General features: G+C 49.6%; 1 protein-coding gene and 1 long non-coding RNA gene across 6 annotated transcripts; one reads left to right on the forward strand and one right to left on the reverse strand.

Annotated features, from left to right (window-relative positions):
* Positions 1 to 7,776: 7,776 nt before the first annotated feature.
* LOC105870908 (uncharacterized) lies at positions 7,777 to 38,460 on the reverse strand. Of its 4 annotated transcripts, none has more exons than XR_012914274.1 (5): positions 36,590 to 38,460; positions 35,668 to 36,004; positions 21,441 to 23,074; positions 21,118 to 21,349; positions 7,777 to 9,421 (listed from the first exon to the last, which is right to left on the reverse strand). It is a non-coding gene; the product is annotated as an uncharacterized LOC105870908 (long non-coding RNA). The 4 variants fall into 4 exon arrangements; XR_012914276.1 differs by lacking the exon at positions 7,777 to 9,421 and having other exon boundaries at positions 20,401 to 21,349; positions 21,441 to 21,549; positions 22,750 to 23,074; XR_012914275.1 differs by lacking the exon at positions 7,777 to 9,421 and having other exon boundaries at positions 20,401 to 21,349; positions 21,441 to 21,549; positions 22,532 to 23,074.
* Positions 38,461 to 44,000: 5,540 nt separating this feature from the next.
* NEFH (neurofilament heavy chain) lies at positions 44,001 to 54,003 on the forward strand. Of its 2 annotated transcripts, XM_075996689.1 has the most exons (5): positions 44,001 to 44,914; positions 47,640 to 47,839; positions 49,116 to 49,240; positions 51,502 to 52,234; positions 52,271 to 54,003. In XM_075996689.1, the coding sequence occupies exons 1-5, from the start codon at positions 44,038 to 44,040 to the stop codon at positions 53,393 to 53,395; spliced, it is 3,060 nt and encodes a 1,019-aa protein (XP_075852804.1). In that variant the 5' UTR covers positions 44,001 to 44,037; the 3' UTR covers positions 53,396 to 54,003. The 2 variants fall into 2 exon arrangements, with proteins under 2 accessions (XP_075852804.1, XP_020138605.2); XM_020283016.2 differs by having other exon boundaries at positions 51,502 to 54,003.
* The last annotated feature ends 12,135 nt before the right edge of the window (positions 54,004 to 66,138 follow it).

The following is a 66,138-nucleotide window of genomic DNA, read 5'->3' on the forward strand; positions in this document are numbered from 1 at the left end:
CTTTAAGCCCAGTCAAACGCTAGACGGAAGCTGGAAGCTCCTCTGCTAGTTTGAAGCTAAACTGCTTCGGTGCTGCCCTTTGGGAATTACGCGTCCTAGAAGAAAACATCAGACCCTCCAAGGAACTTTTATCCAAGGGGAACTTCGTCATGTCCTATTTCCCCTTTTGCTGGATCTGTCAGGAGCTCAATGGCTACAGCCACTTCACTTTCTCCTCCTTTTTCTGATCATCCCCTTCAAAACATCATATAATCTCTACTCTTTAAATATTCCACTGAACAAATAATATTTGCATTGTAGAGAAATGGAAATATACTAGTAAGCAAAAAGAAAGATAAAAAAATCTTCTGCAATCCCACTGCCATGAGACATTCACTTTTAATATTTTGATAAATATTCTTCCAGACTAGATATATCATTTGGCATTTTTATTTGTGTTTTATTTATTTATTTTTTTTGAGACAGAGTCTCACTCTGTTGCCTGGGTTAGAGTGCCGTGGCGTCAGCCTAGCTCACAGCAACCTCCAACTCCTGGACTCAAGCAATCCTTCTGCCTCAGCCTCCAAGTAGCTGGGACTACAGGCATGTGCCACCATGCCTGGCTAATTTTTTCTATTATATTTTAGTTGGCCAATTAATGTCTTTCTATTTTTGGTAGAGATGAGGTCTTGCTCTTGCTCAGGTTGGTTTCAAACTCCTGACCTTGAGCGATCCTCCCGCCTCAGCCTCCCAGAGTGCTAGGATTACAGACGTGAGCCACCATGCTTGGCCTCATTTGGTATTTTTAACTCATCAAGATATTGGCAAAACTTTCCCAAAATAATAAATACATTTCTATTTGTTGCTTTCTAGTATCTACATAGTCTTCCATTGTATGCACGGTATTGCTATTCTCAAAAACAATCCTCTAAGGTTGTGCATTTAGGTTGTTATAAATCTCTTTTTTTTGAGACAAAGTCTCACTCTGTTGCCTGGGTAGAGTGCTGTGGTGTCATCCCAGCTCACGGCAACCTCAAACTCTTGGGCTCAAGCAAGCCTCCTGCCTCAGCCTCCCGAGTAGCTGGGACTACAGGCACGCACCGCAATGCCCGGCTAATTTTTTCTATATATTTTTAGTTGGCCAATTAATTTCTTTCTATTTTTGGTAGAGATGGGGTCTCACTCTTGCTCAGGCTGGTTTCGAACTCCTGACATTGAGTGATCCACCCGCCTTGGCCTCCCAGAGTGTTAGGATTACAGGGGTGAGCCACCGCGCGCTCGGCCCAATCTTTTTTAATATTATAAACACTTACTAATAAATAAGCTTGCACAGCCAAGTCTGTATGTGTTATCTAATTAGATATTATTGTCTTACTATTTAATAAAATTTTATATATTTAATCAGCCTCAAGCCCTTTAAGCCATTTTTATTTTGAAATAATTATAGACTTACAGGAAATTGCAAAAGTAGTACAAAAATAGAGTCTTATGTATCCTTCACTCAGCCTCCCTCCATGGTGACATTTCATATACCTATAGTATGACAACCAGGAAATTGGCATTGGTAAAATATCATTATCTAAATTATAAACCTTATTCTGTTTTTAAATCCTTTTTTGAAGTAAGCAGGGAACAAATAGAATAATTTTTGGTTTTGGCTTCAATAACAGAAATTTATTTTCTCACAGTTCTGGAGGCTGGAAGTCTAAGAACAAGGTGCCGGTAGGGTTGGTTTCCTCTGAGGCCACTCCTTGGCTTGCAGATGGCCACCCTCTTGCTGTGTCCCCACATGACCTTCCCTCTGTGCACCTAGAATAATTTTATATGCATGTGCGTGCTGTGTGAGTTATGTACAGCTGTCAGGAGAGGAACTGCCTTTCCCTGATGATAAATGTTGGTAAATGCCTTCAGCCTTACTAGAAAACAAAATTTCACTGGGAATATAATAACATGGGAAGAGAAGAATTATCCAACAAAACAAAACAACAAACCTGAAAGGTACCAAGCTGGAGAGCCTGTGTGCAAGTGGCAAGTTAGTGATAGAAGCGGTTAGAGCTTTAGGATTTCCAGGGAGACAAAGGTCACACCACCGAGCTGCTCAGGAATGACTTCCTGGGGAAGATTGCGTTTGGTCCATGTCTTGCTAAAACAGAAAAGAGTTGCGAACACTGAGAGGGAAGGACAGGGCAATCCAGGGAAGAGGCAGGAAGGCTGGGCAGGACCTCCGTGCAAGGGAGCCAGGCGTCTGAGTCCTTCAGAAAGCATTTCCCAAGCCCTACTCTGAACCAGGCCCTGGGCTGAGGGCTGGATAGTCAGATGGGTGAGGCAAAGGCCCTGCCCTTGCTGGACCTACTGTTTATCTGGGGAGGGTGAAAGAGCAGCAGACACAGGTGTGGCTGGTGCTGTGATAGGGCACATGCTGGGGGCTGTGAGAGTCCAGAGCAAGGACTGAAGTTCCCTTGGGTTGGAGGGACCATGGGAGGCCTGGACAAGTTGTGGGTATTTAATATGGAACTTCCGGAACAACAGTAAATGTTCATGCAGCACCTATGACGTGCCAGGCGTTGTACAGTTCTCATTTGCTCCTTACATCGGCCCTGTTAAGTAAGGGCTGTTTTAGCACCATTTCATCTGGGGTAGGGGGACTGCGACTCTGAGAGCTTACATCAAACAGCACATGAGTGGCAGGGCTGAAGGCCTGGCCCTGGAGCACCAGCTCTCATCAATCCCCCCATTCATCTAAAATAGATTTGTCAGGCCGGGCGTGGTGGCTCACGCCTGTAATCCTAGCACTTTGGGAGGCCGAGGCGGGCGGATTGCTCAAGGTCAGGAGTTCAAAACCAGCCTGAGCGAGACCCCGTCTCTACCAAAAATAGAAATAAATTAATTGACCAACTAAAAATATATATACAAAAAATTAGCTGGGCATGGTGGCGCATGCCTGTAGTCCCAGCTACTCGGGAGGCTGAGGCAGTAGGATCGCTGAGCCCCTGAGATTGAGGTTGCTGTGAGCCAGGCTGACGCCACGGCACTCACTCTAGCCTGGGCAACAAAGTGAGACTCTGTCTCAAAAAAAAAAAAGAAAAAAAAATTAAAAAAAATAAAATAAAATAGATTTGTCACTCCTACCTACCTGCACCAGCCATACTGGGGATACACCAATGAACCAGGTGTGGCACAATCCCTCCTTGGGGCTCACTGTTAAGTATGGGACAAAGACAAATACAGAAACAATTATAACTCCAAGTGATCAGAAGGACCAAGGATGCACAGGACCAAGGATGCTCAGGCACTAAACTTACCCTGGCAAAGTCAGGGAAAGCTTCCTGGAGGAAGTGATATTCAGCCTGGGCCATGAAGAATGAGGATTCTACTAATAGTCACCATGAACCAGGCACTATGTGGGGCTCTTCTACATAGTAACTCACTGAACTCTCCCATGACTATCTCCAAATGGAGATAAGAAAAAGGCCAGCGGGCAGACTGATTTCTCTTCTATTCCCCAAGGTTCTGGACCTCCTATCCCACAGCTCAGCCTGGTAGGAGAGCTGAACATGTAATACTAATTAGAGGAGGCACAGCTCAATGCCAAAGGCTGGATGGTTACAGCTTGCAGAGTTGGGAGACAGAAATGAGGAAGGGAGAGCCTCTAAGGGGACTTCTTGGGACATGTGCGGCCCGCTCTGGCCTCCTCTGAGCCCCCAGGCCCAAGAGGAGCTCCTGGCCCCAGGACGGGTGAGGCAGAGCCAATGATGGCCAAGCCTACCTGGAGAGAGAGAAAGAGAGCTGACTTCCCTCAACAAAAACACCCTTACTCACAATAACATCCTCTAGTTGGAGAAAGAAGATTTCAAACTTTTCTCCAAGCCCTACTCATTTCCTATCCTGCCCTATTGAGCTGACTGATGATGTTGGACAGGGCTGTCCCCCTCTTTGGGCCTCAGTTTCTCCTCCCTGAGAACTCTCCCCTCAACATGGGCCAAGCACCATTGTCTGCCTGTGACATCCAGCACTTCATTTAACTCTCACGTTCTCAAGAGGTGGGTGCTACGATAAACCCATTTTACAGATAAGGACACTGAAACCCTGAGAAGTTAAGGGACTTCTGTAACTTCACATGGCAGCAGCGTGCTGAGCTGGGAGTCAAGGCCAGGGCTGATCAGCGCAGGGAGGTGCTCCCCCCACCCCCCCACATCCCTACCTACCTCCTGAGGTTTCATCCAGTCAGAGGGAGGCTGGGAGCTCCTGCGGAGCCGTGGAATGACCCAGGACCTGCCGGTGATGCTGTGTAACCTTCAGCAAGTCCCTTCCCCTCTCTGACTTGCAGAATCTCAGAACACAGTGCTTCTTACCCTACCCACACTGGGTGCGTGAGAAGTATAGGCGGAACACATTGTGTTCTTTCCCCCTGTGCCCACCAGAGGGCGCACGGGTGCCATTAACTCCCTGCAAATGTAATCGTTGCACCAGCCCCGCAGTGCGCCTTGCTGTATCCCAAACTTTCTAGACTCTTCTTCCTATGTGATTACTATTCTTCTACTCCAGTCTCTGCTTGCTGGTTTTTGTTATTTTTATCCTAAAAATCTCTAAACGTTGCCTCAGATCCTTTCTGGAAGGAGGCAGGAGGCGACTTTGTCCACAGCCTCACTAGCAACGCCAGCCCCCACCTGCTCCATATCCTTCCCTCCTGGGCCAGGCCTGGCACAGCCCCTAGGGTAGGGGGGCCTCAGCACACCACCCTGGTCTTCCTAGGAGCAAATTCTGCTCAGCCTCTCTTGGTTCTACCACCATAGGCTGCCTCTTTTTAAAAAATTATTATTTTTTAATTTGGGGAAGGGGGTGCAGGTCTCGCTGGGTTGCCCAGGCTGGATTCGAACCTCTGAACTCAAGTGATTCTCCTACCTCAGCCTCCCGAGTAGCTGGGTGGGCTCTTAGGTGCCTCAGAGCTAAACTACCCTCCGCTGATGTAATCAAAAGGCACAGGTTCTGAACTGCCACAGAGGCTCGAATCTCCAGCTGTGGAACCTAAATTTCCAATCTGGAAAGGGGCTTGCTATGGTTTGAATGTGTCCCCCAAAAAGCATTTGTGGGACACTTAATCCCCACTGCAGCAGTGCTGGGAGGCGGGGCCTAATGGGAGGCGTTTAGGTCACGTGCACTCCAGCCTCATGAATGGATTAACGTCAATTACAGAAGGGCTCAAGGCTTCCAGTTAGATCTCCTGCTCTCTCCCCCCCTCCTGCCTCCCACCATGGGATTATGCAACAAGGCCCTGCCCAGATGCTCACCAAATGCTAGTGCCAGCTCCCTGGACTTCTTTCAGCCCCAAGAACTGTGAGCCAAATACATTTCTGTTTATTATATAAACTACTCAGTCTCAGGTATTCTGTTATGACAAGCCGATGGTGCTTCCTTGCTAGGTTGTAAAGAGATTTAATTGTAGAACTTGTGTACAGCACCTGGCACCTTTAAGTCCTCCTTAAATGGGAGCTACTGTCTGTATTAACATTCGTCCAGCTCAGCCACTTCCTGGTTATGTGTCCACGAGCATATTACTTTGCATTTTTGAGCCTCAGCTTCCTCTACAAAGTGGGACTAATACCCTACTTTTTACAGACACCAAGAGAAACTATAGGCCAGGCGTGGTGGCTCACACCTGTAACCTTAGAACTCTGGGAGGCTGAGGCAGGAAGATTGCTTGAGCAGCTCAGAAGTTCAAGACTTTGTCCAGAAAGAAAATGCTTAAAAAAAAAAAAAAAAAAAAAGAAGTTCAAGACCAGCCTGAGCAAGAGCAAGATCCCATCTCTACTAAAAATTTAAAAATTAACCAGCCGTGGTGGCACGTGCCTGTAGTCCCAGCTACTTGTGAGGCTGAGGCAGGAGGGTCACTTGAACCCAGGAGTTTGAGGCTGCAGTGAACTACGATGATTCTGTCTCAAAAAAAGAAAAAAGGAGAGAAGGCCGGGCGTGGTGGCTCACGCCTGTAATCCTAGCACTCTGGGAGGCCAAGATTGCTCGAGGTAGAACTTCGAAACCAGCCTGAGCAAGAGCAAGACCCCGTCTCTACTATAAATAGAAAGAAATTAATTGGCTAACTAATATATATAGAAAAAATTAGCCGGGCATGGTGGTGCATGCCTGTAGTCCCAGCTACTCGGGAGGCTGAGGCAGGAGGATTGCTTGAGCCCAGGAGTTTGAGGTTGCTGTGAGCTAGGCTGACGCCACAACACTCACTCTAGCCTGGGCAACACAGTAAGACTCTGTCTCAAAAAAGAGAGAGAGAGAGAAACTAGATGTTTTCTAGGTAGATAATGTTGTTAGAACAACCCCTAGTAAGCACTAAACAGTTGTGGTTGTGATTATTAAAAGCCATAAACTAGGGCACAAAAAGTATGTCAATAAACTGCCATATAGTAGTCATTTATATGATTCTTTGACTGCAATCTAAAGAACTAGAAATCAATAATCAAACCAGAAAACTGATCCCACATCAGCAAATAAAATCTTTTTTATTTTATTTATTTATTTTTTGAGACAGAGTCTCATTCTGGCCTCGAACTCCTGAGTTTAAGCAATCCTCCCTCCTCAGCCTCCCAGAGTGTTAGGATTGTAGGCACGAGCCACCACGCCCTGCCTATCCTCTTTTTTAAATAATGCCTGAGACTTCTGAGTAATTGCTGAATTCAGCATGTTCATGTAATTCCACTCCCTTCTGAAATCTCACTAAAACAACAGTAGAGGAATTTTTTCATGATAAAATATACATAAGATTTATCATTTTAAGATTTTAAGTGTACAGTTCTACAGCATTAAGTACACCATACATGGGGGTTTCCTGTTTTGTTTTTAAATAGCCATCCTAATGGGTGTGAAATGGTATCTTGTGGTTAAAGGGATTTTTTTAAGGTATACATCTAGAAGAGCAGTGAGAACAAGAAAAAAGACAATAGTGACAATACCAGAGGTGGCAAAGCAGATGAATGAGAGGTGACTGACTTAGCTGAATCCTAAGCCACAAGGAGGGAAGCCAAAAAGCAACCCGATTTATACAGAATCCCAAAGATTCAGGACCTGTTGGCACCAGAAGTAGGGGGTGAAGAATGGACCAAAATTTCAAGGATCGATTTAAAATCTGAAAAGGAGTTAGATACCCCCAGTTCCTTCCCCCACCCTGATTGCCGGGCAACTAACTCTGCCCCTCACTCCAGCAGAAGGCTGAGGTTCACTCTAAGAGGGTGGAACAGAGGGCCCTGGACCACGTGCACCAGCATAGCAGAGGTAGGAGTGTCACAGTCAAAAGAGGGAGGAAACAGGGATCCCCAGCAGTGAGGACCACAGAGGACAAGCCCACCTCATGTCCAGAGCTGTCACTCATTTATTAGTGCCCCACCCTTAAAGTGAGGAAGCAGCCAAGGATCACCAGGCATTTCAAGAATGCGAAAGTCAGAGGCCAATATGACAAACTTAGAAAAACAATGTAATTAACAATCAATACTGTTTGCTGCATATACATAGACTAATCTGGAAGGAAACAGAAGGAACTGATAGCATTGATCTCCTTGGGGGAAGGGACCTGGGTGGCTGAAGATCAGGGGAAGGAAGGAGAGTTTTCACTACATTTTCTTTGGAATCTGTAAATTTATATTAAACTTTTTATTTTTTTTGCAATAATTTCAGACTTACAGAAAAGTTACAAAAAATAGTAGAAAGAGTTCCCATCTATTCCTCACCCAGATTCCCCTAATGTTAGCATCTTTCCTAACCAGGAATCAAAACCATTGATAAAATACTATTAACTAAAGTATAGACTTTATTCAAATTTTCCCAGTTTTCACACTCATTTCCTTTTTCTGTTTTAGGATCCCCATTGCATTTCCTCATCCTGTCTCTGTAGTCTCTGTCTTAGTCCATTTTCTGCTGCCATAACAGAACACCACAGGCTGGGTCATTTATAAAGAACAGAAATGTATTTGGCTCATGGTTCTGGAGGCTGGAAGTCCAAGATTGGGGGGCTGCATCATAACATGGCAGAAGGCGTAACGTAGACAAGAGAGCAAAAGCAAGAGATCAAACTTGTAGCTTTGAGCACTCTTATAGTTGACATGAACGCAGTCATGATGGTGGAGCCCTCATGACCTAAACATCTCTCATTAAGTCCCACCTCCCAACACTGTTGCACTGGAGATTAAGTTTCCAACGCACGAACTTTGAGGGGAGGACACCTTCAAACCATAGCAGTTTCCTCTGGTATGTGATAGTTTCTCAGTCTCAGTTTGATTCTTCAATTTTAGGCATTTTTGGCAGTACCACAAAAGTGACGTATGTGCCCTTCTCAACGCATCATATTAAAGGATACTCAATACTTGATTTCTTTCTTTCTTTTTTTTTTTTTTGACACAGAGTCTCACTGTGTTGTCCAGGCTAGAGTGCCATGGCATCAGCCTAGCTCACAGCAACCTCCAACTCCTGGGCTCAAGCAATCCTCCTGCCTCAGCCTCCCGACTAGCTGGGACTACAGGCATGCACCACCATGCCTGGCTAATTTTTTCTATATATTCTTAGTTGGCCAATTAATTTCTTTCTATTTTTAGTAGAGATGGGGTCTTGCTCTTACTCAGGCTGGTCTCCAACTCCTAGGCTTAAACAATCTACCCACCTCGGCCTCCCAGAATGCTAGGATTACAGGTGTGAGCCACCACGTCTGGCCACAATATCTGATTTCTTATTACTTGTGATGTCAACAATAGTCACTTTGTTGAGGTGGCATCTGCCATGTTTCTCCAGTGTAAAGTTGTCACATTTGCTTTGTAACTAATAAATGTCTTGTGGGGAGACATTGCGAGACTATGAAAAATCCTATTTCTTATCATATTTTGTCCCCTAAGTTTAGCATTCTTCAGTGGTTCCTGCCTGTAACAACTATTACTGTGGTGTTTGCCTAATGATGATTTTCTATTTCCCTCATTCCTTCTACATTTACTAATTGTAATTCTACTGGAGGTAAGAGTTGCTTCTTCTTGCCCATTAATTCATTTACTCGATTATTTATTTATATCCATATGAACTCATGAATATTTTATTCTTAGTTATAATCCAACTCTATCATTATTTTTTTCACTCTCATTTGTTCCAGCTTTGGCCATTGCGAATTTCTTCTGGCTGGCTCCTTTCAACAAGCCTTCATCATTTCTTTTAAGTATTTCCAGGTTTATCTTCCATACTTCAGTATTTTTCAGTACCTTTTAAGTACTTAAAAAGTACTAAAGGTCCAGGTTCATCTTGTATGCTTCCTGCTGTAGCACGGAAGTCAACCATTCTTCCAAATAGCCCCTGCTTACTTTTCTTGGAGAATGATATTTAGAAACCAAGAGCTGAGAGTGTGGTGTGCTCATTGCTACGGGGTGTGATTGCTTCTAGGCCTTCTTGGTGGACAGAGGTGAATCTGTAAAACATTAAACCATTTGACTAAATTATTTATCAGAATAAATTAAAACTTAGAGACAAAACCAAAAAACTTTACAAATAAAATTGTTGATTTGCATTTATAGCATCTCCCTGGTTGTGTCCGTAGGTAGGCAGTCCCCATCCTGCCACTGACATCTTCCATGTCCAGACCATGAAAGCAGCGGTTTGGGCTATGCCCGACCAAGAATCACTGGAGAATGACAAATCCACATTCCAGTACATTTGAGTCATAGGTACCCTTTGTTACCTTTCAACCCTTATGAAAATCCTAATGGCAGACTGGGAGCAGCCAGGAGCCCTGTCTAGGAATTCACGGGCCTGCTTCTGGGGCTCTCCCAGAATTAAATGGCTATTTGATCTTGAGAGGGATGCTGTACTTCTCTGGTCCACTTCATCCATAAAGTGGAACTGCTATATTAAATAACTTTTCTATAGGATTAAAATAATAAACATATGACAACCTCACAGCAAATCTATATTTGTTTCCTATTGTTGTGTAATAAATTATAAATTTAGCAGATTAAAATAACATTCATGGGCTGGGCACGGTGGCTCACACCTGTAATCCTAGCATTCTGGGAGGCCAAGGTGGGCAGACTGCTTGAGGTCAGGAGTTCAAAACCAGCCTGAGTGGTAGGCCGAGGCGGGCGGATTGCTCAAGGTCAGGAGTTCAAAACCAGCCTGAGCAAGAGCGAGACCCCGTCTCTACTATAAATAGAAAGAAATTAATTGGCCAACTGATATATATATAAAAATATTAGCCGGGCATGGTGGCGCATGCCTGTAGTCCCAGCTACTCGGGAGGCTGAGGCAGAAGGATCACTCAAGCCCAGGAGATTGAGGTTGCTGTGAGCTAGGCTGACGCCACGGCACTCACTCTAGCCTGGGCAACAAAGTGAGACTCTGTCTCAAAAAAAAAAAAAAAACAAAAAAAAAAAAAAAAAAAAAACCAGCCTGAGCAAGAGCAAGACCCCGTCTCTACTATAAATAGAAAGAAATTAATTGGCCAACTAATATGTATAGAATAAACTAGCCGGGCATGGTGGCGCATGCCTGTAGTCCCAGCTACTCAGGAGGCTGAGGCAGAAGGATTGCTTGAGCCCAGGAGTTTGAGGTTGCTGTGAGCTAGGCTGATGCCATGGCACTCACTCTAGCCTGGGCAACAAAGTGAGACTTTGTCTCAAAAAAAAATAAATAAATAACATTCATGTATTGGTTCACAGTTCTGTAGGCCAGAAGTTCAACATGGCATGATTAGGTTCTTTGTTCTTTGGGCTGAAAACAAGGTGTTAGCCAGTGCTCCTACCTTCTCTGGGTTCTCCCCTGAGCTTACTGATTGTGGAATGTCTCATTTCCTTGTGGTTCTTAGCCTGAGGTCTCCTGCCAGCTAGCAGCCAGGTACCCCTGTGAGGCGACCCTCAGGTCCTTGCGCCATGGCCCCTCCATCAAATGCCTCTCATGCTTCCACTTCTACACTTCCTCTTCTGCTACCAGCTGAAGCAAACACTTTGCCTTTAAAGGAAGGGCCTATGTAATTCGGTTGGGTGCACCTGGATAAACTACCCTTTTTTTTTTTTTTTTTTGAGACAGAGTCTCACTCTGTTGACTGAGCTAGAGTGCCATGGCATCAGCCTAGCTCACAGCAACCTCCAACTCCTGGGCTCAAGCAGTCCTCCTGCCTCAGCCTCCTGAATAGCTGGGACTACAGGCATGTGCCACCATGCTCAGCTCTTGCTCAGGCTGGTTTCGAACTCCTGACCTTGAGCAATCCGCCCGCCTCAGCCTCCCAGAGTGCTAGGATTACAGGCGTGAGCCACCACACCCGGTCTATATCTCATTCTGTTCGAAGGTTCCACCCACACTCAAAGGGAAGGGAATTAGACAAGGGTCATTTTAGAATTCTGCCTGCCATAAAATGAAAGATTGACATATATGTAAAGATTAAAGATCTTTAAAATGAAAGGGTTGTATTAGGTCACTTGGTAACCTTTTAAGCATCACAGAGAAGCCCCTTCAAGAATCTAATAAGAACTATGGTCTCAGGCCAGGTGTGATGGCTCACACCTGTAATCCTAGCACTCTGGGAGGCCCAGGCAAGAGGATCGCTCAAGGTCAAGAGTTCGAAACCAGCCTGAGCAAGACCCCGTCTCTACTAAAAACAGAAAGAAATTAATTGACCAACTAAAACATATATATACAAAAAATTAGCCGGGCATGGTGGCGCATGCCTGTAGTCCCAGCTACTCGGGAGGCTGAGGCAGAAGGATTGCTTGAGCCCAGGAGTGTGAGGTTGCTGTGAGCTAGGCTGATGCCATGGCACTCACTCTAGCCTGAGCAACAAAGTGAGACTGTCTCAAAAAAAAAAAAAGAGGTGGGACCTTTAAGAGGTGATTAGGTTGTCAGCGTTTATTCTCACAGGTGGGACTGGTGCTATTATAAAACAGCAAGTTCAGCCTCCTTTTGTGCTCTTTCTCACTCTCTTGCCAGATGCTAGCACCTTGATGTTGTACTTTCCAGCCTCCAAAACTGTGAGAAAATAAATTTCTGTTCCTTGTAAGTTATCAGTCTCAGGTATTCTGTTATAGCAGCACAAAATGGACTAAGACATTCTTTTTCTATGAGAAATCAGAATTTGGGCATTTACAGGTTTTTGAAAACCAGGTTAGGAACTTGTATCCTAGAAAATCTCTGTAGATCCTTCCAGAGCTCTAAGATTTGATGAGAACATTTGCTGACTCTTATTAACCAGCAAATCTGTCTAACTGAGCAGCCTGCACTCAGCAGGCTGGGTAAGAGTTTACTGTGCATGTGTGTATACATATATTTATCTACCTAGATGGATTACCTATATGCATAGAAATTACAATGCAATTATAATTTTATTAAGTACAGATTCAATTCATCAATTATGCTTTCTTCAGGTTAAAACTAACTAGGTTACTGAAACATACCATCCTGGGTATCTTATATGCTTTAAAGTATCTTTAATACTTATGTTAACCTCTACAAACTGTGTATTACCATGCCCACGTTACAGATGGAGAAACTGAGGCATAAAGCTCAGTTAGTAAATAGTAGATGGAGAGTCTGAGCCCAGGTCTGTGGGCCTCCAGGGCCCACGCTCTTTTCCCTAACTGCTAAGGGGAGTTACGGAGGGCAGCAGGACGGAAGGCAACTGAGAAATCCACATAAACGGAAAGATTGCGATAGAGGCTTCGGTGCTGGGGTGGATTTGTAGAGTTGCTTTGGCTAGGCTGAACAACATTTCTCAGAATGCCATTCCCTGGCTGGGCTGCAGAGGGAGATTCATGTGCAAGATTCGGGGGCAGAGGTGAAACAACAGCTGTCTGTGTATCTTGCATGCATGGAAGCTGAGTGACAGGCTCACTGTGTGGGTATGAAGCCAAGGCAGGTCTTCAACGGCTCCACACTCCCTGCGATCAGCCTTCAGTGTCCCCAACTCCCAGGTCCTGTGTGTGTGTGTGTGTGTGTGTGTGTGTGTGTGTTTAGCTCCACGAGCAAGGGCCTTGCTTCTTCAAGACACCCAGACACACCAAGTCCAGCAGCAGCAAGAACAGACACAGACACAGACATCAGCCCATCCACGTGGGCTCCTGCTCCTGCCTAATGGATTCCAGTATGTTCTTGCTGTCCTCCGCTCTCCATCTCTTTTCCCTCCAGATCGCCTACCCTGTGACTTCAAGCTCCAGCATCACACTCAAGGGCAACAGCCTTCCTGAAACTGCCTGAGCAGCTCCCACAATCATGTAAATTTGAACACCCAGGACAAATCCCTTCCTCTGCACGTCCTGGGGTCTGTTTCTCTGCTTGAACCCTAAGTAAGGGGGGATGCCTTGATTCAGAAGAGGCAGGTCCATAGTGCCCAAGGCCTCCAAACCCATCAGCATCAGGTCCTCCCAACGGGACCTGCTCAGAGTCAGCTTTCCTTAGTGCCCTGTAGCTATCAGCAGCTGGAGGAGGACAGACTTTCCCTAAGCTAGCACTAATGACAAAAGGCTGCAGTTACCTGCCAACCCATGGGCCAAACAAAAGGAAACCCAACATCTGACATAAAAATCAGGTACTTTGGTAAGGGGGCATCTTGGAACTGGGGCATCCTGGGATGCCCCACCACAAAACTGGTGATGGGACTCTGGGACCCTCCCCACCCCTATCAGCATGGGATTATATGCTCCCTGGGATTGGGGTTTGGATTTCAGCATCCAGACTGGGCCCCTGCTTAAGTTTCTACTTAAACTTGGGTTTAAGTTGGGTAAAGAGGCGTGTGTGAGCTGGGCTTCCGGCTGGGGCTCTGACACCACATTCAAGAAGGCAGTGATGACCCTATGGGTGCCAGGGTGCCCAGGACTTGGGGGGGGCTGGCATGCTCGAGGGGTCTCCAACCTAAGCAGGGCAAATTCTCTGTGCAGGACAGCCAGCTGCACCTATAGGAACTCTTGGTGCTGCAGCTGCCTGTGCTGCACCTTGGGCAGCTGGAGCACAGAGCTAGTTAATGCCACCTGGAAGCCCCACTGGGGGTGGTGAGGAGGCTGGCATTGGTAGGCCTCAGCCTCATGAGGATTTCTGACCAGCTGTGATCCACTGACCCCAGACTCCCCATCTATACAAGGGGACTGGATTGGATGATCCATCACTCAGGTGATTTCCAGCTAGTACTAGTAACAATGGTGATGATGGCGGTGCCATTCACCAAGAACTCACCATGTGCCAGACTCCATGCAGAAATCATTTAATTGCACTGTCTCCCTTAGTATGCACAATAACCCCACAGGAGAGGCACGGCTGCCACCCCTCTTCCACAGCTGAGAACACATAAGGCTTGTATGGTTGAAAAGGAGCTGAGCTGGGAGGAAGATACAACAGCTGGGAAGAGCCCAGCCCAGAATCACATGGATCTGGCTGGACCCACATTCCGCCATTTTTTTTATTTGAGCATATTATGGGGGTACAAATGTTAAGGTTACGTATATTGCCCATGCTCCCCTCCCCCATCAAGGCAGAGCTTCAAGCGTGACCATCCCCCAAACACTGCACATCTCACTCGTTATGTTTATATATACCCATCCCCTCCTCCCCCCTCCCACCCACCCGACACCCGATAAATGTTATTCCTATATGTCCACTTAGGTGTTGATCCGTTAATACCAATTTTCTGGTGAGTATATGTGGTACTTGCTTTTCCATTCTTGAGATACTTCACTTAGTAGACATTCCGCCATTTCTGCTGTGTGATCCTGAGCAAATCACTTGCCCTGTCTGTGCCTGTCTCCTCTGACGCCCACTCTGCAGTGCTGCCATGCACCACGCCCGGTGCACAGGGCGCACGCTGCAGACACCAGTCATTGCTCCACACTGAATGCATCCTTGTCTGTGGCCGGAACTTGAACCACAGTTCATTTGATTCCACAGCCTGGGTTCTGCACCCTCTGGGTAAGCCCCCGTGGTAGCAGGAGGGGATACCTTGCCTGGGACCAGGACTCTGATTTCATGGCAGGCCAGGTCGCCACTGCCACACCACAGGACAGCCTGGTACACAGAAAGCAGCCCACCAGGCCCTCACCAGGCATTCCCCCCTCACCTGCCAGCAGCCTCTGCCCCCATGAGCTTCCTGTTTGCTCCTCACCAAATGCTCTCAGCACCCCCTGCAAGGCCCGGCGATACTCGCACTTCAGCCCCCCAGCCCTGGTCTCGGGAACCATCCTGAGCTCCCAGGTGACCAAGCTGTTGTCACCCATGTTTGCTCTTCTGCTGTCAGCCGTGGCTTTCCTTTCATCACCCTTGCCCACAGGCGGATGCCACGTGCCCGGTGCCAGGAGCTTCCCACACAATCTCCGTCGAGTCACTAAAGTAGTAGGTGACACAGAAGGCATTTGAACCCAGGACTGTCTAGTCCAAAGTGCACACTCAGCCAGCCTGCTAACTGTCCTCCATCTCTGCTCCAGGGAACACCTCCCCGATTCCCTGACCACCGCTAAGGAAGGGCCTGATGCAGCCCGTTCTGCTCGGGCCTCAACCAGAACCACACTCACTCGAGCACGCTCCTGTCTCACATCCCCTGTCAGTTGTCCAATGAGTGAACAAATATGCTGGTTGTCCTTGCTCCAGGGGGTGGGAGGCTCCGAGGACCCAGAGATGAAGGGGTACCTCGGTCCTCTCTGCCTGAAACAAAACTAGGGAATTTTCATTCGTTGCTTCATTCTTTTGGATAAATATTTGTGGACTTTGTGCCAGACCTGGCCTCCCAGGAGCATGCCCTGCCAACAGACGCTGCCCGTCTGTGAGGTCAAAGTGTGGGTGTGGAAGGCTCCCAGAAGGCATGTCTCCACAGGGCCTTGCCAGCAGGCCCAGGTTTGAGCATCATACAGACCAAGGTTTCAGTTAGTGGCTGTGTGACCTTGGGCAAGTCACTTCACCTCTCTGGGCCTCAGTTTACTCGTGTAAAAATGAGAGCTACTGGCTGGGCACGGTGGCTCACACCTGTAATCCTAGCACTCTGGGAGGCCGAAGCTAAGAGGATCGCTCGAGGTCACGAGTTCGAGACCAGCCTGAGCAAGAGCAAGACCCCCGTCTCTACTAAAAGTAGAAAGAAATTAATTGGCCAACTAAGAATATATAGAAAAAATTAGCCGGGCATGGTGGCGCATGCCTGTAGTCCCAGCTACTCGGGAGGCTGAGGCAGGAGGATTGCTTGAGCCTAGGAGATGGAGGTTGCTGTGAGCTAGGCTGACGCCATAGCACTCCAGCCTGGGCAACAGAGTGAGACTGTCTCAAAAAAAAAAAAAAAGAAAAAGAGAGCTACCTAGAAGGTGCTATTATGAGGTTGCTATGACATAATAAATGTGAGGGGGGAGGATGTGATTCTTATTCTGTAAGCCCGACTCCCCCCCCAGGGGGCTCAGTGGAGACTGGGTGCACAGTAGGTGCTCAGAAATAGGAACCAACTAGACCAGTGGGCAGAGCACCTCCCTCCACGCCCCCCCAGGCTGGCCCTGTTTTGAGTGTTCACAATAATAGTATTACTATAATTACTGTTAAAGCCATCATCACTGTCAACATTAAGGAATGGGTTAGTGGGCGCATCTCTGAGGAAAACTCCATATTCTTATACCCTGAGTCCAAGCCCCAACCCCTGAGGTGTGGGACAGGAGGCCCTGGCAGCCCCTGGGCCTTGAGAGGTCCGTATTATTTCTTCTCTTTTTAAAATTGTTTTTTAGAGAGGGTCTTACTCTAGGCTGGAGTACAGTAGCATGATCATAGCTCACTGTAACCTAGAGCTTCTGGCCTCAAGCAATCCTCCCTCTTCAGCCTCCTGAGTAGCTGGGAGTATAGGCATATGCCACCACACCTGGCTAATTTTTTTTTTTACATAGAGACAGAGTCTTGCTATGTTGCCCAGGCTGGTCTCAAACTCCTGGCCTCAAGTGAGCCTCCCACCTTGGCCTCCCAAAGTGTTGGGATTACAGGCATGAGCCACCGCACCTGGCCTATATCTCAATTTTAAAAAAGAAAAAGCAGCTCTGGGCTGCAATGCTGGTTCTAGCCATGTGACATTAAGCAAGTTTCTTAGCCTGCTGGTGCCTCCTTTCTCACCTCTGTAAAGTGGGGACAATCTCTCCCCTTGGAAGTTGCTGGGAGGATTTAATGTGTTAGCAAACGTGGAGCACATGGCACAGTGCCCAGCCCAGGGCAGTTCCCAATAACGGCCGTGGCTATTGCAGGGAAGTATAGGGATGACGTCCGCCTTGGCCCCGGCCAGGCCCCAGCTGCGGGTGGGGACAGGAAGAGAACCCTTCCCGGGCTGGTCACTGTACAGCAGCATGTCAGACGTAAAAGACCTGGCCTGGCTGTGTGACTTGGGGCAAGTCACTTGCCTTCCCTGAGCAAACGGAGGTTTGTTCCCTCGTCTGCACAGTGCAGGTGATAATGGTCCCCTCCCCATTATCCAGTTGGGAGAAGTGGGCAAAAACCCAAATGTGCAAATGCCAAGTGACACAGTGACGCCTATGCTGAACACAGCTGTGGTCACGACTGTGCACTCAGAGGGGAAGAAAAGCTTGCTGCTGCAGGCTGGCCGGCCTGGGGAGCCCCGCCCTCGCCCCCTCTGCTCCCTGCCTTCTGCGGGCGGGGCACAGCTCCAGAGGCACGCACAGCTGCTCCAGCCCACTGGGGGCGGGAGCACCACAGGGCTGGGGCCTAGGGGGCCGGAGTAGGGATGACCCACTGCAGATGCTCCAGAGGCGGGACTGCAAGGCAGGGACACAGAGTGGCAGAATGACCCAACTCAGGCCAGGCCGGGAACGCCCACCACACACTTACCTGGAACCTCAGCTTCCAGCCTCCTAAACCCACTAGATAATGGAACCCTCGGTGACCTCCACGGGCGGCCCTTTGGAAGACATTACTTCGGTTCCCCTGAGCTCTGGCCCCCCACCCCCGCCCCTCACCCAGTAACCCCCCACCTGCCTGGGTACCAAGCAGACGCTGGTCTTAGAGGATGTTGCTGGCATCCGAGTCGGGTCCTTGAGCAGCAGTGTCTGCCCCGAGGGGCAGGGCTGGCAGTATCCTTGGTCTCCACCTCCAGGCTGCCACTGAAGCTGCTGTCCTTTGCACCTAGAGTCAGGGTGGTGTCCCAGGGAGTGGAGGGGCTGTCGCCTGCACACCTCGTGCAGCCTCTGCAATGCCTGGCAGAGCCAGGCACATGAGGACTGAGGAATGAACCACCACACGGGACTGGGTCCCTTGTCCAGATGTGGTGTTTGGACTTGAAGGGCTCAGGGCCACTCAGTGGAACTGAGAGTCCCCCAACAGGGTCCTGGTTCTGCCTGCCAGCACTCAGTGGTTTTGGAACCTTGGAAAAGGTCTCCCGAGCCTCAGTTTCCTTTTCTGTAAACCAAGTAGAATAATAGTCCCAACTTCCTGAGGCCAATATGGGGACACCACGGAGACATGTGAGCATAGCCTGGTGCTATCATGATCATCCATCCCCAGCCAATACCCACTTTCCCGAGCCACCTGGGCAGCACCACCCAGGTGCTAGAGGCGGGTCCAGGGATGCAGGTGTGATGCTGAGCTGCTCTCGAGGGTGTGGCTTGAAGCTCGGTGACAAGGCCCCACCAAGGTTAGGACCCAAAGGTGCTGAGGTCCCTGGCCCGCTCTGTGCCTCCCCAGGGTGGGGCATGGCTGCAGGCAGTTGCCTCTTCTCTACCCTCCCACCCCCAGCTCTCCCAACCCCCTTGATCCAGCCTCCGGGCAGGGGCAGCCCTCAATGCAGCCATCTGGCCACAGCCAGCCGCTCCTGCACCCTGCCCTGCCTGGCTCTCCAAGCTGGCCCCATTCCCTGCTGACCTCTACAGCCTCTCCCCTGCTCCCCCCTCCTTCCCTGAGCGCCAGCCGAGGGGCCTCCCTGTTGAATTGCTCATGTCGTTCACACCCTTCTGCCTTTGCCCCTATGAAACTTGCTAATGCCTGCCAGTTCCTCTAGGCTTGCCTCAGCTGCATCTCCTCCAGGAAACTTGCTTTTCTGAGATGGGGTCTTGCCATGTTGCCCAGGCTGGAGTGCAGCAGCTATGCACAGGCACGATCACAGCTTACTGCAGCCCCGAACTCCTGCGCTCAAGGGATCCTCCCACCTCAGCCTCCGGCATAACTGGGAATACAGGCGTGCGCCATTGTGCCTGACTCCTCCAGGGAAGTATTGCTGCCCCCTCCTTGAACTCCCCCATCACTCTGAGCATTGATCCGCCTGGAACGGCCCTTCCCACCCCCGCAGTGATTTCAGGTTTGCGGTATGAATCACAACCACCATTTACTGAGGGTTAGTACCTGCCAGGCACTGAGTTGTGTCTTTACAAACATTACCTCCTTTCATTTCCACAACCACTCTACAAAGTAGGGACCATTACTCTCCCTGTATTACAGGCAGGAAACAGGCTCAGGGCAGGAAGGGACTCACCCTAGGTCACACGGCAGGCAAGAGGCAGAACCTGGCTGCCTGGTTCCAAAGCCTGCACGCTTAGCTGTCATTCAGTACAGCCTCTGCCTATTCAGGGCTCCTCGAGGATACAGATGACATCTTCCCTTCCCGCGCACGAGAAGTGTTTGCTGACTGAATCCATGAGCAAGTATGCAGAAGAAGGTACACCCCGCCAGGGCACAGACTGTGTTGTTTCATTGCTATGGCTTGCCAATGTCCCCCAAGAGCTAGCCCAGCGGGTGCCCATGAGACATCTACTTAATGGATCAAAGAATGGTTTGGGGCCAGGTGTGGTGGCTCACACCTGTAATCCTAGCACTCTGGGAGGCCAAGGCGGGAGGATTGCTCAAGGTCAGGAGTTCGAAACCAGCCTGAGCAACAGCGAGACCCCCATCTCTACTAAAAATAGAAAGAAATTAACTGGCCAACTAAAAATATATAGAAAAATTAGCCAGGCATGGTGGCGCATGGCTGTAGTCCCAGCTACTTGGGAGGCTGAGGCAGAAAGATTGCTTGAACCCAGGAGCTAGAGGTTGCTGTGAGCTAGGCTGACGCCACAGCACTCTAGCCTGGGCAACAGAGTGAGACTCTGTCTCAGAAAAAAATAAAAATAAAAAATAAAATAAGAAATAAAGAATAAACAAAATAAGAAAAACAAAGAATGGCTTGGGGGCTCAGTGATGAGGAGGGACTTGTGGGTGGGACATCCAGATGGACAGGTAAACCTGAAATTCTGCCCAGAGACCAGGACTAAGGATGAGGAAAGTAACAGGTGGATCCAGGAGAGGGGATGAGACACACGTGGGTGGCAGTGGTGACAGGGCTGGGTGGGGGCAGGAGAACGAGAGAGTACCACAGCCCCCGACCCACCAGGCACACGTTCTAAGACCTTCAGTGGATGCCTGAAACCACAGGCGGTGCTGAACCCTGTATATGCTATGTTTTCTCCTGTACACATACACACCACAATAAAGCTTAATTTATAAATTAGGGACAGTAAGAGATCAACAACAGCATAGAACTATTAATATAATAATGTACTGTTTCACAATTTCACAGATAGAAGATTCATTCTTACCATGGATCGCAGCAACCTCAGCATATGATTTCTCTCTCCTTATTAAGTTGAAAACTTTCACTTTTTCATTCAAAGAAAGCATGTTAGGGCTTCCTTTTGGCATATCCGAATTACTAGCTTCAGTACCTTTGCACTCTGGGGCCATTATTAAGTAACGGTTACTCGAACATGAGCACTGTGATGCTAGAACAGTCAGTCTGATAGCTGACACGGCTACTAAGTGACTCGTGGGTGGGCAGTGTAGACAATGTGGATCCTCTGGGCAAAGGGAGGATGCATGTCCCCAGTGGGATGGAACTGGATGGCTTGAGATTTCATCACACCACTCACGACGGGGTGTGATTTAATAATAGGTGCTCGGCAAACCCTTTGGTGACGGGGTTAGTAAGGGATAGAGCAACTGAACCTGCATCTGTCAGGCTGTTTTCAAAGCCTGGCTGTTAACAGGCATCTGGAGCTGTGTGTGCCTGTCCCTCCCATGTCACTGTGTGCTCCCATCTTAGTGGCTGGAAGCTCAGGGTCTGGTGCTGTGAGGGGCTAAGTGAATAAAGACCAGTGGGCTCAGAGTGCAGCTCGGGGGAGGTGGACTGGTGGCACCCACCTCCTGTGTCCGCACCAACCCCCTGGCCCCAGCTGCAGCCACCTGTATGACCTGGGCTGGGAGGGAGGTGAGGTGTGTGGTGGCAGAAGGGTCCAGTGGGGCTGCACAGAGTTGCCATCTCGGGGAAGCCACTGTAGTAGTAGCAGCAGCGCCAGTGGGTTCCTCGACCATCTTCTCCCGGGAACGGTGCTCCCTGTCTCACACGGGCCACGACAGCACAACATCCTGAGCACTGGAGAGAGAGGGGGCTCTACAGCCACCAAGCAGGGCGTAGGGGACACAGACCTACCTGGGATTGAGATGGAGGAAAGGGAGAGCCTCACCTGAGAACAGCCGGGAGGAAGGAGGGTTGAACGAGGAACCGCTGGTCGCTGCGTTTCCCCACACGCTGGTCAGCCGGCAGATTCCTCCACCTTTCTGCATCTTGAAGATCTGTTGCAATTGTTCTGTGTTGTTTTTCATTTTCTGCTTTTAAATTTCTAGTTTCTTCTGCCAACTTGGCTGACTGATGCTGCTGCAGCAGCTCAGAGGGAGCCCTTGGTAAGTAATTGGTACCATCTAGCGAGCAAGGCAGACAGGGGCGTGGCGAGAGCGTGGCCCTGAACCCAGACTCCGCCACTGACCAGCCCTGTGGCCTCGGACCAGTCACACTTCACCTCCCTGTGCCTCTGTCCTCACTGGAGGACACTACACGGGCCTACTAGGCAGGGTTATGGGAGGGTTAACTGAGACAATCTGAGTGCTTGGAACAGTGCCTGGCACATAGTAAGTTTGATGGAAGCTCCCCATTGTAGCCGTCATGTCATGATCATTATTCGTATCTACTGGGCCCTGCTGGGGTGACACTGGGACTGTGACCACCTGTGGATGGTAAGTAAAATCCTAACTCTTTACTGCGCTGGACCTGGTTCTAGTCCCCTCCACCCACATCTTAGATGACTGCCGGTGGCTCGCTTCCCTCTAGCCACGCTGGCCTGCCCGCTGCAGAGGCACCGGGCCAGGCTCACGGGGACCCTGCCTCCCTGGCTCCTCTGCCGCTGGCCTCCACACCTTCAAGGCCAAAGGAGGGAGCCCTTTACTGGAGCTCTGGTTACATCCCTCTCCTGCTCACAACTGTGTCACAGCTCCCAGGAACCCTGGACAAGGTGCAAAGTCCCCTCTGTGGCTTCACAGTCTCTCCAAACACAGCCCTGTCCCCCATCCAGCCTCATCCCTCTGCCATCCCTCCTGGAGCCAACCCCACCCCACTGAAGATGGTCTGCCCTCCACACTGAACTGCTGCTAGCTGCCCACACACCCCACCAAGTAGAGACAGCCTCTGCCACTTTGAAGTCCTATGACATAGGTCCATGACTCTTACTTCTCCATGCCTTAGTTTCCCCATCTGTAAAGTGGAGGTAATAACAGAACCTACCCGGTGAAGCTGCAAGTAAGGCTTCCCGACGTGCAAAGGACCCAACATGGTGCGGGCGCTCAGCATACCTGAGCCGCCTCCATCACCCCGGGGTGGTGTCCACCTCTCAAGGTTCCGAAGGAGAACAACGAGAATTGGCACCAGGAGCACTGGGTCTCCCCACGTGCAGGATGTGGAGAGGCTGGCCACAGGGGAGGGGCAGGTAGGCAGGCTCCTACCTGAAGTCCAGGTTCTCGTGCACGTGCCTGATGTGGAGTCCGCAGGACCAGGGGTCTAGGTGGGCCTCGGCCACGTGCAGGATGGGCAGTGGGGGTGCTGCCCCCCACAGCCAGGCGAGCAGCCATCCAGCTTACACAGACACGTGAGCAACTGTGTGACGTGGCCTGGATGTATGCTGACAAGGGAAGAGCTGGCGTCGGGGCCTGATGCCCACGGGAGAGGCAGGACCCGCTGGCCCGGGAGGATGCGGCCCCTACCTTAGCTCACACAGCGCTCTGGACAGTTTGCCCACGCAGTCCGGCCACACCGCAGACTGGAACGTGCCTGAGGAGCAATAACATTAACATGACTTACTGCCATGGAGAGATGTTTCCCCACGTTTTTGTTTTTAAAAAAAGAAAAAGGCAAATTCCAAAACAGAATGTGCTACAACCTGGATGAATCTTGAGGGCGTTACGCTAAGTGATAAAACTCAGACACAAAAGGACAAATGTTATGATTCCTTTCCTATGGAATGTCCAGAGCAAATAAATCCATAAGACAGAAAGGGACTGCCAGGGGGTGGGGGAGGAGGGGAGCAGGGAGTGACCACTAACGGGTGCAGGGTTTCCTTTGGGGTGATGTGTACATTTCAGAACTAGATAGAGGTGATGGTTCCAAAACGTTGTCAATGTCCTGAATGCCACTAAAGGGTGCCCTTTACAATGAATACTGTTATGATATGTGAATTTTACTTCAATTTTTAAAAATTAATAAACAAAAGCCCAGAATATACAGTGTAATTCCAGTTCTAAAAGACATAGACATACACAGAAAAAAGACACAAATGTTAGGAGAGGTGGTATCATGGATAACTTTTATATTCTTTTTTGCTTATATACATTTCCTAAATTTTCCACAGTGAACATGTACTTGTTCTTTTCATTTTTTTTTTTTTTTTTTGAGACAGTCTCACTCTGTTGCCCTGGCTACAGTGCCGTGGCATCAGACTAGCTCATAGCAACCTCAAACTCCTGGGCTCAAGCGATCCTTCTGTCTCAGCCTCCTGAGTAGCTGGGACTATAGGCATGAGCCCCCATGCCTGGCTAATTTTTTCTATTTTTGGTAGAGACGGGGTCTTGCTCTTGCTCAGGCTGGTCTCGAACTCCTGACCTTGAGCAATCCACTCGCCTCGGCCTCCCAGAGTGCTAGGATTACAGGTGTGAGCCACTGCGCCTGGCCAAACATGTACTTTTTCATAATGAAGGGGAAAAGCCAACAACTATTTTGTGAGGTTTTTTTTTTTTCTTTGAGACAGGGTCTCACTCTGTCACCCAGGCTGGAGTGCAGTGGCACAATCATAGCTCACTGCAACCTTGAACTCCTGGGCTCAAACGATCCTCCCGCCGCAGCCTCCCATGTAGCTTGGACTATATAGGTGCAAGCTGCCACACCCGACTCATTTTTAAATTTTTTTGTAGAGATGGGGTCTCGCTGTGTTGCCCAGGCTGGTCTTGAACTCCTAGGCTCAAGCGATCCTCCTACCTTGGTGTCTGAAAGTGTTGGGATTACAGGCGTGAGCCACCTTGCAAGGTTTATAGAGCATAAACTGTGTGCCCAGCTCCATACAAATAAAAGCAACGTCTGATAGTGGGACAGCCCTTGACAGTCACAAAAGTCCTTCAGATCAGTCACAGAAGACCTTGAGAAAACCATCAGGAGGCCAATGGGACAGAGGTTGAGTGTCCCCATTTTGTAGATGAGCCAATTAAGGTTCCAACAGGCCAGGCCAGGCACAATGGCTCACGCCTATAATCCCAATACTTTTGGAGGCTGAAGTGGGAGGATCGCTTGAGCCCAGGAGTTGGAGGTTACACTGAGCTATGATCACACCACTGTACTCTAGCCTAGATGACAGAACCAGACTTCATCTGAAAAGAAAAAAAAAAACAAATCTGCTGTGTGCATGCATGCAGTGCTTGGCACAGGGCTCACATGAGAGACCTGCTCAGTAGAGGGTGGCCATCAAACTGGGGATGTCACCCTACGGCAGCTAGCAACGTCCCGTCCCCAGCAGCTGAGCTCCGTATAGCCTGCCTGACTGCACTGATAATACCCACAGCCACCGTGACAAAAGCTGGCCAGGTCTTGTGCTAGGCACCCTCCCCATGGTCTCCATACCAGGTGTGCAAGGATCCAGGTCCCTAGGGTGCCTCTGCCCCTACTCCTCACCCACTCTCCTCATCCTGCCTCTTGGAGGGCTTCCCTGAGCCTGCAGCACCAGCCCCGTCGCAGGCACTGCAGCTGGAGTCCTCCCCAAGTGCTGCACTAGGCTTTGTCCCCGTAACCTTCTCCTGCTCCCAGCAGCCGCTGTAGGCCTTCCCCTGGCAGGAACTGCAGAGACTCAGCCTGGTGGCTTGGGCAGAACTCCCTCGCCCTCCTTCCAGCTCTGCAGGATGCGGCTCCTCCCCGAGGCCAGGGCAGGATGCCCAGGGCCAGGCGACTGCGGCATTCAAGTCCTCATCCCTCAAGGCCACCCTGAGGGGCTGGGCCCCCTACTCACCTCCCGTGTCCCTTCCCCTCTTGACCTCGCTTTCCCCAACTGAAAAACAAGGGGCTTGGATATGAATCTTTCCTAAGATTCCGACGAGTCACAGTTTGCTCACACACACAATACACAATTATGCACAAAACCTGACCAGGCACTTTCCCCACCAGATCTGTCATGAATCTGTCTATTTCCACAGATTTTGTCATGAATCTCCATTTCCACATTTCAGGAGCTACCATTATTTGCAAAAATCAAGTTGTAAAACAGAATGTAGTGTAACCTTTTAACAACATGATATTAACATCTACTGCAAATGCACAGAAAAATCTAGAAGACTCTATATAAATAGTTCCAGAGCTTACCTCTAGATGGTCAGGTTTCAAGGGCTTTAACTACATACCTCAGATGTTTTTATAACTATTTTTTTTTTTAGTATGTGTGTGTTGCTCTTAGGAATTATTCCCCTCATCTAAATATAATCCTATAGTATTATCACCAACTATCTCAAATTCTCCAAACCACCGATCCTTTTATTGAGCAAATGGAGTTGCCCAGTGACCCCGGATGGCAACAAGGACCCAGGCTTCTGTGGATTAACAGGATTGATTAATACGATTAGGACTGTGACCTGACACTCACCACCGGGTTCCTCTAGGCAAGGTAACTAACCTCTCCAGACTTCTGTCTACCCCCCAAAATGGGGTTACTTTCTATCCCTCAAAGAGTTTCTTACTTTGGCAACAAGAAAACAAAAAATTAGTTCTTTTTTTTTTTTTTTTTTTTGAGACAGAGTCTCACTTTGTTGCCCAGGCTAGAGTGAGTGCCGTGGCATCAGCCTAGCTCACAACAACCTCAAACTCCTGGGCTCAAGCGATCCTGCTGCCTCAGCCTCCCAAGTAGCTGGGACTACAGGCATGCGCCACCATGCCCGGCTAATTATTTTTTTCTATATATATATTAGTTGGACAATTAATTTCTTTCTATTTATAGTAGAGACAGGGTCTCGCTCTTGCTCAGGCTGATCTCGAACTCCTGACCTCGAGCAATCCTTCCGCCTCTGCCTCCCAGAGTGCTAGGATTACAGGCGTGAGCCACTGCACCTGGCCAGTTCTTTTTTTTACAGAAAAGACTCGACCCAAGTGCCCATCAATTCATGAGTGGATTAATAAAATGTGGTATATGTATACCATGGAGTACTATTCAGCTATAAGAAACAATGGTGATATAGCACATCTTGTATTTTCTTGGATAGAGCTGGAACCCATACTACTAAGTGAAGTATCCCACGAATGGAAAAACAAGCACCACATATACTCACCAGCAAATTGGTATTGACTGAGCAGCACCTAAGTGGACACATACAACTACATTAATTGGGTATTGGGTGGGGGGAAGGGGGAGGGGCGGGTATATACATACATAATGAGTGAGACGTGCTGTCTAGGGGATGGTCATGCTTGAGGCTCAGACTTCTGGGGGGAGGGGGGGCAAGGGCATTATTTGAAACCTTAAAATTTGTACCCCCATAATATGCTGAAATAAAAAAGCAAAGACTTGAGGCTCGCAAGGACCCCGCTAGTCCCCAGTGGAGGTTGGCGGCTCTTGAAACTGCACCCACGTTCCCAGGTCAACATCTTCCCAACTGGTGGGTCTCAAGGTGGATCCTCAAAGGTCCCCCCAGGGCTGCAAACCCAGAGGACAAATGTGGCTGACAGAATCCAGCCTGGACTCCATGTCTGGCACCAGTTCAGCAATGGGGATATAAAAATCCCAGACATCACCTCATCGCTGTCTCATCAAAAAAGGAGACTTTCTTCCTGCACATCTCTGCAGAGGACAGAGCCCTGCTCGTGTGTTACCGGAGAGGGAGCAGGGAGGGCAGTGGAGGGAATGCAGAGGTTCTCTATTCCGTAGGGGTCAGAGGGCAGTTCGGGTCATCACAGCAGCCCTAGGACTGGCCTCTTAGTAACCATGACAACCCTGGTTCCCAGGCGCTGTGTGGGCATCTGCTAAGCAGACCCCGCCATGCCGTCCCACAGCCCCGCAAGGGTGCGATAGCATCCCCTTCTAACAAGACCTGGCTCTGGGAGCTGAGGGCCTTGTCCAAAGTCGCTGGGCGACAGTCGGGACTTGCCCCAGTCTCACTAACTCCAGAGCCGGTGCTCTCAGCTCCCTGGGGACCAGGAGGCCTGTGGTCTAAGCACACCTCTCCTCAAACTCCGTGTGTGACCCTGGGCACCCAGGTGCTTCTGTGTCCCTCTCAGGATGTTTGGGGGAAAACTCCAGGCTCCCGAACGCCCTCCTCCACGGTAGTCTGCCACAGGACCACACGCTGGGCTTTTCCGGAAGAGTTGGTCTGAACACAGGCCCTGACTGCCTCAGAAAGAAAACGAAAACAAACCATCCCCCTCCAAAAGCTACAAGAAGATGGTTCCCACTGGCCCAGATAGCCCTGCCGGCCCCCCTGGCCCCACCTGCTCAGTCCACCCGGCTGAGGGTCCGCATGGCTTCTCTTCCTCTGATCCCTGTCCTTTTGGTCCCCTCACACCTTGCCAAGTGCTGATCAGAACATGGGCGACGCCTAGGGGCTTCTCAGAACCTCTCGGCAGGGCTCCCCAAGCCCAAGGCCCAAATACAGCTAGGCAGAGATGGCTTCACAAACACCCCACCGCCACCCATCTACTGTCAAGAGGGTAGCCGAGAGGGAGCCAAAGCCTTTGGGGTTTCAGGAGAAGCTATGAACCAGATTTTTATACTGGATTGCCCAGTCATTTAATGCTGACAACTATATCCGTCACTTGCTGTGAGATTTTGGACACACTTGCTACCCTCCCTCTGCTCTGCTTGGTTTCCGGGGCTGACAACTGCAAATGACATCTCCTAGCTCCTCTGCCAGCGGGCTCTGTGAGGTCCCGCCAGTGGGAGGCACTGCAGGGAGACCGGAGGGTGGGAAGAGGCCAGGATGTTTCAGTTTTGCTTTCAAAACCACCTCCATTATGCCCCCGCAAGCGGGCTCTGTTTCTCTGATTGGGCAACTCATTGAAATCCTTTTCTTTTTTTTCACATTTAAAAAAATTGTGTAAAATACATTTAACAGAAAATGTACCATTTTTAAGTGTATAGTTCATTGGCATTAATTACATTTAAAAGGTTGTGCAACCACAACTACTATTTCCAAATCAAATCTTTTTAATGCCCTTTGTGGGCCTAACCCAGCTGGTCTGCGGGCCACAGCAGCCTGTGCGCTGTCTGCTTGTGACCTCTGCTTTGCAGATGCAAACACCCTCTCGTGCACGCCCTCCCCTCAGCACCCCAAATCCCACGAGGTTAATGGGAGAGAGACGATCACCCCCATTTCAGAGGAGGGAACTGGGCTTGGGCAGGCCCAGGGCTCCCAAGTAAGCAACAGGTGAACCAAGAGGCCCGACCCCCAGCCTGTCAGCCCTCCTCCCCACCGCTCTGCCTTCCCCAAGGGAAACTCAGTCATGGGGCTACCCTACAGAGGGTCACCCTGGGGAAGGGGGTGACGGTGAGAGTCTGGATCTCTATTGTCTACATTCCCAAGGATGCCACAGGACGGCCAGGGTGGGAGGACGGAGGCCTCTGGTGGCCCCACATCTCTGCCAAGGCATGGTAGGCACTCTGTCCCAATCTGTGGGCAGCCCTGGGGGAGACGGGGCGTCTCATAGGCCTGGGTTTCAAGCTGGCTCTGGATAATGCACACCACGTTTGTCTGGGAACATACAAACCTGCTCAGGACACCAGAGAATCAGATCAAACCAGGTGCCTCTCGGAGGAGGACCTGGATAGCTGGGGACAGAAGAGAAAAGAAACTTTTCACTAACTATCCTTTGGGCCTTTGGGACCTCGAGGGAAAAGGAGACCCATATTTATTGTTACCTGCCGGAGCTGTGCTCAGCACAGGGATCTGCCTCCAATAACTCAGGTCTGACTCTCCCTATTTTATGGATGGGGAGGCGGAGGCTCAGGGAGGCGAGGGACTGGCCTGGGGAGAGGGGGGAGTCCTGCCAAGGCTTTGGGATTCCAAAGCTGGGCCTCTCCTCCACCCCATCACCCACCCGTCCTAGTTCTCTCTTGCCTGCCCAGCCTGGGTGCTGAGTCCCCCATCAGACACATAGGAGGCTCAGTTCCCAGGCAAGACTCGTGTGTGCATGTGTGAAGGGACATCAGAAGCACCGATATCAGTAATGATACCTTCAAGATCATTCACATTGTACAAATGGGGAAACTGAGGCTCAGAGAGGCTCCACAAGCCACGGTAGGCTGCCCAGCCCATCCATGACAAGGCTGGATGGAACTCTATCCTTCTTCCCAATGCACAACCTGCCCTGATAGCCCAGGTGCCTGGTACAACCTGCCTACAAACAGGGACGCGGAAAGGAACGGGCCAGGAGTAGTTTGCAGATGGTTTTGCTGGAGAGACCCCAGAGGGAGCCATAAACCAGGCACTGCGGCTGTGGGTCTGGAGCAGGGCCTAGCGCCCGACAGGGAGGCATACACTCCCCCGTGCCCTCTGCCCACCACAGTGACGGGGATGCTGCAGTCACTGAAGGCCCTGGCCGTGTCCCCAGCCTGGCTGCAGTTCTGCAGAGGGAGGGATGTGGCAGGAGATGCCGAGTCGGGCTTAGCCAGCTCCAGCCGCAGTGAGAACTGACGGTCCAGAAAGGCCGGCTGGGGGGATGGCCTGGTCACCTTTCCCTGCAGCTGTGTGGAGGAAAGGACAGGATGGAGGCTTCAGTCCCTGCCTGGTCAGGCCTGCAGCTGCAGCAGGCCGTGGCCGTGGCTTTTGTGGCTGGGCCTGACGGGAGGCATTGCTGGGGAGCCAAGAGCTCCTTGGGGCCCTCAGGCTGGGTCTGAAAAGGGGCATTCAGGCCCTGCCCCGGAGAAGCTGACGGTCCAGGATGGAGACAAGGCAGCCTAGCCCTGACATGATTCACTGTATGACAATGTAGCTGAGGTGGGTGACAAAAGGCTGATGATCATGGTGATCATGATATTAATGACAACAGTGAGAATGCTGGTTCATGTGTGCCAAGTACAGATGCTATGAGGCAGGCATTATTTATCACCCATTTTACAGATGAGGAAACTGAGGCCCAGAATGATGATGGCCTGCACAGCCGGGCGTGCCATCTCAGCCCCAGGAGATGGTGCTGTGCCCCTTCTCTTGGGCTCTGAGCTCCAGGCCGGCAAGGAAGGACAGTTAGTTGTGGTTCCTGTTCTATGCCCTGAAGGGTGTCTTGAATGCCACCCACACTCAGTACACAACGGTCAGTGGAAGCGTGAAGGCAGCCCCTCTGGGAGCAGACAGAGGGAACATCCAAGCCCTACCCTTCTCCACATCTGACCTTGTATCTGTATTTGGAAAAGACCATGGTCTAATCTGAGTAATACAGTGTCCGGAGAGGTGGCCACGGCCCAGAAAACTAGCCCCATTTCACAGACGAGAAAACTGAGGCTCAGAGAGGTTATGTATTTTGCTTGGGGACCCCAGCCAGTTAGCGGCAGTCCAGGCCTCTTTCCCACCTCCTAGAGCCTATCAGCCCTCTCTAATGGGAGGGCTGGACTGGCTGCCAGGAATAACTAATGTCAGTGATAGCTAACATTTAGGGAGCATGCTATGTCTCATCTGATCCTCCCAACTACCTTTTGTGTGTTTCATTTTGTTTTGGTTTTGAGACAGGGTCTTGCTCTGTTGCCCAGGCTTGAGTGCAGTGTCATCATAGCTCAATACAGCCTCAAACTCCTGGGCTCAAGTGATCCTCTTGCCTCAGCCTCCTGAGTAGCTGGGACTACAGACACATATCACCACACCCAGCTAATTTATGTATTTTTAGTAGAGACAGGATCTCACTCTTGCTCAGGCTGGTCTCAAACTCCTGGCCTCAAGCAATCCTCCTGCCTCAGCCTCCCAAAGTGTTGGGATTACAGGTGTGAGCCACTGTGCCTGGCCCCTTGTTTTTTTGGTAACAGCTTTATTAAGATAATAATTCATGGCCAGGCACGGTGGCTCACACCTGTAATCCTAGCACTCTGTGGTCGAGAAGGGCGGATCATCTGAGCTCAGGAATTTCAGACCAGTCTGAGCAAGAGCGAGACCCCGTCTCTACCAAAAATATAAAAAATTAGCCAGGCATGGGGGTGCATGCCTGTAGTCCCAGCTACTCAGGAGGCTGAGGCAGAAGGATCACTTGAACCCAGGAGTTTGAGGTTTGCTGTGAGCTAGGCTGACGCCACAGCACTCTAGCCCGGGCAACAGAGTGAGACTGTCTCAAAAAAATAAAGCAAACAAACAAAAAAAGATAATAACTCGTATACCATACAATGCAACCATTTAAGGTATACAATTCCATGTTCATGGAGTTGTGCAACCATCACCACAGTCAATTTCAGAACATCGCATCACCCCAAAAAGAAATGTCATACTCTTTAGCTATCCTCCCTCAATCCCCTCACCCCCTCAGCTCTAGGTAACCACTAATCTATTTTCTGTCTCTATACATTTGCCTATTCTGGATCGTTCATATAAATGGAGTCACTTAATATCCAACAGCCTTTTGAGTGAGGTGCGATTACCATCACCTTTTCCAGCTGGAAGTAATGAGGCTTGGACAGGTGAACCCTTACCTAGGGGTCCTCAAATGGACTCAAACCCAAGCCTTTCTGACCCCAGGGGCCCTGCTCTTTGTCCTTAACTCCTTCCGTTAGAAAGCCTTGGAGCAAAAGCACAGTTCTCCCCTACACCACTCCTTCCCTCCCTCCTACTTGAGCCCAGGTGCCCCTCAAATTCCTCCATCACACTCTGAGGTTCTACCAGGAACACTCCAGGCCCAGGGAGCCCGCCAGTTCTCTCGTGGCACCTGTTTCAATCCTTCAGGCCTCAGCTACGCCATCTCTTTTGGGATGCTGTCCCTGATGCTCACCTTCTCAGCCTTTCCACTCTTCGCATGCATGTGCCCACGGACCAGGCAGCCCACTCCCCGCCCCCCCCTTTGTGTTAGTGGGAAACTAAGGCTCCTAGGATGTGTCTGGGGCCATCTGGCAAGGCCAGGAAGAGCCCTGGGGATCAGGGCTAGATCCCTGACTTCCACACCACAGTTCTTCACCCTGGCCTGTTTCAAACAGGAGCCCCTCTGGCTCCAAGGAAGTGGAAGGAGCACTGTGCTGTGAGCCTGGGTGGAGTCCTGCTCAAGGAGAGCCGACACACAGCCAGCATCTCCAGGGGCCAGGCTCCAATGGGCTGTCACCTCCTCCATCCTCACCCAACTCTGAGAAGTGGTGCCATTGGGCTCACAAGAAAGGGGGTAAACTGAGGCTCATGAGGCTAGTGGTCTGCCCAAGGCCACAGGCACTGAGCCAAGACTCATGTGCTGACCCCCAGCTTGCCTTCTGCCACACGTGGGGTCGGGTGCCCCAACGTGAGGCTCCCACAGCCCCTGGACTTGCTCCTCTATGCAATCGGCCCCTTGTTGGTGCTCCTGACCAGGGGAGCTGGAAGCCTGCCTTCATCAGGGCTGTATTCCCAGTGCAGGGCAGGGCCTGCGACAGGCGTCAGGAAATATTTGCTAAATGGATGACAGGAGAAGAGAAGGGAGGGAGAAATAGGGTCTGGGGACCAGCTTTTCTGACTCCTCGATCAAGAACTCCTTTGACGTTTTGGGGTCTTATGCCTCTTGAGAGTCATCACACAATCTTGCACATAGTTGTGAGGTCCCTGGCCCCTTGCACAGGCCCCCAGCACCTGAGTCCCTGCCCTGCAGGTTGAGAAACTTGTCCCATACCATACAGCTGTGTCCCAGGGACACGACTGACGTGAACACACTTCAGAAAAGCCTGAAGCAGCCGGGCACAGTGGCTCACACCTGTAACCCTAACATTCTGGGAGGCTGAGGTGGGTGGATTGCTCAAGGCCAGGAGTTTGAAACCAGCCTAAGCAAGAGTGAGACTCCATCTCTACTATAAGTAGAAAGAAATTAATTGGCCAACTAAAAACATATATACAAAATTAGCCAGGCATGGTGGCACATGCCTGTAGTCCCAACTACTCGGGAGGCTGAGGCAGAAGGATCACCTGAGCCCAGGAGTTTGAGGTTGCTGAAGCCACGGCACTCTAGCCTGGGCAACAGAGTGAGACTCTGTCTCAAAAAAAGAAAAAAAAGCGCCGGACGCGGTGGCGCGCGCCTGTAGTCCCAGCTACTCGGGAGGCTGAGATGGGAGGATCGCTTGAGCCCAGGAGTTCTGGGTTGTAGTGCGCTATGCCGATCGGGTGTCCGCACTAAGTTCGGCATCAATATGGTGACCTCCCGGGAGCAGGGGACCACCAGGTTGCCTAAGGAGGGGTGAACCGGCCCAGGTCGGAAACGGAGCAGGTCAAAACTCCCGTGCTGATCAGTAGTGGGATCGCGCCTGTGAATAGCCACTGCACTCCAGCCTGGGCAACATAGCGAGACCCCGTCTCTAAAAAAAAAAAAAAAAAAAAAGCGAAAAGCCCAAAGCACAGCACATACTTGTTATCTCCTCTCAAACCCCAAGGACGCACTGAGCTGAGGTCTACAGTGCACATACAGCCGTCCTGCGCCACTCCTCTGTCCTCACTTGGCCGCTGCCCCTCCCCAGGGGCTGCTGCCAGCCAGGGACATGCTGGAATGCCCATTAAAGCCACCTCAGGCGTGGCAGCCAGCACAAGCGGCCTCAGGGACAGGGGCCGCCTGAGTCCCCAAGTCTGGATCCTCTGCTGACCCCACAGGACCCTACCTCTCCCCCTCTCCCAAAACCATCTTCAAAGGGTGGGCAGAGTCCAAGGCTTAGGAACTCCCCCGGTGACCAGAAAGGTGCAGGCATGCAGTAACAGTTCTGTTTACTGAGGGGTTTGTAGGCCAGAAATGGTGTTAGGTTATTTTTTTTACATATGTTTTCTCACAGAATCCCAAAGGAAGCTGGTACTATTGGCACCTCATTTCATATAGGCAGAAACTGAGGCACAGAGAAGAGAGGTCATTTGCCTGAGGTGCCTGACTGTGAAGGGGATATCTTTACTAGAAACCCCAGCAGGATGCACGCTTGCCAAAGCTCAGCATGTCCCTTCATTTGCAGTCATAAGATATTCCAGCCAGAAAGCAGCCTGGTGACTGGACTGTCTAGTCTCTACATTTTACTAACAGGATCGCTGGAGCCCGGAGATGCAGGGGACTTGGCTAAGGCGTGCCCAGGTCACAGATAATTAGGGACAAATGCAGTCTTCACACCCAGGTCTCCCAACATTATGTCAATGTTCCTAAAGATCAAAGAAGCCCCCTTAGGGAAAGAACATCCGGGGTCTTCCAGTTCGAGCCTCTCATTTCACAGGAGAAACAGAGGCTCAGAGAAGAGTGGGGTATTCCTAACAGTGACGCATAGGCAGACAGGATGCACTTTTAAAACCAAAAGTTCTCACTGCCTGGGATGTCTGTGAAAATAAAAAAAATATATATATATATATATAAAAAATTAAAAAAATAATAAAAAAATAAAAAAAAAAACCCAAAAGTTCCAGTTTTTTTACTAACAGTGTGCTCTGAGGCATTTAAAGTGACCTGAGCTTCGGCTTCAAAATGGAAATAACAAAATCTGCAGTACAGGGTCACTTTCAGGAGTATAAATGACGTGTGAAATGCCCTTAGGCCAGCACCCAGGCGTAGTGGGCCCCCAGCTCATGGCATGGATAATTAATACTGTGAGGCCCTTGTCATTTCCCCCCTCAGCCATTCTGCTTTCTGGGCCAAACGTTTGTGAAGGCAAAATAATGCATGTGACCAGCTTTGTGCAAAGCCAGGCACATACTACGTGCTCAATAAATGGGAGTAACTACTGTTACCAGTTACTTCCACAGCCATGTCTCACGTCTGCCACCATGCCAGGCTGCAGAGCACCTGCTTCACCGGGAAGTGGCTGTTCCCAACCTCTAGGGCTCTTCATCTCAGGAGTGCTAATGCAGCAAGGGAACGTGCTCCCGTTGCGGCCACATCAGCTCACCGGATCCAGCTCCCATTTCTCAGGTGTCTGCCGGGGGTGGGGAATTCTAAACATGCTGGACGAAATCTCAATCTTTGCATCTGTGGAAGTGTCTTGGAAAAGCCCCCATTTTACAGGTGCAGAAACTGAGGTCTGGGCGAGGAGCAGGCTGTTGCCCACGGACACAGACGCCAGAACACAGGCCCAGGGCTTGATGTACCCATATCCTCGCTACTAGCTAGTGGCAGGGTGCCCCAAGGCAGATCCCCTTCCCCAGCAGCCCACCCAGGAAAAGAGCTCCACCCATGCCCCTTCACCAGCCCACACCCTCCGTTGGAGACCGCCCCACCCTCTGAACGCCCCGCTGCCAGCTTACCCAGGACAAAGGAAGAGACAACAGTCAAGGTCACTGCCACCTTTCGGCAGGCCTGGAGGTGCCGCCACTGACGGGACACTGCGGTGATTAAGGCCGCCTAGAAGGTTGAATAGGATCCGAAGGTGGCGCGCCCTGCTTCTCTAGGCCCGGGCCTTTGAAATAGCGCCCTCGGCAATCTTCGGAGGCTGGAGGAAGCGTTCGGCCATTTCCGGCGCGGAGGGGAATGCCTGCTGCCGCCTGCAGGGGGCGCTGCTGCCGGCGCGATGCTCAGAGGCAGAGAAATGGATTCTGCAGTCCTGGAGCCTCTGTTTCAACCGTCATTTGTTTGATGACAAATCTTGTGAAGTTCCAGTGGGACCCAGACAAGTTTGTGAAGGAAACCAGAAGATACAAGATATAAGTCAACCTCTCTATGCCTCAGTCTTTTCATCTGTAAATGGGGACAACTGCACCTTCCTTCCCTGTGGATGTGCAAACGTGGAAAAATACATATAAAGAGTGCTTTGTAGGCCCTGCGCGGTGGCTCACGCCTGTAATCCTAGCACTCTGGGAGGCCGAGGCGGGCGGATCGCTAAAGGTCAGGAGTTCAAAACCAACCTGAGAAAGAGCAAGACCCCATCTCTACTAAAAATAGAAAGAAATTAACTGGCCAACTAATATATATAGAAAAAATAAGCCGGGCATGGTGGCGCATGCCTGTAGTCCCAGCTACTCGGGAGGCTGAGGCAGGAGGGTCGCTTGAGCCCAGGAGTTTGAGGTTGCTGTGAGTGAGGCTGACGCCACAGCACTCACTCTAGCCTGGGCAACAAAGCGAGACTCCGTCTCAAAAAAAAAAAAAAAAGTACATTATTTCCACTAACTGCCCCAAAAGAGAGCAAAGACCTCAAGATCTGCTCTGCCTCCTCCTTTCTCTATCACTAACCTCCCGGATGCCAGAAGGCAGTGCAGGTGCTCAGTGGAGCCTTCACTGGCAGGTGTGACCTGATCTGGGCCCACTCCTGGCTCCCGCAGTCTTCTGTCCATAACGAGTGCCTGGCTTGGGATAAAGGCAGAGGTTTCAGAAATTCTCCCGGTACACCTCTCCCATGCTGGCATCTGCTGCCTTGCAGTAATGCCATGCTAGCCCCACGCCCCTGCCCCATGTCCTGTATGTCCCCACACAGCCTGACTGCAAATAGGCCAGAGTGCAGCTGTCCCCAAGCAGGGCAAGTCTCTTGTCCACCAAGCCTGGGGCTATGCCCACTTGCAGGGGCCTCTGTTAAGGGCTAGTCATGCCCTGTTTCCCAGCCAGCACTGACCACCAGGAATGAACTCTTATCCAACTGTTAATTCTCCCCTCAGGTCCCAACATGTCAATTTAAACTCTCTGGCGTAGAATCTTTCTACAACGTACTACAGACCTCTTCTCCTACAGAGTAAGAAATGAAGCATCACTGAAATCTTTTTTTTTTCTTTCTGAGAGCCAATATGGACATTGGGAAGCACAAGGGTCCTGGGCCCCTCCAAGCCTGTATGAGCCACAGCCCCTCCACTACCTTCCCCTGTGACCTTGGCAGGTCACTTTCTTTCTCCGACCTGGATGTCCTACTCCATAGAGGAGGATGACCCACACCCCTGGCAGAGTGGCTGCAGACGCCTCGTTCGTAGCGGCCGGAACGCAGCAGGCAGGCGCTCACCACCTGGACGATGCTGAAACCGTTTTCTTGATTACTCAAGAGTTACACTGTGAACATCAATCATTGTTCCGTGACTGCTTTCTGCTTATCTGTCGCCGCAGCTTAACTTCCTGACTATACAGCTTAGGAAATCTCTGTCCAAGACAACCCTGAGAGAATATAAGAACCTAGAAAAAAAGGAAAAAAACCAAAGCCAGGGCCAATTCTCAATCCCCCTTGCTTCCACCAAGATGCCAGAAAGAACCCCTAGAGCAAAGCCCACGGCCAGCCGTGACAGAACCAGGAAAGTACTGGGTCCAGTTGGGCCATCCTATGAATGTGTGACTTGATGGCAAAGTGTTACAGTTCTGCATACCTGCTGCAGAGTCTATCAGACCTGGGTTCAAATCCCAGCTCCACCATTTACTAGCTGTGTGACCTGGGGCAAGTTACCCAACCTCTCTGAGCCTTCATTTCCCAAACCATGAAGTGGAGATACTAACAGCAGCTATTTCATAGGGCTGCAGGGATAAGAGGAGACAGGCATAAAAGCAGAGGCATCCCCTCCCTTCCTTACATGAGAGCCTAAATTCCCACCACCACTTAGCCTCTTGCTCTAGGTGACAAGAGCAGTGACAGCCCTAGAGTACTTGTAACTCAGCAAGCCCCAGTCACTGGATAAGAGTCCATTAGCAAAGATCAATGAACCATCTCATTCCCAGTCTCAGGAACCACAGGCCAAGAATCATTCATCCGTAGTTGCCCACAATAGGAACTGGAGCTGGGGAGGGGGGCAGACCTGTGGATCCACCCACCAGCTCCTGGCCTTTGGGGCTGGTCTCAGCCTCCCAGCTGGTGCAGTCCCAGGGTGGCAGATAGGTGGGTGGGCAGGCCTGCCCGACGGCTTCTTCCTCCACTGCAGGCAGTCCCCAGGGGTTGAGACTGTGGGTGGAACCTACACAGGGGAGGCTTATACAAAACTGCACACAGTTCAGTTTTCACTATTTGCTTCCTAAAGGAAATAGCAGTGGGGAGGCTGCCATCCCTTCACTATAAATTAGATTCAAGCCTGGCAAAAAGAGGACACCTCTAAGGAAGGGGAGGAGGGAGAGTGGAAGAGTAAAGGGATAAGGAGGACAGAGCAGAGAAACTGAGGGTAAGACCGGGGGGGGGGGGTGGTGGGCATGGTGGAGGGAGAAGGAAAGGAGAGAGAGGGTACAAAGTGGAGAAACGAGGAGACAAGAGAGGAGAGACAGAATGTGGGGCAGGATGAACACCCAAGGGGAAGAGGCAAGAAGAGAGAAATGCTTAGCTCTTCATCGACACATAAAAAGAATTGCTGAACTCAAAAAGGAAAAAGTAATACCAGGAGTTCCGTGAGTTTGTGGAAAATGGAGTGGGCAAGGTTTGAGCTTCAGCAAAGGTGACCACACAGCTCGGGCTGGGAGGCTTCAGGCCTGGGTCATCCCTCTCCCCACCCCCTCACCCCAACACTTTCAAGCCCACCTTATTCAGGCATGCTGCAGGTGTGGCCCTTCTAAGGGCAGAGCAGGCCAGGAGCTGTCCGGATATGCCTGGTGCTGAAATGTCCACGTGATCACCAGTCTCTCAGGCAGAGCCTTACAGTCGTCCTACAATTACTTGTTAAGTACCTACTGTATGCCAGTCAATACTCCAAGCACTGGGGAATTCAGTGGTGAATGAAAAACAGACACAAATCCCTGCCCTTACAAAGCTTCCGTTTCGGAGGGAGGAGACAAAATAACTGAGACGCACAGAAGCATGTTAGAAAAGATCAAGTCCTACAGAGAAGAATCAAGCAGGGAAAGAGAACAAGGAGTTTAGTGAATGTACCCCAGACAGTGGTCACATGCTGTTCTCGCAGAAGTGCAGTGGTGCAGGGAGTCCAAGCCAGGAAGTGTCCCCACACAGAAAGAATATGCTGATGTTGGGACATGGGTCACAGGGACTCTCAGCTAGGTGACCTGTCAGAGGCCAGACCGCAAACCCAGCCCCAGAAAGCTTCCTGGTCCCTCTGTGGGACCTCTCACTCCCCCCATCAGACCACGTGGGCCTCTACTGTACAAGAGACATGCGTTTCCATCCTGTGTGTCACCAGCTCAGGCCTGGATGATTGGAGACACGGGGCTCTGTTCTGGCACCAGCTCAACTCAGGCATCCTACTTCCTCACTCTGGCCTCAGCTTACTTGTCTATAAAATAGGGACAGTGATCCTTGCCTAGTGAACAACTTCTGAGGAGGTACCAAGGAGAAAGGGGTGGCTGAATTCTCTCTCTCTCTCTCTCACGAGGGTCTCATTCTAAATTCCCAGCTCTCACCGTACGGTTTAGTCCCATGGATGCTGCATGAGTGGAGTGAGTAATGGCAATGCATGTGTTCCCAGGGAGTTTTGCTGTTCTATCCTTGACTCACAAGTATGCCCTTGAAGAGCACCACCAGCCTTGGGGTCCAAAGGAGCCTAGACTGGAGCCCAGGGACAGCAGAGGCTGAAGCCCAATTCTGAGTGGGTCCTCCTATATAGGCCACTAGACCCTTGTCCCAGAGACACTTGGGGACAAGAAGGGTCCAGAGGTGAGTAAGACTGGGAACACTGTATACTATACTTGCCCCTGGGAGATTCCCAATGTTCATTGCCATGTCCAGGCTCTGGAAGATATGCTCCAAGAACACTGTTTAACTCACTCCTTTGGCCATGAAACTTCTTCTTTTCCTCTCCTTTTTTTTTTTTTTTTTTTTTCTTGAGACAGAGTCTCACTTTGTCGCTCAGGCTAGAGTGAGTACCATGGCATCAGCCTAGCTCACAGCAACCTCAGACTCCTGGGCTCAAGCGATCCTCCTGCCTCAGCCTCCCGAGTAGCTGGGACTACAGGCATGCACCACCATGCCCAGCTAATTTTTTTCTCTATATATTTTTAGTTGGTCAATTAATTTCTTTCTATTTTTAGTAGAGACGGGGTCTCACTCCTTCTGCCTCAGTCTCCCTAGTAGCTGGGACTACAGGCATGTGCCACCATGCCTGGCTAATTATATATATATATTAGTTGGCCAATTAATTTCTTTCTATTTATAGTAGAGACGGGGTCTCGCTCTTGCTCAGGTTGGTTTCGAACTCCTGACCTTGAGCCATCCGCCCACCTCGGCCTCCCAGAGTGTTAGGATTACAGGTGTGAGCCACCGTGCCCGGCCTTTTCCTCTCCTTTTTGAAGGAACACCTATCATCATCTTGAAGGTGCCTTGGGAAATGCTGAGCTGGGATTTGGGAAGGACTTGAGAATCCTTGTCCCAGGGAGACAATTTGGAGGGCCTATGGGGTTCCGAAACCTCAGCATTTTGTATGTACTTGTCACATAACAGGGGCTCATAAGCATTTGATGGATGAATAAAGATGTTATTCTACTCACTTCTAAATGGCAAGAATCACAGGGAAGAGGAAGAAAGTGACTTAAGCCCCAGTGATTCAGGACAGAATCATTCTTAGTCACCTCTAGACCACAAGTTGGGCTGGAGAACTAATGGAATTCATTCATCCATTCATTCATTCACACAGCAACACAGAGTGGTAAGAGCAATGCAGGGGTAAGCACTAGAGACCATGAGAACACCCAGGAGGGGATGATTAACTAAATGTGGGGGTGCAGGAGGCCAGGGACAGCTTCCTGGAGGTAAGCCGGAAGGCCCCTTTGGGGGACTTACCTCAGGGCTCAAGTCCTTGGGCCATTTTTCCAGCCACAAAAGTCCTGCTTGGGCCAGGTGTGGTGGCTCACGCCTGTAATCCTAGCACTCTGGGAGGGCGAGGCGGGCGGATTGCTCGAGGTCAGGAGTTCGAAACCAACCTGAGCGAGACCCGGTCTCTACTAAAAATACAAAGAAATTAATTGACCAACTAAAAATATATATACCAAAAATTAGTTGGGCATGGTGGCGCATGCCTGTAGTCCCAGTTACTTGGGAGGCTGAGGCAAAGGATTGCTTGAGCCCAGGAGTTTGAGGTTGCTGTGAGCTAGGCTGATGCCATGGCACTCACTCTAGCCTGGGCAACAAAGTGACACTGTGTCTCAAAAAAAAGAGTCCTGCTTGAGGCTTCTTGGAATCTATAGGTAGCTACAATCTGATGGTTGTGGCTTCTTGGGCTCAACAGAATCCATCTGGGCCCCCCCTTTTGCCCTAACCCCCACCGTTCCTCCTTGCAGTCAGCTGCTTGTAAGCCTTATCCAATCCAGAAAAATGCATCAGCATTCTGCAGACTGAAAAGCCCCACAGGAAGAAGGCTCTACTGGCAAAGTTCCAAGCAGAATGACAAGTAAATGGGGGCCATGTGAGAGCAAGGGGGCCTTGCCCAAGTTCCTCCCACCCCCAAATGTCTGTCTCAGATGCCTCAGACCAACCACTCACCTTCATCCTCCCAGTACCACCAGCAAGCCAGCCCCTCTGCCCTCTGCAAACTGGAGCACAACTTGATCTTTAAATGGGGGAAAAATGCTTCATCATGTTCTGCTTCTTCATGCAAAACCAGAAACTCCCTTCCTGCCTCCCTCCTCCCAGCACACTCTCCTTCCAGTAAAACGTGGTTAAAGGGACAGCGCCATGACTTCCCAAGACCTGAGGGTCTGCTTAGAACCAGGGGGCTGGGCATGAGGCTGAAGGCAGAGAGAGGAACTGGCAGAGGTCTTTCCTGGGGAATCTGTCTGTCCTCATCCTGGAGATCCCACTGAAGGAAAACAAGGGTAAACTGGGAATGTAGTGGGGGTTGCTAACTGCTTAAAGGAGGATCAGACCGGGAAGGGGTCTACAATGACTCCCAAGGGGTCTCAAGGGTCCAGGCATCCCTGGGAGTTGCTTTCAGTTCCCTGTAGAGGAGGGGACAGCCCAGGTGTGTCCGCAGTGGGGGGGAAGGGGACAGATTTCATAGAAAACAGAGAACTGGACCCCTAATGGAAAGTCCAGGGGTGGGTCCCTGGCTCACCGGGTGACCCTGCGAGATCATTCACCCACCCTTCCTCAGTTCCCATCTGCATAGCACAGGGGCTAGGCCAGGGAGCGCAGGCATGCCTCCTGCCCCTCCCCCTAAGGTGAAGGCAGAACTTAACCTCTTTCTCCCCAGAAAGGAGCAGGCCCTATCCCTGGTGCTGAAGCGCCAGCCGCAGCACCAGCCCCACTCCCAAAGGCATCTAACAGGAGCCCAAACCAAGAAAGAGCCAAATAACGCAGCTGTTGCGGAAGGACCCCAGATCACAGGGACCCCCTTGTCTACCTGACCTCTGACTGGGGGTCATGGGGATAACGGACTTTGGTGCTCAGAAAGTTTCCCACCACTTCCCTAGGAGCAAGAAGGGACGCCTATCAAGGCACCCCTGGTTGTACCTTTGCTGTGGGGGTTGGGGAAGAGATCACAAGTTGAAGCTGAGGAAATGGGGAGGAGGAGGGAGGAAGATGGATTTTCTAGTTGTAGGAAAGTAGGTGCCATATCTGCAGGCAATATGGGGGTTCCCCTCGCCTGATTCAGCCAGAGACTCTCCAAAGTGGAACTTCCTAGTGCAGTCTGGGATTTGGAATTGCAGTCTGTCCCTGGGGCAAGAACCCCTCCTCCTACAGATGGGAAAACCAAGAGAGGGAGGACACAGCTTGTCCAAGGTCATTCAGCCAGCAAACTGCAGAACCCGGCTTGGGTGACTTCTAGCACACCCATCACGTCCCTCAACCCTGCACAGGGGCCAGCTCTCCCAACTTCATGCTCAGTCCCTCACTGCACCCCCACCTAGGTTCTCTGCCCCTAACACTCAGCCCAGATTCCTCCTGCCTATTCAGGTGACTCTCTGCCTCCTTCACCGAGGGTCCCCCTTGCTGGGGTTGGCAGCAGGGTCTCCCTCCTCTTACCCTGGGGGCCACTGTACACATTTTGGAGAACACTTTCCCCCCTCCCTTCCATCTGGGGTTCCCTCTCTCCATCCTCTGCAGTGTCTCCCGATTCAGGGTAGCCCCACCATCCTCCCCAACTCCATGTTCTCCTCCCCTATTCTAGAGCTGGTGCAGAGTTCCTTGAGTCTTCTCCCGAAGTCTCCTCTAGCGCAACTAGAACCCTGTACCTCCGGTCACGAGCCCCGTCTCTATCCTCTTGCATCCACGCCTTCATTCAGGATTACCTTACTCCCCCTATTCCGGAAGGCTGCAGTCTCTGCACCCCGCTATCCTGAGAGTCTCTCTAAATACTAGGAAAACACTGTGTCCCCTAAGATGCAGGACTCCCCTCATCCTAATGACTGCAGAGTTTTTCATCCCTCCATCCCGAGAGCGCGCTGCCCTTATTCCTGTCAGGTCTCTTGTCCTCTCCCTACTTCGGCCCCCCTCTCTTATTCCCAGCATACTAGCAGGGTCTTCAGAACCTCACCCGGAGGTCCCCACTAGTCCACTCCGGGAGTCCTCCACCCGCTGCCCCCACCTCGGGGGTCTCCTCTGACACCGCGTCGATTCCCCTTCACTCCTTGCTCCCCCTGCCCCGCCCCTCTCACTGCGGCGGAGCCAGTCTGCCCCTCGGCCGGCCGCAGGGAGGAGGCGGAGAGGGCGGGGCCCTCCTCCCCACCCCCTCACTGCCAAGGGGCTGGACCGGGCCACAGCGACTATAAAAGAGCCAGCTTACCGGTGCTGCCGCAGTGCCACCCGCCCCGTCCCGGCCTCGCGCTCCGCACCTGCTCCAGCCATGATGAGCTTCGGCGGCGCGGACGCGCTGCTGGGCGCCCCGTTCGCGCCGCTGCACGGAGGTGGCGGTCTCCACTACGCGCTGGCCCGCAAGGGCGGCGCGGGCGGGACGCGCTCGGGCTCCTCCAGCGGCTTCCACTCGTGGACGCGGACGTCCATGAGCTCCGTGTCAGCCTCGCCCAGCCGCTTCCGTGGCGCGGGCGCCACCTCGAGCACCGACTCGCTAGACACGGTGAGCAACGGGCCGGAGGGCTGCGTGGTGGCGGCGGCGGCTGCGCGCAGCGAGAAGGAGCAGCTGCAGGCGCTGAACGACCGCTTCGCGGGCTACATCGACAAGGTGCGGCAGCTGGAGGCGCACAACCGCAGCCTGGAGGGCGAGGCGGCGGCGCTGCGGCAGCAGCAGGCGGGCCGCGCTGCCATGGGTGAGCTGTACGAGCGCGAGGTGCGCGAGATGCGCGGGGCTGTGCTGCGCCTGGGCGCGGCGCGCGGCCAGCTGCGCCTGGAGCAGGAGCATCTCCTCGAGGACATTGCGCACGTGCGCCAGCGCCTAGACGACGAGGCCCGGCAGCGGGAGGAGGCCGAGGCCGCGGCGCGCGCACTGGCGCGCTTCGCGCAGGATGCCGAGGCGGCGCGCGCGGAACTGCAGAAGAAGGCGCAGGCGCTGCAGGAGGAGTGCGGCTACCTGCGGCGCCTCCACCAGGAGGAGGTGGGCGAGCTGCTCGGCCAGATCCAGGGCTGCGGCGCCGCACAGGCGCAAGCGCAGGCCGACGCGCGCGACGCCCTCAAGTGCGACGTGACGTCGGCGCTGCGTGAGATCCGCGCGCAGCTTGAAGGCCATGCAGTGCAGAGCACACTGCAGTCCGAGGAGTGGTTCCGAGGTGCGCGGGCGCGCGGGGGAGGGCGGGGTGCGACGGAGTGGCGCCCCCTGCTGACCTCGCGGCGAGCGGCCTGCCAGCATGACTTGGGTGGGCGGGGTGGCGCTGTTGGACTCCGCTGGACGGGCGCTGTCCAACTTACCTCTGCAAAGTGCATGCCACTAATTAGCACACTTACTCTGAGTCTCTTGTGGGACGCCTGCAATTCTGGGCTGTCCTTTGGTTGTCCTCCTCTAGAGTCTTTGTGTCTGTACTGCCTCCCTGCTCTCCACCCCAAGTTTAGGCGACCCCACCCTGAGGCCTCTCTCCTATCAAGAACAGAATAGGGCCGGCGCAGTGGCTCACACCTGTAATCCTAGCAGTCTGGGAGGCCGAGGTGGGTGGATTGCTCAAGGTCAGGAGTTCAAAACCAGCCTGAGCAAGAGTGAGACCGTCTCTACTATAAATAGAAAGAAATTAATTGGCCAACTAAACATATATATAAAATTAACCGGGCATGGTGGTGCATGCCTGTAGTCCCAGCTACTCGGGAGGCTGAGGCAGGAGGATCTCTTGAGCTCCAGAGTTTGAGGTTGTATTGAGTTATGATGATGCCACTGCATTCTAGCCCGGGCAACAGAGTGAGCCTGTCACACACACACAAATTAAAACTTTTGTGCTTCAAAAGGCACCATTATGGGCTGGGTGTGGTAGTTTACGGTTATAATCCTAGCACTCTGGGAGGCTGAAGCAGGAGGATCGCTTGAGCCCAGGAGTTTGAGGCTGCTGTGAGCTAAGCCGACGTCACGGCACTCTAGCCTGGGCAACAGAGTGAGACTGTCGCAAAAAAAAAAAAAAAAAAAAAAACAAAAAAAAAACAGAATAGGTTCCCTCTCCAGCTCCAAAGCCCCGCTGGCTTCTGGTCCGCTAGCGCCTTGGGACTCTTCGCCCTTCAAAGTAGTGTCCCTTTCCTGCCAAAGCTGCCCATCCCCCTTTCCTGCACCCTGCAGGGGACTTCATTCTCCTGACCCCTACCAGGCTCCTCCCCACTACCTGCTCAGTGCTTAGAGTCCCACCCTCAGTGCTAAGAGTCCCAGTGCAGGGTGGAACAGGACATCTTCACATCCTTTCTTCCTAGGGGGGGGGACTATTAGCACAACCAATTGCTGTAGGGGCTGGTGAGCACTTTAATGTCCCCACTTTCCTTCAGGGAAGCTGGGAGCCTCCCAAGTTCACCCCCTCCCCCAACTCCATGCAACCCTGAGTCAGCTAGACTGCAGCTGCAGGATGACCTTCAATAATACTTGCCTTATGGGGTTTGTTTTCATTTCTTTTTGGATTGAAAAAGCTGGGTGGACCCACTGGGCTGCTTAATCTGGGGAGTTCTGTGATCTCTCCTAAAACTGTAAAATTGCGCATTATTCTTGGCAGAGAGTGCAGAGGCTTCAATGATTTTTCAAATGGGTCTGCGATCCACAGTAGGTGAGAATCCTCACCCACCTGGATGGTTTCTGTGTTTTTGCCAGCACTAGCTAGGAAAGCTAGGATTTGGATAAATGGCTTTTCCTGTTCCTTTTCCACCCCTCTGCAGTGGCAAAATGGTCCCCACCCCTGCCCCGTCTCTGCCACAAGGGCAAACCTCTCTTTGGTTTGCCCTTCGCATAACCAGACCACCCCAGGACTTTACCGGCCTACTCAGCTGGCTTCTCTCCTTCCTCCCTACCAAGACCCAGGCGTTGGGCGCCCCTATCTGGGGATTCAGGATGTTTACTTTCAGGAGAGGTAGACCAGTCTACAGACCTCCACTGGTCGCTGGAGGTCTTTTGGGAATCAGGATCTTGTTGCTGGCAGGGGCCAGGGGATGGTGGCCGTTGGCGCAGGGGCTCCAATGCTAAAGAACACACAGCCAGGTGGAGGAAGGGACAGAAGGACTGGCACCCAGGCCTCAGGCTCTGCAGTGACCTTGGACTCTGCACAGAAACCTGCGAAGAAGAGACTGGCTACATAGTGACCTGATTGCTCATGCTCATGCCACAAAAGGTCACAGGCTCATTAACTTGTTCAGCTATGAGCCTCCGGCCTCTAGCTCAGATCTAACCCCCATGGGCCAGGTCTCATATCTGAACCCCCAGCACTGCCAGGCCTTTGCTAGGGAATTAGACCAGGCATTCGGACCAGAAATGAGGCTTCCTCTGCCCTGCAGGGTTTATGGAGCCCAGGTCGGGGGAACCAGATATATACTAGATTTGAACCCCAGCTCTGCTACTCATTAGCTAGGTGGCCATGGGTAATAGTCACTTGCCTATCCCACAGGATAGGTAAAGTTAAGCATCCAGGCCCTGGCGTAGTGGCTCACGCCTGTAATCCTAACACTCTGGAAGGCAAAGGCGGGAGGATCTCTTTAGCTCAGGAGTTCGACACCAGCATGAGCAAGAACAAGACCCCATCTCTACTAAAAATAGAGAACTTACTGAGCATCATGGTGCGTGCCTGAAGTTCAGCTACTCGGGAGGCTGAGGCAGGAAAGATTGCTTGAGCCCAGGAATTTGAGGTTGCAGTGAGCTATAATGACACCACTGTACTCTACCAGGGCAACAGAACAAGACTCTGTCTCAAAAAAAAAAAAAGAAAAGGTAAGTATCCAGGATGACATCTGGCACCCAGCAGATCCTCAACCATGTGTGTCATCTGGATCTGGGTACTGGAACCTAAATCTAGGTGTGTCTAACCCTGTCCCCTTCTCCCCCAGTGAGGCTGGACCGACTGTCGGAGGCGGCCAAGGTGAACACAGACGCCATGCGCTCAGCACAGGAGGAGATAACTGAGTACCGGCGCCAGCTGCAGGCCAGGACCACAGAGCTAGAAACATTGAAGAGCACCAAGGACTCGCTGGAGAGGCAGCGCTCCGAGCTGGAGGAGCGTCATCAGGCCGACATTGCATCCTACCAGGTGGGCGTGGGCAGGGCAGAGAGCCAGGCTGCCTCAACTGGTTGGAATGCCCTGGACAAGTTACTGCCCCTCTCTGAGCTGTACTGTTGTGGTTAAGATCATGTGTACCATCTAGTTGTGTGACCCTAGGAAAGTTATTTGCCTCTCTGAATCTGAATTCCTTCCCTGTAATGAAAAGCAAAAAACAAATAAACAGAAAGAGTTCCTGCTTTGCAGAGCTGTCAAGGTTAAAGAGATAGACAGATTTTGAGTGAGATGACTGGGAATGTGCTCTATGGGGTCCTGATCACAATGGGTAAACAGTACCTAGTGTCTGTGGGTAGCCTGGGAGAGGCCTTGGCAGAGTCCTCCTATTAAAGACAACTATGAGAAAATATCACCTTCAAAGAACTTAGTGTGCAAGTAATACATGATTGTAGAAAAATTAGCAAATAGAGAAATAAAAAGGAGAAAATAAAAATTAGCCATATTAGTTCAGTTTAAGCACTAGCTATAGTGGGCCTGGGATCAGGGGAGAAGTTTCAACCTATATTTAACATGCTTCTGGGTATTGTCTTAGTCATCAATAGCAGATGCTTACCAAGCTCTGATTATGGGGTGGGACACTGGGGCAACACTGGGGCGCAAAAGCAGACAAGGCCCTGCTCCCATCGAACACTTTCTAAGCTCAAGAGATCTGTAACAGTTCTCCCATCATCCCACCAACCAAACTGGCAATAACCACTGTTGACATCTAATGTATTTCATTCCAGACCTTTCCCCAGGCTGAGATCATACATATACATATATATATTTTTGAGACAGTCTTGTTCTGCTGCCTGGGCTAGAGTGCTGTGGTGTCAGCCTAGCTCACAGCAACCTCAAACTCCTGGGCTCAAGCGATCCTCTCACCTCAGCCTCCTGAGTAGCTAGGACTACAGGCACACACCACCACGCCTGGCTAATTTTTTCTATTTTTAGTAGAGACAGGGTCTCACTCATGTTCAGGCTGGTCTCAAACTCCTGACCTCAAGTGGTCCTCCCACCTTGGCCTCCCAGAGTGCTATGATTACAGGCATGAGCCACTGCACCCAGCCTGAGATCATATATTTTTTGCTCCAGATTTTTGTACATCTATAAATGAGGATGCTGCAGCTCTGACAGGGTGGGGGTTGGACCCAACAAGGGTGGCTGGACAGGGCTGCTCTGAGTTTGCACGGTCAGCCCCAGCTTCCCAGGTATGGAGGATCAGGTGCTGGCTGGCATGTGACATGTGTGATCTCTCTCTTGTCCCCAGGAAGCCATTCAGCAGCTGGACACGGAGCTGAGGAACACCAAGTGGGAGATGGCGGCCCAGATCCGAGAGTACCAGGACCTGCTCAATGTCAAGATGGCTCTGGACATTGAAATAGCTGCTTACAGGTGAGGTGGGCCAGGGCCTTTGCATGGTGGGGAGCCCTCTGATTTTATGGGGTGCTAAGCCTTGGGTTTCAAACCCACATTTAGGCAGCCTGCCTATCTTAAGGATAAAAGTCTTTTTCTTAAATTGTAAATGATAAACATGAAGTTTATCATTTAAGCATTTTAAGTATATAGTTGAGAGGTATTGAGTACATTTATAGTGTTGTGGAGCCATCACCACCATCCATCTCCAGAACTTTTTTCATCATCCCAAACTGAAACTGCATACCCATTACACAATAATTCTCCCCTGTCCCCTTCCCTCAGCCTCTGGCAACCACCATTCTACTTTCTGAGAGACAAAAATCTTTTTTTTTTTTTTTTTGAGACAGAGTCTTGCTTTGTTGCCCAGACTAGAGTGAGTGCCGTGGCGTCAGCCTAGCTCACAGCAACCTCAAACTCCTGGGCTCAAGCAATCCTCCCGTCTCAGCCTCCCGAGTAGCTGGGACTCCAGGCATGCGCCACCATGCCCGGCTTATTTTTTCTATATATATTAGTTAGCCAATGAATTTCTTTCCATTTATAGTAGAGACGGGGTCTTGCTCTTGCTCAGGCTGGTTTTGAACTCCTGACCTCGAGCAATCTGCCCGCCTCGGCCTCCCAGGGTGCTAGGACTACAGGCATGAACCACCGCGCCCGGCCCAAAAATCTTAAAAGTGAATTATTTTCATTCTAACAGTGACTTAGAGGGTTAAAGCTCCATCACCTTGCCAAATCCAGCCAGTCAGAAGCCTTCCTGGGAGGGAAAAAAAACACTTGAGTTATCACGGCCTTTACTACTCTCTGAGCATTCATTTCCTGGGGGAAAAAATGGAGTTGATAATAAGAATGCCCAGTTGTTGGGAGGATGAGCTATTCCGGGTAACATAGGTACTATTAGACTGCCACAGAGGTTGCCCTTATAAATGGCAACTATGAGAAATCCAGTCCCAGGAACAAGACGTCCCAGGGCAACAGGGATAGGGAGTGGGGCTGACCCATAAAGACCCATCCCAGTTGCTGACTGGTGACCCGTGGCTTCCCACCTCCTGGCTGTGGTCTGTTGTCTTACTCTTCAGAGCGTGGCACATGAACCAGCAGAATTAGCATCATCCAAGAGCTTGCTAGAAAGGCAGACTCAGGCCCCACTCCAGACCTGCTGTGTCTGAATTTGCCTTTCAGCAAGATCCGCAGAGGATTTGTGTACTGTTAAATTCGGAAGCACCTGTCTGCAGGGGTAACCCCTGCCCTGAGACAGGCACTTGCCAAGTCCTTTTTATTCATTATTGCATTGAAACAACCCTCTGAGGCAGGGACTCCTGTGACCCCCTTTTTGACATTGAGGAAATTGAGGCTTAAAGAACTTTGAATGGCTTGGCCAAGGTCACCATCTAGAGGGTAGCAAAGCTAAGAGGAGAAACTGCTGCCACTGCCCTAATCCTAAAACTCAAAGGATGATAATATAAAAGGAGACCCTTGAAATTCAATGGAAACACTCTAGGACCTCTTAAACACCAATGTATAAATGTGGAATTATTTGCTCAGGCTCCCAGCTTTCTCCTGAGTAACATTTTAGTCAAGGGACGATAAATGTGTATTTGTTGGCCGGGCGCGATGGCTCATGCCTGTAATCCTAGCACCCTGGGAGGCCGAGGCGGGAGGATCACTCAAGGTCAGGAGTTTGAAACCAGCCTGAGCAAGAGTGAGACCCTGTCTCTACTAAAAATACAAATAAATCAATTGACCAAAAAATACATATAGAAAAAATTATCCAGGCATGGTGGCACATGCTTGTAGTACCAGCTAATTGGAAGGCTGAGGCAGAAGGATCTCTTGAGCCCAGGAGTTTGAGGTTGCTGTGAGCTAGGCTGATGCCACAGCACTCTAGCCCGGGCAACAGAGTGAGACTCTGACTCAAAAAAAAAAAAAAAGTGACTTTTATTAATGTAGGCGCTCTCTCTTGAGGCCATTTTTCAGGGAGAAAAAAAGTTATTTAATCTCAGAAGTTGTAGCCTTGGCTGCATTAACCAAGACCAACCCCACTGGGATGTACGCTGTGGGTGGTCGCTGGGATGACTGGCTGAGTGACTTTCTCCAATCTCATAATGCCCACCATTCACATTCCTTCCTCCACCAAAGTCCTAATCATTGGATGTCATTGACCTTCAGGATAATCTAGGAAGACCCCAAACCATTGAATCTGTTCTGAGTAAATAGTAATCGATTCAATATCCATTCTGCAGAAAACTCCTGGAAGGTGAGGAGTGTCGGATTGGCTTTGGCCCAAGTCCTTTCTCCCTTCCAGAAGGACTCCCCAAAATCCCTTCCACGTCCACTCACATAAAGGTCAAAAGTGAAGAGAAGATCAAGGTGGTAGAAAAGTCAGAGAAGGAAACGGTGATTGTGGAGGAACAGACAGAGGAGATCCAAGTGACTGAAGAAGTGACTGAAGAAGAGGAGAAAGAGGCCAAAGAGGAGGAGGGAGAAGAGGAGAAAGCAGAAGAGGGAGAAGAAGAAGCAAAGTCTCCCTCAGCAGAAGAGGCTGCATCCCCAGAGAAGGGAGCCAAGTCCCCAGTAAAGGAAGAGGCCAAGTCTCCAGAGAAGGAAGAGGACAAGTCACCGGCTGAGGTCAAGTCTCCAGAGAAGGCCAAGTCTCCAGCTGAAGTCAAGTCCCCTGAGAAGGCCAAGTCCCCCATGAAGGAAGAAGCAAAATCTCCAGCCGAGGTCAAGTCCCCTGAGAAGGCCAAGTCTCCAGCTGAGGTCAAGTCCCCTGAGAAGGCCAAGTCCCCAGTGAAGGAAGAAGCAAAATCTCCAGCCGATGTCAAGTCCCCTGAGAAGGCCAAGTCTCCAGCTGAGGTCAAGTCCCCAGAGAAGGCCAAGTCCCCCATGAAGGAAGAAGCAAAATCTCCAGCCGAGGTCAAGTCCCCTGAGAAGGCCAAGTCCCCCATGAAGGAAGAAGCAAAATCTCCAGCTGAGGTCAAGTCCCCTGAGAAGGCCAAGTCTCCAGCTGAGGTCAAGTCCCCTGAGAAGGCCAAGTCCCCCATGAAGGAAGAAGCAAAATCTCCAGCCGAGGTCAAGTCCCCTGAGAAGGCCAAGTCCCCCATGAAGGAAGAAGCAAAATCTCCAGCTGAGGTCAAGTCCCCTGAGAAGGCCAAGTCTCCAGCTGAGGTCAAGTCGCCAGAGAAGGCCAAGTCCCCCATGAAGGAAGAAGCAAAATCTCCAGCTGAGGTCAAGTCCCCTGAGAAGCCCAAGTCCCCAGTGAAAGAAGAAGCAAAGTCCCCTGAGAAGGCCAAGACTCTTGATGTGAAGTCTCCAGGGGCCAAAACTCCAGTGAAGGAGGAAGCAAGATCCCCTGCAGACATCAAATCCCCCGAGAAGACCAAAAGCCCTGCCAAAGAGGAAATCAAGTCCCCAGAGAAGGTCAAATCTCCTGTAAAGGATGCCAAGGCCCCTGAGAAGGAGATCCCAAAGAAGGAAGAGGTGAAGTCGCCCGCAAAGGAGGAAGAGAAGCCCCAGGAGGCGAAAGTCAAAGAGCCCCCAAAGAAAGTGGAGGGAGAGAAAGCTCCAGCTATGCCAAAACCTGAGGAGAAGGACAGCAAGAAAGAAGAGGTGCCCAAGAAGGAGGCTTCCAAGCATGAGGCTGAGGAGAAGGAACCTGCTGTAGAAAAGCCCAAAGAATCCAAAGTTGAAGCCAAGAAGGAAGAGGCTGAAGATAAGAAAAAAGCGGCGACCCCAGAGAAGGAGGCTCCTACCAAGGTCGAAGTGAAGGAAGAAGCTAAACCCAAAGAGAAGACTGAGGTGGCCAAGAAGGAACCAGAAGATGTCAAGGCCAAAGAACCCAGCAAACCAGCAGAGAAGGAGCCAGAAAAGCCTAAGAAGGAAGAGACACTAGCAGCACCGGAGAAAAAAGACGCCAAGGAGGAGAAGGCCACAGAGGCCAAGAAGCCTGAGGAGAAGCCCAAAACGGAAGCCAAAGCCAAGGAGGACAAGACCCCCTCCAAGGAACCGGCCAAGGAGGCCCCCACACCGAGCAAACCCAAGACGGAAAAGGCTGAAAAATCCTCTAGCACAGATCAAAAAGACAGCAGGCCTGCAGAGAAGGCAACAGAAGACAAGGCCACCAAGGGGGAGAAGTAAGGCAACCAGGAAGAAACGTCCAGAACAGCCAAAGAAACTCAGGAGGGTCCCGGAGCTCAAGGGTCAGTGTAACGACTTTTTATTTTTTTCTCTTTTCTTTATGTAAGAAGAAACTCTGCTTGGATGACGGGCCCTCCTTCACCAAACAGGAATTTCTGTTAGCAATATGTTAGCAAGAGAGGGCACTCCTAGCTCCCTGCCCCCAACACCCCAACCCTCCCCAGCGATGGACAATTATGTCATGATAGCTTATGTAGCCGAATGTGATACATGCCGAATGCTACTCGTAAATACTTGACTATAAAAACTGCCCCCTTCTTTCCAAATAAGTGCATTTATTTCCTCTATGTGCAACTGACAGATGACCGCAATAATGAATGAGCAGTTAGAAATGCATTATGCTTGAGATGTCTTAACCAATTCCTAAATGCCTTCTGTTTTCCAAAGGAGTGGTCAAGCCCTTGCCCAGAGCTCTCAATTCTGGAAGAGCTAAGTGGGTGGGACCGGGCACTGGCCACTGAATCACGCCAGGGCACACTTTCCACTGGAGTCCACTTTCAATTGCTTCTGTGCAATAAAACCAAGTGCTTATAAAATGAAATTGTTGCTGCTGTTATTTTATTCTCTCTCCCCTGGAAAGGCTGGGGCAGGGGCAAGGGAGGTCTAGATGTCACGCCCAGGACTGCACGAGACTGAGTGAGCGTCAGAGTTCTCTTGCAGGTCTGGGGCCAGTTGCTGGGCTCTCTGGTGCTATTTTCTGGGCATAAACCATGTGCCAGGCAATATGCTAGGTGCTTTATTTTTATGATCTGTAGACAGATGGCCTGGTGTGTAGTTTCTTAGTGTTTTCCGTGGACCATCTTCATCAACATCACCTAGGAGACTTATAAAAATGCAGATTCCTTGACTCCACCCTGGAATTGCAATCCCAGAGGCAGCCTGAGAAAGTGCATGCTTCACCATCTCCCATTGATTCTAATGAACACCAGAGTTTCAGAACAGGTGAGGTCCAGGAGATCTTTGAATAGTCTATTTATAGTGCTCTGCATAGGTCCTCTTTTGTAAGGAGGGATGAGCTGTCTGAATGAGGGGCCAGATGTAGCTAATTCACCTGTAGTAAAGGTTAGAGTCCCCACTGTATTGGGAACTTAATTGGCCTCCAGTGGGCTTCTCTATCCATGATTTTGAAAGCTGTGGTCCTCTTGTAGATTTACACAGGGTCTTTACTGTAAAATCCTTGTGCAGTGGCTAACTTAAGGGTTGTCACAGTGCCTTATTCTGTTCGCTTAGCACTTCTCCTGGGAATTACTTCTCTCCCTGCCCCAACCAGATGGTTCTCAGGGAGCCACCATATTTTCTAATTGCCCTATACCCACAGTCAGTGATGACTGGTCCAAGGATGGCCACCTGACACCACCTCAACCGGTGAGCAGCCCTTTCTGGGATTTGGAGGGTGAGAAGATGTGAGAGTCAGGAGCTGTGGACCACCATTTTCAAGCCTGGTGGAAAAAATAGAGTGAGATAGAGGGACAGAGACAAGATACCTAGAGAGTCATGGTAGATTTCAGGTCCCTGATTCTGGTGTTCCTTTCCACAGTTTCTTGGCCATTCCTTGTGCCAAAAATACTCCTCTTTGCCAAAGCCAAGTTGGGTATGGCTCTGTCATTTGTAACTAGAAGAGATCAGAATTGTACAGTAACTGAAAGGAGTGCTTGCTAGGCTAGAAATCCAATGGTGCTCTCTCGGAATGAGCAATACCTTGTCAAAGTTCTGTCCAAAGTCAATTCCTTGGGCCAGGGTCTAAATCTCACCTTTGTGAACCATTTTGTACCTGTCACAAGGTCTGAATTTTTAAAAGAAAGAGTGCCAAGACAGTTTAAGGTGGTCACATTTTTTAAAAAAAGGATCTTTAAAGGATTGTTTAAAAAAACCCTTTTGAAATGGTTTTGACTGACTCTTTAGCCAAGTTATCAAACATGCCTAGGAATTCTCCAAAACCCTAAGCATTGTTTGGGTGTGGGGGCTCATGCCTGTAATCCTAGCACTCTGGGAGGCTGAGGCAGGAGGATCGCTTGAGGCCAGGAATTTGAGACCAGCCTGGGCAACATAGATCCTGTGCTACAAAACATAGAAAAATTAGCCAGGAAGCAGGAGGACTGCTTGAGCCCAGGAGTTTGAGGTTGCAGTGAGCTATGATGACACCACTGCACTCTAGCCTGGACAACAGGGGGAGACCCTATCTCAGAAGAAAAGAAAACCTAAGCATTAATTTTCTGAGCACCTTGGTGCTAGGGTAATCCGCAGGCCCTGGCACATAGCTACAGCAACTGTATATCAAGCTGGTATCTGAGACCCAAGAAATCCCCATGTGTCTTGTCTGAAAACAGTTACAGTTGGCTGCAAATTACTTATAATGATAATAAATCCCATTTGGTGAGATAACCATGTCTTTACATAAATTCTCTGCAATTCACATGGGTATTTTTCAAGGTAGATATTCTGATATCTATTTTAATGGTGAGAAAACTGGTAAGGTGAGTTGCCAAGATCCACACAGGTAGTAAGTGGTAGAGCCAGGATTTGAACCCCAAACTTAACTCCAGAGTCCATATGTTTTCTGTAGTAGCATGCCACAGAATCCTAAGCAGGTTGCTTTGGTGTTTCATTGGTTTAATTTTGGTCATCAGATGACTGCTGTGTAGAGTGCCAATTGTCCAAATTTGCCTGGGATAGAGAAGTTTCCCAGGACATAGGACTTTTAGTGCTAAAACCAGGAACATCCTGGGCAAAGGGGGATGAATTGCTCCCCCTAATGTTTGGGTAGCTGCTTTAGCACATTGCAGAATATTGCAGGTGACAAAACCTACTCGTTAGATTCAAGGACTAAAATGAAGTCCATGGGGCTCAATCATGTCTTAGCTCTCAGCTCTGTTTTCCTCAACATTGGCTTCTGTGATCAACTTCCTCTAAAATGGTCCCTATGATCCACACCTCCTGGTATTCATCTGCTTTTGTAGTTCCCTTCCCTAGAATGTGGGCCTGATCTTGTGACTCACATCAAATGACTAGAATATGGCAAAGTGATGGGATGTCATTTCTAAGAGTAGGTTACGAAAGATTCTGGCTTCTGTTTTGCTTGCTCTCTCACTTGCTCACTCTGATGGAAGCCAAGTGCTGTGCTGTGAGCTGCCCTAAGGAGAGGCCCACATGGCAGGGACCTGAAGGAGGCCTCTGGCCAATAGCCAGTGAAGAACTGAGGCCCTCAGTTGAAGAAACTGAAGTGTATTAACAACCACATGAGTGAGCCTGGAACAGATCTCCCCAGTTGAGCCATCAGATGAGACCCATATAACACCAGGTTGCAGCCTTAGGAGAGACTTTAACCACTTCAGTACCAGTGTTGACTATAGTTGATAGCCACAGATGAACTCGCACAGCCCAGTGTTGACTATAGTCAATAGCCATAGATGAACGCACACAGCAACTTTAGCCAACAGCTGTGGTATGACTTTTCTAATTTTTCATTTATCAAAATAAAATTGTAAACATTTAAAAATAACATAATGAAAACATATATGTATATGTTACCTATTCTGATTACATTACAAGTAAAGCTGCCTGTAAAGTAAAACAAGCTTTCAGTGCTTTAAAGCTTTCCTCATCACACAAGAGCAAAATGGATTCATTGTCAATGCACAGCACAAACTATCGTGCCGGCTGGTGAGCACAGTACTGAAGTGGTTAAGGAACTGTCATCTAGCTAAGCTGTGCTTGGATAATAATTGCTATTTGTTGTTTGAAGCTGCTAAGTTTGCAGGTAATTTGTGACATATAAATAGATAACTAATACAACTTTTCTTTCAGGAAGGCCTCTTCCTGGAGGTCCTCAGTAGCTATGGGCTTGTACCCTTCCAGGTACAAATCAGGGGAGAGAGATTCTGTTCAAATCAAAGTCTGGGAAATGAATCTCATTGCATGATTGGGTCATGTGCCCATCCTGAAATCAATCACTGTGGCTGCAGAAGGTAGAATACACTGATTAGAACTGCTTGGTCACATGTCCAACTCTAGATCCAGCCCATCTGAATCACATAAACTGGACCTGACATTTCAGAACCCAGTGATAGAGAAGATCCTAAGAGATTCCACAGAAAGAACAGATAAAGCAGGATCAAGATCCAGAATGGCCCCAAACTCAGGAGCAATGATGGAAACTGCCTAGAAGTCTATACTGATAAATCAAGCATGAGAGTAGAAAAAGGACAATTTCAAGCATACAAGTCTTTAAAGAATGACTTCCCATAAATTACTGGAGGACATGCTCCAACAAAAAGAATATAAACCAAGAAATAGAAACTCTAGGAATACAGGAAACAGGGAATACAACAAAGAAGAGATAAGGAGGACATCTCCAGGATGGCAAAGGAGTTGAAGAACAATAGCTGTGCAGCCCCTATTCACATTAGAGTGGGTTGGGGGGAGGAGGAATTAAAAAAAAAAAATTGAACTGATAAATTATTTGATACAATTGAACATGGGTAAAATTGAATTGAAAGCCTTTTATTGAACTATTAGAGATTGTAGGAAGATGTAGTCAATTTCAAAGAAAACAAAAGAAATAATAAAAGGGAGGCAATTATTAATGGCAGGACAAACAAAAAGTTATGTATAAGCAGAAATGTAATTATGATACACTAACCAATTCAATGGGTAACAATATTTACATAATAATAACAAGAGCAATGAATATGGAATATACCAAAAAGTAAGATAAATATATAAGGGAAAGATGGGAAAAGGGTACATCATGGATTAAAACATTCATCTCTCATAAAAGAAAGCCTGGGGAAAAACTTTAAGATGTTTTCTTGTAAAAAAAAAAAAAAAAAGAAGAAGAAGAAGATGGTGAAACTATCACAGATGGAAGGAGACTAAAGAGATGAAGATGAAATGCAATGTGGTTTCCTGGGCTGGATCCTGGAACATGAATGGAAAACCCAGTGAATTCCAAATAGTCTGTAATTTAGTTAATAGTAATGTGCCAACATTAATCTCTGAGATTTGACAAATGTACTATGATCATGTAAGATGTTAACATTAGGCAGAGCTGGGTGAGGGTATTTAGGAACTCTTTGTGCTATCTTTATAACTTTTCAGTAAAATTTAAAGTTATTTCAAAATAAAAACTGTTTTTTAAAATTTAATTTTTAAAGGCTAATCAAGTAAAATAATGGGAGTGGAGAAGGAACAAAGACATCTCTAAAAAGTGTTTTAAAATTTGCTCTATAAGGCCAGTCGTGGTGGCTCACGCTTGTAATCCTAGCACTCTGGGAGGCTGAGGCGGGCGGATTGCTCGAGGTTGGGAGTTCAAAACCAGCCTGAGCGAGACCCTGTCTCTACTAAAATAAAAAGAAATTAATTGACCAACTAAAAATATATACAAAAAATTAGCCGGGCGTGGTGGTGCATGCCTGTAGTTCCAGCTACTTGGGAGGCTGAGGCAGAAGGATCGCTTGAGCCCAGGAGTTTGAGGTTGCTGTGAACTAGGCTGATGCTATGGCACTCACTCTAGCCTGGGCAAAAAAGTGAGACTCTGTCTCAAAAAAAAAAAAAATTGCTCTATAAACAGTTGCATATTATTGACAATGTGGAGGTAAAATACCAGAAAAAGACCTAGAAAACAAGATAGGAGTAGTGAAGACCTAGAAACAAAGATAGGAGTAGGTCAGGTGCAGTGGCTCATGCCTGTAATCCTAGCGCTTTGGGAGGCTGAGGCAGGAAAATGGCTTGATGCTAGGAATTTGAGACCAGCCTGGGCAACATAGCAAGACACCATCTCTATAAAAAGTAGAAAAATTAGCTGGGCATGGTAGCCCATACCTGTAGTCCCAGCTACTTGGGAAGTTGAGGCACAAGGATCCCTTAAGCCCAGGAGTTTGAGGTTGCTGTGAGCTATGATGATGCCACTGAACTCTAGCCTAGGTGACAGAGTGAGACCTGGTCTCAAAAAAAAAAAAAAAAAAAAAGGAGAAGAAGAAGATAGGAGTAAATGGGCGTGCAGGAGAAGAAACAAAGGTCCTTGTGCATTATTATAAGCAGACCATAATTAGTCAAAGCAAACAGGGACCAAAACAGCATCTAGTCCCATCTCTTCATTATACAGATGAGGAAACTGATGCTAGAGAGGCAGGAGCCTGCCCAGAGGCCAAACAGCCAGTTGGTAGCAGAGCTATACTTTCCAATTTACTCTATAGAGAAAATATGGATTGTAGCAATATTAATTTAAGAATCTGATTTTTAAAAATTTCCCTGAGTGGCCAGGCATGGTGGCTTACACCTGTAATCCTAGCACTCTGGAAGGCCGAGGCGGGTGGATCGCTCAAGGTCAGGAGTTCGAAACCAGCCTCAGCAAGTGCGAGACCCTGCCTCTACTATAAATAGAAAGAAATTAATTGGCCAACTAAAAACATATAGAAAAAATTAGCCGGGCATGGTGGCGCATGCCTGTAGTCTCAGCTACTAGGGAGGCTGAGGCAGAAAGATTGCTTGAGCACACGAGTTTGAGGTTGCTGTGAGTTAGGCTGAAGCCACGGCACTCACTCTAGCCTGGGCAACAAAGTGAGATTCTGTCTCAAAAAAAAAAATTTCCCAGCCGGGCGCGGTGGCTCACGCCTGTAATCCTAGCACTCTGGGAGGCTGAGGCGGGCGGATTGCTCGAGGTCAGGAGTTCGAAACCAGCCTGAGCAAGAGCGAGACCCCGTCTCTACTATAAATAGAAAGAAATTAATTGGCCAACTAATATATATAAAAAAAATTAGCCGGGCATGGTGGCACATGCCTGTAGTCCCAGCTACTCGGGAGGCTGAGGCAGCAGGATTGCTTGAGCCCAGGAGTTTGAGGTTGCTGTGAGCTAGGCTGACGCCACGGCACTCACTCTAGCCTGGGCAACAAGTGAGACTCTGTCTCAAAAAAAAAAAAAAAAAAAATTTCCCTGAGTGACTCTTAATTAGAACACTTGCCAGGCTCAGTGGCTTGCAGCTGTAGTCCCAGCTATTGAGGCAAGAGGACTACTTCAGCCCAGGAGCTTGAGGTTGCAGTGAGCTATGATCACATCACTGCACTCCAGCCTAGGTGACCGAGTGAGACCTCATTTCTTTAAAAAATAGAAGAAAATCTACATTTAATCAATTTCGAAATCACAGGGAAGACATCATAAATGTCAGAGCTACAAGGGCTCTTATGAATCACTGACTAACCTAAAGTCCACAGGAGATGACAAGGGACTTGTCCGGACTAGAAAATCCAAGTTGTCAGCTTTTTTTTTTTTTTTTTTTTGAGACAGAGTCTCGCTTTCTTGCCTAGGCTAGAGTGAGTGCCGTGGTGTCAGCCTAGCTCACAGCAACCTCAAACTCCTGGGCTCAAGCAATCCTCCTGCCTCAGCCTCCCAAGTAGCTGGGACTACAGGCACGAGCCACCATGCCCGGCTGATTTTTATATTATATATATTAGTTGGCCAATTAATTTCTTTCTATTTTTATGGTAGAGACGGGGTCTCGCTCAGGCTGGTTTTGAACTCCTGACCTTGAGCAATCCGCCCGCCTCGGCCTCCCAGAGTGCTAGGATTACAGGCGTGAGCCACCGCGCTCGGCCTGTCAGCTTTTTTTTTTTTAATTCTTAACTAAAATATTTTATTACATTTTTTCTTCTTTTTTTAACATCTCATGACTGAACAGTCTGGCCAAGTTGTCAGCTTTGACACCACCACCGTCACCACTTACTGAGCACTTGCCAAGCATTTTAAGTCCATAATCTAACAAAAATCAAATGAGGTGAGCACTGTGGATGCTGCACGTCTCAGTTAAGGAGACTAAGACTTTGCCCACAATCCTGCAGCCAGGAAGAAACGAAGCCTGGATTGAAATTCAGGCCCATCTGACCACTGAGTCCAGGCTCTTCCTGACCCTGCCCTTCTGCTTCTGTCTTCTTCAGGAATGTATTGCAAGCTCAGCCCCAAACCAGATGCTGAAGGAATTCGGAATGCCAGAAGCCCCAGTCTCCTTGGATGAAATCACTGTCATGGTGGCCCCAAGTGGCATAGGCAGGGCAGAAGGGTCTGACCCAGCTGCCTCTTCTTTTCTGCCCTATGTGAGCACGTTCCTAATGCTGTGGGGAGGATTAGCTGGCCAGCACCAACCAAGACAGACTTCAGCAATCTTTGAAACCAAACCATCCTCCCTCTGGGAGGATAACAAACCCTAGGAAAAACCAATAGCGTAAATTTGCTAAGGAATTGCTTGTCAGAAGTCAGAGACCCGGGGGACACAGATTGATAAGTGGAAAGGAGCTGACTGCTTTAGGAACGTGCCTTCCCTGCTGGCTGGCTGTTGGCTCACAGATATAGCTAGGTTGATGAAAAACATCCTTCATTTTTTTCCCTCAGGGGAAATGTTTCAGAAAAAATAGGTTAGGTTATGTTGGCAATAATAAACCACTGTATCTCAGCAGCCTGTATCTTACTCTGTTCATTGTGATCATTCAAGGACCAAGCTAATAGGGGATCCATCTAGTCCTAGCCTTCCAAGTTCACTGAGGCAGGGGAGAAGGAATGCAGCAAACTGGACATAAGTTCTTAAAACTTCTACCTGGAGGTGACACAAGTGTCATTTGCCAACATTTCACTGGCCAAAGCAATTCACAGAGTCACACCTAATAGCACAGGGGATAGGCAAAGCAACACTGCCAATTGCCTGGAGGGAGGACCGCGGGAACTATTCTGGGGACAGGACTGATAAATCCACAACATTCCAGAGCATTTTGACCTAGGAACTCCTGATAGGATGCTTTGGAGATTTCTACATTCATCAGCATTATTTCTGTTGCAAGTGATCCAAACAGAATCAAACTAGTTTAAGCAAAGTACTACTAATGATGATGATGATATAATACATTAGCTTATATAACAAAGGAGTTCAAGAAAGTTGATTTGTTTCATGTATGGATGGATGGATCCAGGGGAACTCTCAAATGATGTTCCCCATCATACTGTCACTCATTCCTCTATTTCTCAGCTGCCTCCTTTTATGTGGGCTTTACTCTCAAACCGAACATCTCCATGTGGTCTCCAGAAGCTTTCGGGTTACATCCCACTAGTTTAACAAACTCAAGGTGAGAAAAAGAACTCTTGTTCAATATTCTGAGAAAATTCAGGGCTTGGTTCTTATTGGGCTGGTAGGGTCACGTGATCCTCCTTGAGCCTATGGCTGGGCATGCATGGGACACTGATGAGCTAGGCAGGGGTCTCTTGCTCATGCCTGAAGCAGGGGAATATGTCAGACCCTTCAACCTGAAATTGAGAGTTTGAGGGGGTGGTTCCCAAAGGAAAATAGAGGTACTGTTAGCAAGAGAAAATGGAGTGAGCTCCTGAGTTCACTGCTACTCTACCTGAGGTTGCAGACTAGTCTGAAGGTGTGCAGGTGTCTTCTGTGCCTATCCAGCCATTCCCTACAAAGACCAGGGCACTCATCCTGCCATGGGAGACTAGTCTGCAGCTCCCACTGCTCAGGGCACTGAATGGTTAGGAACAACCAGCGAGTGATCTTAAGATCTTCTTCCACAGGCTCTTTAAGAAAGATGGAAATAAGGTAGATGGAAAATAAATACCACTTTCTTTTTCTTTTTTTTTTTTTGAGACAGAGTCTCACTTTCTTGCCTAGGCTAGAGTGAGTGCCGTGGCATCAGCCTAGCTCACAGCAACCTCAGACTTCTGGGCTCAAGCGATCCTCCTGCCTCAGCCTCCCGAGTAGCTGGGACTACAGGCACGAGCCACCATGCCCCGCTGATTTTTTTATATTATATATATTAGTTGGCCAATTAATTTCTTTCTATTTTTATGGTAGAGACGGGGTCTCGCTCAGGCTGGTTTTGAACTCCTGACCTTGAGCAATCCGCCCGCCTTGGCCTCCCAGAGTGCTAGGATTACAGGCATGAGCCACCACACACGGCCTTAAATACCACTTTCTTAAAAAAAAAAAAGAAAAAGGAATGGAAGCTGAGCATCAGCAATGATACATGTCCCCAGTGGCTTGAGGGCATGTAGCAGAAGATCCAAAGGAATGCTAATACCCCATGTTAGTGGGTGTGCAGAGAAACCAGAATTTTCTAGAACTTATCGTTGCAATGAATATCAACAAAACCATCTAGGAAAGCAATCTAATGAGATCTATCAAAAGCCTTAAAAGCTTAGTTAGATAGTCTTTAATTAAGGTATGCCATTTCAGGAATGTACCTAAATAAATAATCAAGTATATACAGAAATATGCAAATACAAAATCTGTTCACTTCAGCTTTGCCTATACTTTGGAAAAATGGAAAATACCCTGAATATACCCTTAATGTAGGAGATTGACTAAATAAATTAAATTATATCTATATTAATATGTTGATGCAACGAAATGAAACTAGTTTTTAATTTTAAAAATAATTTATATCAATGAGACCTAACAGACATCTATAGAACATTCCATGCAACAATAGCAGAATACACATTCTTCTCAACTATACATGGAACATTCTCCAGGATAGACCACATACTGTGCCATTTTTAAAAGCCTCAATACATTTAAAAAGAGTGAAATTGTATAAAGTGTGTTCTCTTATCACAATAGAGTGAAACTAGAAGTTAATAAGGGAAAGAAATTTGGGGAAGTCACAAATACATGAAAATCAAACGACATAATCCTAAATAACCAGTGGATCAAAGAAGAAATCAGGCCGGGTGAGGTGGCTCACGCCTATAATCCTAGCACTCTGGGAGGCCGAGGTGAGGTGGATTGCTCGAAGTCAGGAATTCGAAACCAGCCTGAGCAAGAGTGAGACCCCATCTCTACTATAAATAGAAAGAAATTAATTGGCCAACTAATATATATAGAAAAAATTAGCCAGGCATGGTGGCGCATGCCTGTAGTCCCAGCCACTCGGGAGGCTGAGGCAGTAGGATTGCTTGAACCCAGGAGTTTGAGGTTGCTGTGAGGTAGGCTGACGCCATGGCACTCACTTTACCCTGGGCAACAAAGCGAGACTCTGTCTCAAAAAAAAAAAAAAAAAAGGAGAAGAAGAAGAAGAAATCAAAGGGGAAATCAGAAAATATTTTGAGATGAATGAAAATGAAAACATAACATATGACAACATATGGGATACAGGTAAAGCAATGTTTAGCCTGGCACCGTGATGCACACAGGTAGTCCCAGCTATTGGGGAGGCTGAGGCAGGAGGATCACTTGAGCCCAGGAACTGGAGGCTGCAGTGAGCTACGATGACACCACTGTACTCTACCTGGGGCAATGGAGCAAGACTCTATCTCAAAAAAAAGAGCAGCCCACAAATTGTTACATAATTAAATTTGTTATAGGTTTCATTTTGGGGTCTCTCCTGGATTTTGCCTCTCAAATTTCCCTTCTCTCTTTTTCTAAAAAGAACATCTTTTGTTTCTATTGTTCCTATCTTTTGGGAACAATTGTTTGTTCATCTATTGTTTCCATCTTTTGTTGGAAGCCACACATTCCCAACTCTCAGGCATGTAGTAGACTGACTAATGGTCTCCCAAAGACATCCAGATCCTGGTCCCTGGAACCTGCGAATGTTATCATACAAGGGACTTTGCTGGTAGGATTAGGTTAAGGATCTTGAGATGGGGGGATTATCCTGGCTTATCTGGGGGGCTCAGTGTTATCACAAGGGTCCTTATAGGAGGAAGCAGGTGAGTCAGAATCAATGAAGGTGATATGATGGTGGAAACAGAGATTAGAGGGAGGCATTCTGAAGATGGAGGACGGGGCCACAACACAAGGAGGCCTCTAGAAGCTGGAAAAACCAGGAAACGAATTCTGTCCTGGAGCTTCTTCAAGGAACTGACCTGCCCAATGAAACTGATTTCAGACTGCTGGCCTTGAGAATTAAGAGAATAAATTTGTATTGTTTTAGGTCACCACGTTTGTGGCAATTTGTTACAGAACTCCTAGGAACTTAATGCAGGTCATGTGCTGGCGAGGAGGGACCAAGCCAGGGAGAGCTGGGCTTCTAGAGAGTGAGAACCCTCCAGTGGGGGATTAGGCAGGAAAGGCCTTTCTCATCCAAGAGGCCTCTTCTCCAGGCTACAACCTGGAGGTCAGGGAAAAGAATCTCTCCCCTTTGCTGAGCAGTACTAGATGGCTACTGAGAGAGTTGACACTTAATCCCCACAACCACCCCAGAAGGTTCTGTTGTTATCCCCAGTTGCAAATGAGGACGCCCTCCCCCAGGCTTAGGGGTCAAGCAACCTTCCCAGGGTCACAAAGCTGCTCAGGGTGGAGCAAGGACCCAGATGGGCCAGTCTGACACTAAAGTGTAACCGCCCCTCCCCCCTTTTTTTGAGCTAGGGGGTCTTGCTATAATATATAGCCACGGTAGACTCAAACTCCTGGACTCAAGTGCTCCTCCTGCTGCAGCCTCCCGAGCAACTGGGACTACAGGTGCACACCACTGCGCCTGGGTACAACTCTTTTTTTGCCATTTGTTTTTGAGACAGAGTCTCACTCTGTTGCCCGGGTTAGAGTGCCGTGGCATCAGCCTAGCTCATAGCAACCTCAAACTCCTGGGCTCAAGCAATCTTTCTGCCTCAGCCTCCAAGTAGCTGGGACTACAGGCATGTGCCACCATGCCCAGCTAATTTTTTCTATTATATCTTAGTTGGGCAATTAATTTCTATT

Source organism: Microcebus murinus, chromosome 22 (assembly GCF_040939455.1).
Source record: "Microcebus murinus isolate Inina chromosome 22, M.murinus_Inina_mat1.0, whole genome shotgun sequence".
Taxonomy (NCBI): domain Eukaryota; kingdom Metazoa; phylum Chordata; class Mammalia; order Primates; family Cheirogaleidae; genus Microcebus; species Microcebus murinus.

Bases quoted from the DNA above. Each gene is read 5' to 3' on its own strand.
- NEFH (XM_020283016.2), top strand. From the start codon at position 44,038: ATGATGAGCTTCGGCGGCGCGGACGCGCTGCTGGGCGCCCCGTTCGCG. The intron at 47,840-49,115 runs GTGGGCGTGGGC...TCTTGTCCCCAG, and splicing joins CCGACATTGCATCCTACCAG to GAAGCCATTCAGCAGCTGGA. The intron at 49,241-51,501 runs GTGAGGTGGGCC...TCCATTCTGCAG, and splicing joins ATTGAAATAGCTGCTTACAG to AAAACTCCTGGAAGGTGAGG.